This window comes from Marmota monax, unplaced genomic scaffold (assembly GCF_021218885.2).
Source record: "Marmota monax isolate L192 unplaced genomic scaffold, Marmota_monax_Labrador192_F-V1.1 WCK01_AAM20220418_F8-fsc00001, whole genome shotgun sequence".
Taxonomy (NCBI): domain Eukaryota; kingdom Metazoa; phylum Chordata; class Mammalia; order Rodentia; family Sciuridae; genus Marmota; species Marmota monax.
In genome coordinates this window covers 42625940-42686887 of record NW_026693777.1, presented here as the reverse complement: position 1 = coordinate 42686887, position 60948 = coordinate 42625940, and the positions used below count along the sequence as shown (strand labels likewise).

The 60948-nt window shown below is 47.5% G+C and overlaps 3 protein-coding genes across 6 annotated transcripts in view; 1 reads left to right on the top strand and 2 right to left on the bottom strand.

The window, feature by feature from the left end:
- Nucleotides 1-9674: 9674 nt before the first annotated feature.
- On the bottom strand, nucleotides 9675-21481 carry Knstrn (kinetochore localized astrin (SPAG5) binding protein). The gene is given in 9 exon segments (XM_046461926.2): nucleotides 9675-11510; nucleotides 12922-12996; nucleotides 13725-13780; nucleotides 15061-15154; nucleotides 15327-15432; nucleotides 16205-16252; nucleotides 16922-17054; nucleotides 20123-20217; nucleotides 20396-21481. Coding segments are annotated over 9 exon segments (948 nt in total). The 5' UTR covers nucleotides 20605-21481; the 3' UTR covers nucleotides 9675-11378.
- Nucleotides 21482-23084: 1603 nt separating this feature from the next.
- On the bottom strand, nucleotides 23085-37790 carry Disp2 (dispatched RND transporter family member 2). Of its 2 annotated transcripts, none has more exons than XM_046460661.2 (8): nucleotides 37572-37790; nucleotides 31336-31665; nucleotides 31049-31078; nucleotides 30756-30879; nucleotides 30369-30484; nucleotides 30052-30179; nucleotides 29617-29714; nucleotides 23085-28242 (listed from the first exon to the last, which is right to left on the bottom strand). In XM_046460661.2, the coding sequence occupies exons 2-8, from the start codon at nucleotides 31647-31649 to the stop codon at nucleotides 24997-24999; spliced, it is 4056 nt and encodes a 1351-aa protein (XP_046316617.1). In that variant the 5' UTR covers nucleotides 31650-31665; nucleotides 37572-37790; the 3' UTR covers nucleotides 23085-24996. The 2 variants fall into 2 exon arrangements, with proteins under 2 accessions (XP_046316617.1, XP_046316618.1); XM_046460662.2 differs by having other exon boundaries at nucleotides 37631-37785.
- Nucleotides 37791-53559: 15769 nt separating this feature from the next.
- Nucleotides 53560-60948, top strand: part of Ccdc9b (coiled-coil domain containing 9B) — an 8981-nt gene continuing 1592 nt past the window's right edge. Inside the window, exons 1-11 of one of the 3 annotated variants that reach the window (XM_046461162.2) lie at nucleotides 53560-53715; nucleotides 54506-54619; nucleotides 54918-55025; nucleotides 55598-55747; nucleotides 55838-55963; nucleotides 56558-56610; nucleotides 57048-57106; nucleotides 57651-57704; nucleotides 57801-57891; nucleotides 58456-58498; nucleotides 58582-60948. The exon at nucleotides 58582-60948 is cut by the window's right edge and continues 1592 nt beyond it. In XM_046461162.2, coding sequence (XP_046317118.1) covers nucleotides 53572-53715; nucleotides 54506-54619; nucleotides 54918-55025; nucleotides 55598-55747; nucleotides 55838-55963; nucleotides 56558-56610; nucleotides 57048-57106; nucleotides 57651-57704; nucleotides 57801-57891; nucleotides 58456-58498; nucleotides 58582-59124 — 1485 coding nt within the window. In that variant the 5' untranslated portion in view covers nucleotides 53560-53571 and the 3' untranslated portion in view covers nucleotides 59125-60948. Of the gene's footprint in view, nucleotides 53716-54505; nucleotides 54620-54847; nucleotides 55026-55597; nucleotides 55748-55837; nucleotides 55964-56557; nucleotides 56758-57047; nucleotides 57107-57650; nucleotides 57705-57800; nucleotides 57892-58455; nucleotides 58499-58581 lie in introns of those variants that run through there. The other 2 variants (XM_046461160.2, XM_046461163.1) reach the window with 2 other exon arrangements.

Sequence of the window (60948 nt, the reverse complement as noted above, 5' to 3'; positions counted from 1 at the left end):
CTTCCATGGCCTTTAATCATTGGCCCTACATTTTCCTCCCTCTCATGTAATCCCAGCAGCCAGGAGGCACAGACAGGAGGATCGAAATTTCAAAGCCAGCCTCAGCAAAAGTGAGGTGTTAAGCAACTAAGTGAGACCCTATCTCTAAATACAATACAAAGTAGGGTTGGGGATGTGGCTCAGTGGTTGAGTGCCCCTGAGTTCAGTCCCCCATACCCCCACCCCATTAAAAAAGAAAAAGAAAAAGATACATATCCTCATATTCCACAGTCTTCCTCATAAAACATACCTTACTTTTCTCTCATACAAAGTTGTTTCCTTTCTTATTTCTTGTTTTAGTTACAATGTATTAGAATTTTATTCCTTAGCAATTGTGAACCAGCAGTCTGTAGAGGAATACCATTTCATCCTTTCTAAAAATATATGCTTCCTCAAAGTGAATTTTTCATGTTCACTAACAGATCCAAATAAATTTAACTTCTTAAACCATATAAAAATAAGATGCCAGAGCTGGGCTTGGTGGTGCACGCCTGTAATCCCAGAGACTTGGGAGGCTGAAGCAGGAGGATCGCAAGTTCAAAGCCAGCCTCAGCAATGGCAAGGCACTAAGCAACTCAGTGAAACCCTATCTTTAAATAAAATACAAAAAAGGGCTGGGGATGTGGCCCAGTGGTCAACTGCCCCTGAGTTCAATCCCTGGTACCAAAAAAAAAAAAAAAAAAAAAAAAAAAAAGTAGATAACCTTTTTTTTTTTTTTTTAAATTTTTTTATTGTTGGCTGTTCAAAACATTACATAGTTCTTGATATATCATATTTTACAATTTGATTCAAGTGGGTTATGAGCTCCCATTTTTACCCCATATACAGATTGCAGAATCACATCAGTTACACATCCATTGATTTACATATTGCCATACTAGTGTCTGTTGTATTCTGCTGCCTTTCCTATCCTCTACTATCCCCCCTCCCCTCCCCTCCCCTCCCCTCCCCTCCCCTCTTCTCTCTCTGCTCCCTCTACTGACATTCGTTTGTCCCCCTTATATTATTTTTCCCCTTCCCCTCACTTCCTCTTGTATGTACTTTTGTATAACTCTGAGGATCTCCTTCCATTTCCATGCATTTTCCCTTCTCTCTCCCTTTCCCTCCCACCTCTCATCCCTGTTTAATGTTAATCTTCTTCTCATGCTCTTCGACCCTACTCTGTTCTTAGTTACTCTCCTTATATCAAAGAAGACATTTGGCATTTGTTTTTTAGGGATTGGCTAGCTTCACTTAGCATAATCTGCTCTAATGCCATCCATTTCCCTGTAAATTCTATGATTTTGTCATTTTTTAATGCAGAGTAATACTCCATTGTGTATAAGTAGATAACCTTTTGCATGTGTGTGGTACAGGGGATCAAGCCCAGGGCCTTGTACATGCTAGGTATGTGCTTTACCACTGAGCTACGCTCCCAGAATAAAGTATATAAACTTTAAATTTATGCTTAATGATCAATATTTTAGTATCTGTGACTTGTTTACTTATTTATTTGGTGCTAGGGATTTAACTCAAGGCCTTGTGCATGCTAAATACACTCTAACATTTGACCATCCAAGGGCAAAATTACAACTTAGTTTATAGATATTAATTTTGTTTTCAATTCTATAATTGGGCACTGTTTCATCCCATAAAATAGAATATTTGTCTAATGGTAGAGCCAGGGAGATTGGTTTCATGATCAGAGAAAGGCTTGAAAAATCCAGAAACAAAAAGCAGATTGGGTATTTTAGTTATTTTTCTTGGAAGGAAGGTTGGGATAGGGAAACAGACCTGTAGGGAAATAATTAACTAACCTTAGGCTATTTTTTTTTTTTTGGTGGTGGTGTTGGGGTTGAACCTAGGGCCTTGTTCATGTGAGGCAAGCACTCTACTGAGTGAGCTAATTCCCCAGCCCCCAGGCTATTTTTTAAAAAATTGTTTTTACATTTTTTTTAACCTTTTTTAACTTATTTTTATGTGGTGCTGAGGATTGAACCCAGGGCCTCACATGTGCTAGACAAGTGCTCTACCACTGAGTTACAGCCCCAGCCCAACCTCAGGCTATTTTAATGTTACTTCTTTTGTTTAAGAATTAAGGCACAGCCAGGTTCAGTGGTACACATCTGTAATCTCAGCAACTCAGGAGGCTGAGGCAGGAGAATCGCAAGTTCAAAGCCAATCTCAGCAGTTTAGTGAGGTCCTAAGCAACTTAGCAAGACCCTGTCTCAAAATAAAATATAAAAAGGTTGGGGATGTGGCTCGGTAGTTAAGTGCTCCTGGGCTCAATCCCCGCCCCCCCCCCAAAAAAAAAAAAAAAAAAAGAATTAAGATGCAACTAAGGAGGCTGAGGCAGGAGGATTGCAAGTTTGAGACCAGCCTCAGCAATTTAGAAAAGCCCTAAGCAATTTAGTGAGACCCTATCTCAAAATAAAAAATAAAAAGAGCCAAGCAGATGGCACATGCCTGTAAACCCAGGGGCTCGGGAGGCTGAGGCAGGAGGATTGTGAGTTCAAAGCCAACCTCAGCAATGACAAGACACTAAGCAACTCAGTGAGACCCTGTCTCTAAATAAAATACAAAATAGGGCCAGGAATGTTGCTCAGTGTTTGAGTGCCCCTGAGTTCAATCCCTAGTACCAAAATAAATAAATAAATGTTTTTAAAAAAAGGATTGGGGATGTGGTTCAGTGGCTAAGTGTCCCTAGGTGAAATCCCTGGTACCAAAACAAAAACAAAAATAAAAACAAAAACTTTTTAAGCTGTGTTTGGTGGCAAACACCTGTAAACCTAGTTACTTGGAAAAATGAGGCAGGAGAATCTCAAGTTTGAGGCCAGCCTGAACAATTTAGTGAGACCCTGTCTCAAAATAAAATATTATAAAAGGGCTGGGAGTGTAGCTCAGTGGTAGAATGTTGCTAGCATGTGTGAGTACAAGGTCCAGGGTTTAATCTTCAGTACTACAAAAAAAAAAAAAAAAAGTATAACTGGTCCACTTTGAATGTTTGAATATAACTCTTGCTGCTCTGCTACTATGATTTCATTTAAAACTGACATTTTTTTTTCTTCTCCCTCCTCCTTCTCCTCCTCTTTCTCCTCCTCCTCTCCCTAACCACAGGGGAAGCAAGATTTAACTTTCTTCCATTCCAAGCCCAGTTATCTGTCCTCCAGCCCAGAGACCACAAGAATGAAGGATCCAGACTTCAGGGCTGGCACCTGCAGATGCAAGAAATGGCTCTCTCTCAAAGCTACAAATGAATGAATGACTCCTGAACAGGGCACATTTGGAGTGTAGCCTTTGTATCCCCTCTTTAAAAGCCCACTGCCTCTGGGACAAGATTTCACTGTTTCTCCTTTGCTAGCAAAGCAATAAAACTTCTTTTTCCTTCTCAAAACCTTGTCTTCATTATTAGAGTGGCATCAGGGACAAGAACTAAAACAACAACAACAAAACACAACTAAGGAACCAGGGACTGGGGATATGGCTCAATAGTAGAATACTTATCTAGTATGTGTGAGGAACCCAGCACTGAAAGAATTTTTTAAAAAAATTTTCCATTTCCCAGTTGTAAATGGAGCCTATCATAGATCAAGTGACTCTGTGTTAGTCTATTAGTTCTGGAAATTAGTATGCCCCAGTGATCTCATTGTATTTTTTCCTTTTTTCTTCACACTTAGGCAGACAGGGTCTCCCTAAATCCTAAAATGCTGAGGCTAGCTTTGAACTTGCAATCCTCCTTCAGTCTCCTGAATAGCTGGGATTATAGGTATGTGCCATGGGATTTTTCGTCTTGACAAAAATACCGTAGTAATATAAGATGTTACATTAGGGGAAACATTTTTTTTTTCCATATATTTATCCCTATCTATCTATCAATCATCTACCTATGAAATCTTCAACTGCCATACATTGATGGGGTAGTGTAAAAGTAATTTGTTTTGGAACTGTCATGAGTTAACCTACATTATGATTCAGCAGTTCTGCTCATGTTTGGTTTCAAGAGAAACCAAGGCAGCTGAAACTCAGACACATCATTATTAATCTACCAGCTGGAGAACAGATACTTATCCATTCAATATGAATGGATTAGTCAGTCAGACATGTTGAATTAAAGAAATCAAACACCAGTATCCACTGTATGAGTCCATTTATGATGCTACAGGTTGGAAGAGTGACCTTGAAAGGTCCAGAGTATCCCAGTGTGCCATTATTGGGAAGTGCTGTCGACCTTTAGGAAATGAGGGCTTTTTTTGTTTAATATTTTTAGCTGTAGATGGACACAATACCTTTACCTTATTTATTTAGTTTTTTTATGTGGTGCTGGGGATCAAACTCAGTGCCTCATACATGCTAAGCAAGAACTCTACTACTGAGCCACAACCCCAGCCCAGGAAATGGGGGTTTACAGAAGATACTTAGGTCACTGTGGATGTGCTTTCAATAGGGATTATGGGATCCAGGTTTCATGATCTTTCTTTTTTACTTCCTTTTGGCTCACAAGGTGAGCTCTTTGCTGTGCCATTCACTCCTGTCATGTTACATTATTCTCCAGAGGCCCAAAGTGAAGGAGCCACATAATGTTGGACTGGAACCTCCAGAACCATAAGCCAAAATATTAACCTTTTTTAAGTTAATTGCCTAACCACTTAACGTGGTGGCTGCTTGCTCAAAATGTCAGTAAGGCAATACTAACGGATAATGATTTGTCAGAACAGTGATTATTTCTAGAGCAAGGGCAGTGTTATAAAGCTTCGTCCCGGGGTTTCATAAATTGACTTCCAGACCACTCATGTATAATCAAATCAAGCCTTTATTGAAGCACACCAGTGGCGACTGACCAGAACATAAAGCTGTTCCCCTGATCAGCCCCAAACAATTGCAAGGGTGCTCCTTATAAGCCTGAAAACTGCAAGAGGGATGTTTGGGGGTCCAGCCAATGCAAACAAGCAAGGTTACAGAAGCAGGAGAGTACAGTCAGGTGGCGGGATGCTTAGCCAACCACAATTAGCCCAGTCATCCCAGTTACAGAAACAGAGCCCCATTACCTAGTTACAGAGACAATGCCCCAATTAGGTAGTTCTGTGTTCTTAAAGGTCTCTACAGCAAAAGGAAAAGAACATCTTGTCCTGGTCATGACCCTTCTACTTGGCATGGTTGTTTTACAACATGGAGTTACTAAACAAAATGGAGTAACTTTGGCTTGACTATCACAGCAGTAATTGGCAATCTGTATACTTAAGGTTGGTGCACTTTGTTAAGTACAATACATTTCTTTCTTTTCTTTCTTTCTTTTTTTTTTTTTTAGAAAGTCTTATTCTGTTACCCCAGCTGCCCCTGAACTCTTGGATCAAGTGATCTTCCAGCCTCAGCTTCCTGAGTGTTGGGATTATAAGTATGCACTACTGCACCTGGTCTTTTCTTTTAAAAACCTGTAATAATATATAAAATGTGCCATTGACTAGGTACTGTGGCATGTATGTAATCCCAGTAATTTGGGAGGCTGAAGCAAGAGGACTGCAAGTTCAAGAGCAGCCTCAGCTATTTAGTGAAACCTTTTCTCAGAATCAGTGGCACAGTATCCCAGGGTTCAATTCCCAGTACAAGGAAAAAAAAATTCGGGCATTGTAACTTTTTTCCCCCAGTGCTGTGGATCAACCCACGATCTCTAACAAGCTCAGCAAGTGCTCTGTTGCTGAGTTACACTGACAAATCCAAAGTGTGGGGAGCCACTCCTGAGTTATTTGAGCATCTTCACTGGGCCTTGGAGCCAAAGAGATTTTGGTTTGGCATTGCAAGCTATTTTGTGGCTCCTCCCACTTAATGGATTGGGCAATGTACAGGACCTCTGTCTTCACTAGGCCAGGAAGACTGATCTCCTAGCTATAGAGTTGAGCGTGACCCAGTGGGAACTGGGCAGCCCACCTCCTACCTTAATTGGCTAAGAACATTCTGTAGAAAGCCTTTGAAGTTCTCCCAAATAAAGAAAGCAAACGTGGGCTCTTGCTCTTTCTAGCATGGAAGCTCGACCCTTAAGGTTGAAGAGCTATCCTGCCCCTACTCTTTAAAACTATTTTCTGTGTTGTGTGATTTTTCCACCTTATTCCTTGGCCAGCCCACTCCATGCAGGGGAATCCAGCTTCCATCACCTGTGCAGGCTGAGCCAGACCAAAGGTAATTTTTTTTTGGTGGGGTGGGTCGGGGGTGGGGCAAGGCACGGCCGTGGTACTGGGGATGGAACCCAGAGGTACTCTACTATTGAGTTATATCTCCAGCCATTTTTTGGTGGGGAGGTGGGGCGGAGGTGGGGTGGGGAGTACTGGGGATTAAACTCAGGGGCACTCAACCACTGAGCCACACTCCCAGCCCTATTTTGAGACAGCCTGAGTGCTTAGTGCCTTGCTTTTGCTGAGGCTGGCTTTGAACTCACAATCCTGCCTCAGTCTCCTGAGTTGCTGGGATTACAGGAACGCGCAACCATGCTTGGCTCCAGCCATTTATTGTGAGACAAGGTCTAAGTTGTCCAGGCTGTCCTCAAACTTGTGATCCTCCTGCCTCAGCCTCCTAAAGTAGGGAATACAGGCATGAGCCACCTTGCCAGGCTTCATGTCTGTCTTAAAGATGGCTGTAATTTGAGCCTAAGAGTCAAAGTTGATAGTTCCCAGTTCAGAGGGAAATTGAATGGCTGCAGTGGTGTGGTCAAAATGAGAAGCAGTATGTTTGGGGTGAGAAGGGATGTTGGGAAATTTGAGAACATGATTACAAAAGGAACGAATCTTTTGCCAAGATTAAGCTCTCAATTTGAATAGTATCACCACCAGAACCTTTGCCAGGCCTTGGACACATACAAACCAGCAAGACAGGTATTCTCTCTGTTTTACTATAGTTTCTGATTAAGACTGAGAGAAAAGATTTGCCGAAGGCCAGTTCAGAAGGTAGGCTGGGATTTCAATTGTTGGGAATGGGCTGCAAGCTGAAAATCTTTTTTTTTTTTTTTTTTTTTGTGGCATTGGATATTGAACCCAATGGCACCCTACTAATGAATACACCCCCAGGTCTTTTTATTTTTGAGACAGTCGCAGTCAGCCAGGTTAGCTTTAAACTTGTGATCCCCTTGAGTAGCTGGGATTACAGATTCGCATCACCATGTCTGGCAAAAACATCCTAATTTTTATAACCAATTCTTACTATCACCCTGACTCAAAACTTCTATATAGCTGAACACAGTGGCACATGCCTGTAATCCTGGTGATTTGGGAAGCTAAGCAGGACGATTGCAAGTTCAAAGCCAGACTCAGCAATTTAGCCAGGTCCTAAGCAACTTAGCAAGATTGTCTCAAATTTTTTAAAAAAGGCTGGAGATGTTGCTCAGTAGTTTGAATGTCCCTGGTTTCAACCTCAAGTATCAGGAAAACCACCACCACCACCATCATCACCAAAAAAACCACTTCTATAATGACTCAATTTCCTCAACCTCTCAAGCCACCAATTAATTCCTATAGTTTTTGTTTCAACTTACTTTACACCTTTGTAGTCATGGCCCTACATACTTATTTCCTGTTTTGTTTTTTTTTTTTTGTACTAGGGATTGACTCCAGGGGCGCTCGAGCTACATCTCTACTACTTTTTTTTTTTTACTAGGCCTGGACTAGTTGTGTTTAAGTGATTGGGTCAAATAGTATTTATGTCCTAACAACTTAGTAGTAGTTTGAAAATGTAATACACCTAAATCTAAAGAAAATGTATATTTCCATGTTAAAAAAAACAACTATATAATCATTTACTAGTCAGACGTTGGGCACTCTCAACTTCTCAAACTTTGGAATCTAGCTGGATGGACACTGCCACCTTCATTTCCTAACTGGTGTTCAAAGGAATTGAGCCTGGTCTATTATGTTGTTACTGACCTACTTTGATAGTTCACAGGGGCCTAACATGTCAAGTATCCCTGTGAGTACCCTAACATTAGAATATCCCGTGGCATTCTGTGAATATGCAGCCATGTTCCAAGGGTGCCTTGGCTCATGGTCTGGGAACCACAGATATAAGCAACAAGCTTTACTCATGTCTTAACCAGGCAAATACCATGAGTATTTTAGAAACATGAATCTGGCCTTGATGTTAAAGGTGGAGGATAGCAGGAATAAGAGAATAGACTCAGCCAAGCACAGTGATTGGTGTATATCCAACAAGTGGTGCAATCCCAATGAACTCAGAAGGCTGAGGCAGGAGAATCACAAATTTGAGCCTAATCTGGGCAATTTAGCGAGACCTTGTCTCAAAATTTGGGTATGAAGATGTAGCTCAGTATGTGCCTAGCATGTGTGAGGCTGAGTTCAATCCCTAGTACTACAAAAAAAATAAATAATATAAAAAAGTAAAAAATCATGGAGATACTGAAGGCACCATGATTTAAAAAGTTTGGAAACCTCTGGCCTAGATGATAAAAATTCACACTTCTTAGCCTGGCATTCAAGGGTCTTCAAAACTGATGGCACAAACACATACTTCCCATCCCCAATATTCCCTGGCTCATTTTTTTTTTTAACCAGGAAATGAACCCAGGGGCGTTTAACCACTGAGCCACATTCCCAGCCCTTCATTTTTGAGACAGGACCTTGCTAACTTGCTGAGACTACCTTTGAACTTGGATCCTCCTGCCTCAGACACTTGAACCACTGAGATTACAGGTGTGTGCTACTGCTGGTACTCAAATCCATTTCTCCTACTTGTTGGTTGACCCTGGGCAATTCTCTTAGCCTATTTGTCAACTGAAGGGGAAAAAACAAAACAAAACAAAAAAACTAACAGCACTTAACTTATATGGCATAATGAGTATTATTACATAAAGAATATACACAAGTACCATATGTAGCAAGTGCTCAATTAAGTGGTAGACATAATTCTCTCTTATTTGAAACAAGCCCAATCTGTATTCTTGCCCAGTTTCCCAAGACTAACCTGAATATCCCCTCAATTTTCTGGTCTACAAATGTTATTTTTTCTCTGTTGAGCCACAGTCCACCTCCTCCATTGAGTCTTCCCCAAACTAGCCCATAGTTAACTACCATCAGACTCCATACCACCACAAGTCCATAGTTAAGTATTGCCTTTTGTAATGTAGCTGGCATCACCTGCACATTGTTTCCCCAAATAGACAACTGTAAGCATCCTTGAGGTTAGGACCGTGATGCTACCTTTGTTTCCTAACGCATCTAACACAGTAAAAAGTACAGATCAATATTTGCTGACTTTGGGGCTGGGGATATAGTCAGTGGTGGAGCACTTGTCTAGAATGTGGAAGGCCCTGGTTTCAATCCCCAGTACCACCAAAATAAAATGACAAATTTATATAATGTATAAAATATGGGCTCCAGAGTAGATTAAGCACTCAGAACAACTCTTCTGTCGAGACCAGAGGGAAAACACACACACACCAAAAAAAAAAAAAAAAAAGGAAAGAAGGCACAAATGCTGGCCAGCAGTGCTAAGTGGAAGCCTGGGATCAAGGTCCCTTGTGAGATCAGGTCATGAGACAGGGTCTCTATGTTGGAAAGGATGTATTTGTCAGGATAAGCACACAGGTAATTAAATTCCTAGGAGTGAACTAGCAAGGCCTAGCAAGAAGTGAGGATAGCATAAGAAAGTGTCCCACTCTCTCCTTCCAACCATGCTTTTATTTTTGTCAGAAATACCAATTACAGCCTGGTGCAGTGGCATATGCCTTTAGTCCCAGTGAAGGGGGTGGGGGTGGGGTTGGTGAGGCAGGAGGATCCCAAGTTCAAAGCCAGCCTCAGCAATGGCAAGGCATGAAGCAACTGAGCGAGACCCTGTCTCTAAATAAAAAAATACAAAACAGGGCTGGGGATGTGGCCCAGTGGTTGAGTGCCCCTGAGGTCAAGCCCTGGTAACTCCTCCCCCGCCCCCCACAAAAAAAGAAATACCAATTATAAATTTGGGTAAATAATCTTTTAAATTATAAATATCCTGAAAGTGGGTAGAAGGAAATTTTTAGCCTTTCTCATTGATGAGGTCCACTCCTCAAAATATGAGACATAAACAATTATGCGAGGGCAAATAATTGTAGCCCTTTAAGCTAGGGTGACTTGTTACTTGGCTTTACTGGAGGGCTCTGGGACGACTTAAAGATGCTTAAGAGTAGGGGATTTGGGGGATGAAATTAGGAGGTGCAGAAAGAATGGGAGATGGCTGAAAAAAGTCTACTTTGACTAAGCAGGAAATTTGGCTGTGCCTTTGATAAACTTGAGGGGAGTCTATTGTGGACTTTGGGCAACAAACTGTATGATCTGTGGGACAGGGACTGGGCTCAGGGTTAGCTGTGCCAGGCAAGCAGCAGGTGTACAGGGAGAACACTGGCACAAGCCAGGTCAATGGAGCCTATCACCCTTGGTACAAATGGGGGAACCACTCATTGGTCCTGAAGGCAGAGGGCTAGAGTGAGTGCTCAGTGAGTGGAAGAAAAATATTCTGGGTAAATCAAAATATCCCAAACTTGGACTGAGGTTGTAGTTCAGCAATAGAGCACTTGCCTAGCACATGTGAGGCACTGGGTTCAATCCTCAGCACCACATAAAAAACAAATAAAAGAAAGGCATTCTGTTCATCTATAATTGAAAAAATTTTTTAAAAAATCTTGAACTTATTATAATAATGTTCAGTTGACATGTTTAGGTTAAAGCTATTTTCATTCCTCAGAATATACAGTCAGAATATTTATATAAATATTTATTTCCAAAGTAGTACTTAAAAAAAAAAAGCAGATGTGATTTAGATTAAAAGCTCCAAGATGTATTGTTTCAGGTAGGTGTTATTCCTATCTCTACCATCACCCCATTTGTTAAGCCAAAAACTTCAAGTTCACAAATTAACAATGACGTATAAAAGCCCAACCAGGATGGAACAGTGTGTGTTCTAAGAGAGAACAGCACAGCTCATCAGTGATGCCTCAGGGAGCTCCTGTGCTCTACTGTAAAAATAAGGATTTCTTCCTGTAAACCTGAATGTGACCTGCTAGAGTCTCTGGTTGTGGCTGCTTTAGTCTCCTGATTCTAATGGTGTGCTGCTTTGTTGCCTACAAGGTTGAGTCAAGCTTCCAGGTCCATTCTTATAGGCCTCCATTATCTACATGTGATGCTCAGGAGAGTTGACCAATCTGAAGGTGGGGAAAGCTGTTTAAAGGAAGAACCTCCATTCCAGCATAATCTGCCCTTAATCCTACTGCAGAAACTGTTTTCACTCTGGGGATTATAAGTCTTAGAAGATCATGGCCACGAAGATGTCTTAAGTGACTTCCTCTGAGAATTTTATCCCCAACAGGGAGCCATCTGGCCACTTGTCTTTTATTACATTTCTAATAGCTGCTCCATTTCCTCCAGGGCTGTTTTAAAATCATTGACTTGACCATTACATAAGGTTTGCTGTTCTAGAAATCGAACCCTTTCTTCTTCTTTCATCTTCAACTTTACCTTTAAGGCCTGTAAGGAAAGGCATTTCAAAAGAATAAACACACTTAAAACTCTTGACTCAACAGGAAACACAATACCCACACCAGAACATTATACTTCTATTCCACTGAAGAAGACCAACAAACATTGCATTTTCTATCTCAGATTTTCTTTATCTGTGCTGGTTTTAGCAACTGTTCTCTGTATTACAGACTCCTGCATATAAACAGAGCAATGAAATTCTCTACTTTCCATGAAATATCACCAATGATTCATTCAAGCAATCTGAAGCAGTTCAGACCCAAGGTTTTCTTTTTTATACATTTTTTTTTAGTTGGACACAATACCTTTATTTTATTTATTTACTTATTTTTTAATGTAGTGCCGAGGCTCGAACCCAGCACCTCACATGTGCTAGGCGAGTGCTCTACCGCTGAGCCACAACCCCAGCCAAGAATCTGGATTTCTTACTACCAGTTTCTTTCTTGAGATATCAAACTTTCATAGCATGGATTTCACATAGGTCTCAACTGTCAACTTTGAACAACCTACTGTGCTGCCTACTGCCTCATGGCCCGGAGATGTGAATATTTCTAAGCGTCCACAGGAACAGAAAAAGAAAGTTAGTGGGGAAAAAAATGGGAAGTCGAAATGAAGTCTTGGAATGTAGTTAACAATAATTCACCAGTGCTGGTTTCTTTTTCTGTCCTCCACCCCACCGCCCATATCAGGCATAACCCAGTAGTGTTCTACCTGTGAGCTACACTCTAGCCCTTTTTTCCTGCCTTCATTTTGAGACAGGTTTGTACTATGTTGCAGAGGCTGGTCTAGAATTTGTGATCCTCCTGGATTAGCTTCCTGAATAGCTGGAATTATCAATGCTGGTTTTTTAGTTTTGACAAATGTACAATGATGATGTAAGCTGTTACTATTATTATTAGGGAAATTGAGTTTTCCAAAATATCTTTTCAACTTTTCTGAAAATCTAAAATATTTCAAAATAGTTTATTAAAATAAAGACAGGGGCTGGGGTTGTGGCTCAACGGTAGAGTGCTCGCCTAGCACATGCGAGGCCTTGGGTTTAATCCTCAGTACCCCATAAAAAAATAAATTAAAAAATAAAGATCCTCAGCATCACATAAAAACAAATAAAATGAAGGTTAAAAAAAAGGTATTGACAACTACAACAAAAAAATAAATATTGAAAAAAAAAATAAATAAAGACAGGCAGTGGTGCACGTCTGCAATCTCAGGGATTTGGGAGGCTGAGGCAGGAGGATCACAAGTTTGAAGTTAGCCTGGGCAGCTCAGTGAGACCCTATCTCAAGATGAAATTAAAAATGGACTGGGAATATAGCCCAGTGATAAGAGTGCCCCTGGGTTCAATCCCCATACCACAAAAACACAATCTACACCTGCTTCAGGTGATGTTTGCCCTCACCTGTAACTCCTCCATCTGCTTCTTGGCAGTTTCATTAAAAAGTTTCAATTCATCTTGCAAAGTTTCTAACAGCAACTAAGAGGAAAGTACAATGTAATAAACAAATCTTCATATGAATTAGATGGTGGTTAATGTTCCATTCATTTGTCAATTGCTAAGCACTGAATGCACTTGGCCTGGCTCTCTAATGGGCGTTCCGATGAACTCAGTCCACCATACAAATTTCCCCAACAGGATGTGCTCTGTGATACATAGGCCTTAGCAACAAAATATGGCAACCACAGAAGGGCTGACTAATAGCCTGAGGGAGCCAAGGAAGGTTCTGCAGCTAATATTCTATGACTAAGATGACAACTAATCTTCCAAGTGAAAGATCATGCATGTATGAGAAGCTTTTGAAGTCCAAATGTATTACCTTCCTTTTGCAAGGAAGGAACCAAATAAACCCTGCAAATTCAAATTTAACAGGCTGAAACTCTGTATCACACAGTTCTCAATAAAGGACTAGTGGGGTGAAATTTGGTAAAGTATAGATTGGAGAGATCAGAAAGCTCTCTATATGAGTTCAACCTATCATGTGTTTTAAAGTGGTACCTTTTCAATTCAGACTTTCTTATGTTTGTAAGCACAAAGCTACCTTTCAGGTAAAATATGCAATTGAATACACATCCTATTTGCTCTTCTATTATTGTGGATAACCAAAGGCTGCTTTTTGGGGTTTGTTGGGCATATATCAGAGACCCTCTGAGATCTACAGGGCCCCAAAGTCATACAGCCCTGCCCATTCACACTCACGCCCTCACCATAGAGTCTGTGTGATCCAGAGTAGGTTCCGGCTGTGATGCCAGGGTCTCACTGCCTAAAAGAAATGTATTCAACAAAGTCAGCCTCATTCTGGGAACTGCACCTTACCAGAACAAAATAAAACTCCCTCCATGGACAAGTATCAGAATATTTCCAAGGGAACTTTCTCCAAGTGTCTATTTCTACACTTTCTGCTCTGAGTTTTCACCTGGAAAGAGTCACTCATGCCTGCTCTTCAGAGCGGTATTTTACCTCCTTTCTCTTTAGGTCTGCATAAAGAAAAAAGCCAAAAATTCATTCTGTTCTTCTTAGCTCAGTGGAAAAATTTGTTCAGAGGAATGTATAGGTTGGATTTCTGCTTTGTTTACAACACAAAAATTATTCTTAAAAGTCTTTCAAGTCTTAAAAATAATGATTTTCGGTAATAGTTCATTCACATATTAGAAATATACAAAAATGTTTATGGTAATGATAAAGATTATCTAAACTGGAGCTGGGAGTGTAGCTCAGTGGTAGAGCATGTGCTTGGCAATCCCTAGGCTCTTGGTTCCATCCTCAGCACCCAAACAAAACAGCTACCCCCAGGTTAAACTTATCCAGTCCCATTCAAAGTTAGCCTTTCTTAGTGCAAGGACTAAGGCTCTTTCCCTGGTATTCTCTGGTTCCTCAACTCAGCCTGAGGCTGTCTTACAGTCTTCTTTTTAAATTTTTATTATTATTTTTTTTATTATTAAAAATAGCTTCTTGAGTAGCTGGGATTACAGGCATGTACTATTATTGTGGCTGGTCATCTTATAGTCTTCGGGCAATTCCTTCTTTCATTCTCTTCTTTGCTACAGAGTCTGGTCTTTTCTTTGCTACTCAAGGGACAGGGTCTGAATAGGAGTCACTTTTTTGGGGGGTACTGGGATTGAACCCAAGGCTTCCTACATCCTAAGCATGTGCTCTATTACTGTGCTATATCTCCAAGCCATGATCACGTTAGTCACCGTGATATTGCTGATTAGCCAGATTTAGGAACCCTAGAGTAGTAGTCTCTCTTTCTCTCTCCTGCTTCTCTCCTGAGAAAGGCATTAGTTAAGTTCTACTTCTCTTCAAAGAAACACGATTTTTCAGTCTATTTGTGAGGTCATACCTGTTGGCACCAAATGAATAGCAGAGAGTATTCAGATAGTAGAAGTAAACTTCTCTCTACAGTCCTGCGAAATTCTATTGGTCAGGCAAAAATCAACATCAGATAATAATAGAAGCTTTCATGAATCTTTAGGCCTTTGCTAAGCAACTCCTGACCAGCTGGGCCACCTGAAGCTATGCTGCCAAAGTCCATTCTCTTACCTGGGTTGAGGCCCTTGCTCTCTAAAATCGCTAAACAATTGTCCTGAAACTTCTCCAGCAGCTCCACCTTCTGAGTCAGGTCCTTCAGCTCTCCCTGTTGGAGTGTCACATAGATCAGGAGCTGTCCTCTGGTAGGTCTTTGCCTGAGCTCGTGGACAAGACAGCAAGAGCCTGGCTTCTTCTCCTTCTGCCCTTCAGCAGCTTGCTCCCACCCATCATGTGTAGCCCAGTGACAGCTGATGACACAGGTCTGGTGGGTCTCTTACCTGAGTCTCAGTCAACTTCTGGTGCAGCTGCTTGTTGACAGCCTCTAATAGCTGATTTTTATCCTTGAGCTCTTCCTCTGATTTTTGCTTACTCAATGGTTTGTAGCTGCAAAAAAAGTTGTACTTTACATGAAGATGCAGAGGGGATGAATATGGGTTAAGGAGTTACTCAAACAGGTATGAACCCTGTTTTCATTATATAGTGGTATATGACTCAGTGAATTGCATAACCTCGCTGAGGCTCTGGGTACTCATTTCTAGAGTGAAGATCACACTCACATTTCATACTATTATTGTGAAGAATAAAAGAAAACCCATATATAGTGTTTAGGCCAGATACTAACACATGATAAACATTTAATAAATAGCCACTGTCGTCGTCATCAATATTAATCCTTCATTTTGAAATTCTTTCTTACTAGCATTTTGTCTTCAAAACTTTTAAGACATGCCCACCTAATAGATTTGGAATAGAACCTAGGCGCATAGGCTTTTCAGTTTCTCATTATCTGTTTCAAGACTGTAAAACTTTCAAACTATCCTGAAACAGAGATGGGTCCAGGAGTTTACCATGTCCACCTCCACCACTGGAACATTTATTTCACTGTCACTAACCACGCCTATTCCAAACTCCTGTTGATGGGCCATCAGCAGTGGTCCTGGCATGGAGCACAGAAAGCTCTTGTCTGAGGCTCAAGATGGTGGCACCACTGATTCTTGTACTGACAATGGTTCTCCCTGCTGGCTCTGCCTTATCCCTGAAAATTCCACTCAGGTACCCAGACCATAATATATTAAATAAGTCCCATGAGTGACACACAACTGGGAACATGAATTACCCTAAAATGGTGGCCAGGTTTATTTACCCTGTAGCTCACCTCTTCTTCATGTTCCTCTTGATGGCAGTCTCTGCAGCCTTCATCTGCCTAGAGAAGCAAAAACAAATTAATCCGGGAATCATACTATGTTGCACTGTGTTGTAAACAAGGCAGAACTAAGAGCTTGAACTTCTGAAGGAAGAATCAGAGATTAGGTACAAGGCAAACAGTACAGGCTTAAGAGCCTAAATGCCTATCCTCTTTGGTTTCACACTGAGAAAGTTTTATCATTAGGGAAAGGGTTGCCTTCCTGATTATCTCAACAACCTGACAGACCTGCTCATGCTCCAGATAGTGTGGCCATCCCATGCTAACTAAACTCACCTGGGAAAAGAACACTGGCTAGGGGACAAGCATATATCCTAACTGGGGCTGGACTTTGCTCAGATCAGCAACCTAGGCTAACAGCTAGGCCCTCGCAATACCATTTACATACTCAAAGCAAGTGTGAGAGAGGAAAGAATACATCTTTTCATAATCCTTGCTGTCTCCCTTCAGAACAGATTAACACAGAGAACCCTGACAAACAGGTCAGTGGTGCCACAGGCTATCATTTAGGAGCCTGGTGCTCCTGAACCCCTAGTTTTTAATTCTTAGTACTGAGCAATTTCTAACAAGATGGTTTTTTGTTTTGTCTTTTGTGGTGCTGGGGATTGAACTGGGGCCTTGTGCATACTAGGCAAGGGCTCTACCTGGATACCAATGATCTGTTCTCACCCATTCTCTCGCTTTGGTTTGGTGATTTTTGTAATATCATTATCTGAACCTCCTGAATAAAGATGTCTGGAAACATCGACTTCTTTGGACTTAATAGGTAACAGACTCTTGGTAGTAGCTCGAGTTTGTGTATCTGCAAGGAAAAACAAGAGAGAGAGAAACCAAAGCTTTATGACCCATCAGCTGCAACCCTATAACATACAATTCCATCCCAAGTGTATAAGCCTTTATTTTCATACTGGCCAATCTCAGTTTGTGAAGACTAATTTCAAAGAGTAAGACTTCTGGACTAGTTGTCAATAGAAACCAAAATTCTTTAAATGTGATAATTTAGTGTACTTAACACATCAAACTGAAATGCTGGAGGAAATAAATATGAATGTGGAGACTGATACAAGTAATGGGTTAAATGAAAGGCAGAGTTAGCAGGGCAAAACCCCAGCAGGAAATCATCAAACACCTATGCAGTTATCCCATATTGTTAAGTTCCCAGAGCACTCAGCACATTATCCTACGGCAAAATTCCAGTGGCTTTTCATTCAATTTTTGTCTGTTTTCGTCAAATTTCTTCCTAACCACCCTAAAAGTCACCTGTGTGTCCTCTGAGCCTAGTAGAGCAACTCACATATGAAAAAAAGTCCAAGTACTACTGCTGAAATAAATGAAATACTTCAGTTTCATAGCCCTTCACCTCTAAACTATTGCCTGTCTTCTTTCCTCTTTTTTCTGAGGCCTCTATCACCAGCTCTTTTACTTTATTGATCCTTTATTAAGTTTAGAGGTTCCCTATTTGGATTCTTTTTGATCTTGCTGGGCTATGGCCAGATAACCATGATATGGTCCTGCCATGAGACACTTGGTTCCTAAAGGGGAGCACATCCCCCCTAGCCTTAAGCCAGCCCTTCACCACACATTTTCTATAATTTATATTTCACAGCAAATTCAACTAACTTATTCAGGAATTAAGACACCACCCCCTGCCGCCCACACAACAAATACACACAGGCTTTCCTTCTTCTTCTCCCCCACGCCTTCTTTTTAGGTGTTGGGGAATGAACCTAGAGCCTTGCACATGCTGGGCAAGCACTCTATCACTATCCCAGCCCTGTCTTTTTTTTTTTTTTTTAATTTTTTTTTAGTTGTAGATGGACACAATACCTTTATTTTATTTGTTTATTTATATGTGGTGTTGAGGATTGAACCCAGTGCCTCATACATGCTAGGCAAGAGCTCTACTACTGAGCCACAATCTCAGCCCCCAGCCCTGTCTTTTCTAAATTATACTAACTTCATTTTGTTCACTGTAAAATGGCCCCTTTAAACTTGACCTAAGTTAAGAGCCATAACAATTACATCAGGTTGAAGAAATGAAGTACAAAGTGCTAGACTGCAGAGATTAGAAAATTTTTTATTTGTATACAACAAGATTTTATCTGAATAACTCTGGCTGCCTAACACTTCACTTATCAAAATGTCTTCCTAACCACCCTAAAAGTCATCTGTGTGTCCTCTGAGCCTAGTAGAGCATCTCACGTATGAAAAAAAGTCCAAGTATACTGTTGGAATAAGTGAAATACTTCAGTTTCATGGGCTATTTCATAGCCCTTTACCTCTAAACTATTGCCTGTCTCTCAGGTTAACACATTATTTTATTTAAGGGTATATTTTTATGGGCACCTAACCTTCATTTCGGTTTTCTTTTTTCCCTGTGGTACTGAAGATCAAACCCAAAGGTGCTTTTGAATTCAAGGGTGCCCTACTGATGAACTACATACACAGCCTTTTTTTTTTATTTTTTATTTTGAGACAGGGTCTCTCAAAATTGCCCAGGCTGCCCTTGAACTTATGATCCTTCTAGCTGGGATTACAGACATGTGCCACTATGCCCAGATCTATATTATTGTTTTTATATTTTTAAAAACTTTTCCAGCTCTATTTTTGATACTCATAACCCAAAACAAATACTTTTTTTGAGGTATCTGAAGTAAAAAGTAACCTTGAGGCAACATTTATTTTATCCTATCTCAAGTATTTAAAAAGTTAGAAACATGAGCTGGGATTGTGGCTCAGCAGTAGAGCACTCATCTAGCAAGTGTGAGGCGCTGGGTTCGATCCTCGGCACCACATAAAAATAAATAAAATAAAGGTATTGTGTCCAACTACTTCTAAAAAAAAATATATATATATATATATATATATTTTTTTTTTTTTTAGTTAGAAACAATAACAAATGTATCTCATTAAACAGGAAGAGAAAGCAATGAATTATTTGCATCTTGACTGGGAGATGGCCAGTGACTGCAGCACCCCATGAGAAAGACAGCAGGGCTGTGGTGAGAGACCAGTTCTCCAGCTAAGTGCAGCCCCTGATGACGCCAGGATTACCATCCAGGTGTTGAAGCAGCCAAGACAAAGACAACAACCCTTTAAAGCTTGGAGAAAAGCCTATTTACTTCAGACATCAATCTTGCCACTGCTTATCAACCAGCTTCATGGAATCATCTGGGAAGGGATCATAAATAGCTACTCCATAATCTCCCACAACAGTTTTCAGGTGTCTGGAGTTTATTCTATGCTATAATTTTTGGATTAGGCAGCTCAACCACTGAAGACCCTATGAGATAACTTTCAACCACAAGCAAAACAACACAAAGTAAGGCAGGAAAGCAATTAAGATTATGTTTTTAGTCATGTCTTTCTCTTTTCCCAAAGTTCTCAAATACTTTGGCTAGGCCTGACCCCTCTCATTTCACTCAACATTTATTGAAAATGGGCTAATTAAAGACACCGTGCAGATATTAATGTAAATAAGGTACCCTAGCTCTCTCCCGACAAACGTCCCACTCCTCAAATGAGTCTCCTCCCAGACAAGAGATACCAAGTTTGGAAATAAAATGGATATTCCTTAAAAAAAAAAAACAAAAAAACACCTAGTTTAATAATGTTGTACCACAACCAGCAACTTCAATCTAATTGGTGAAAGCGGCAAAGGTGGGGATGGGGTGTTACCGTTCCTACCACGTGGTTCTTCCCCTAGCTCCCATCATAAACCTAGACAACCGGGATCTAAGTGGCTAGCCCACCGAAGGGCCTCCAGGTTCCGCGCCCCACATTCCCAACCATCGATCAGATCCTTTACTCCCGGCTTGACTTCTACGGCGGGACCACAGTACCCGGGTTGGGGATGGTGTGTACACCCACCTGCCGACAGGCCGCCGCTCAGCACAGACGGGGGCTGCACGCTGCACACTGTCTTAACCACACTGGTCATCGTAAGGAGGCGGCACGGCTAGGCCCTGGAAGGTGCAAGGTGAATGTTTTGCAGCGCCGGGCCCCAGCCCGAGCAGGTGGAGGGCAGGGAGAAAGCTTGACCCCGCCAGCCCAGGCTCGGGATCTGGGAAGAAGCGCCTCCACCCGGCGCCACCCCATCCGCCCCCACACCCAGCCCAGTCCCTCGCCCCGGGAGAGACGAACTCAGACGCTAGCCGCTCCCGCTCGCAGTCCTTGTCGCTGTTGTTCAGAAGAGGCTCAGCAGCAACGGCCAAGCAGCCGGTCGGGTCTGCCGCCTCGGTTTCAAATGGAAACTTCCGGGAGCTGGGCGGGCGGGGTTGCAAGTCGCTTTCCGTAGGCGGCCCTGATGTGCGGAAGAGTCTGTCCCGCGCCGCGACTTTGGGAGCCGCCATGCTGTACGGAAGGTTCGAGCACAGGTGTGGGAGCCCCGGTTCTAGGAGGGGAAGGGGGCGCACTTGGCAGGCCTGAATGGAGCTAATGAACTACGGTGTCATTCCGGGCAGGAGGCGAAAACGTGACCACGTTTAATGTCCAAGTCACAAAGCTGTTTATTTGGTCTGTGGACGTTAGGGTTACTGCTAAGAGCATAGGTTATTGGGATGAAAACTGAAGGCTCAGTGGGCTGCAATACCTAAAGCACCTATTTGGACTCCTAAATGTAATAACATCCTTATTTAAATGGAGATTGAAAACCACTCCTATTAAACAGGGTAGAGTTCTCTGACGTACATTCATTTTATTCGACGAATGTTCACTGAGCATCAGGACTGAGCTTGACTTTGCCCTTCTGGAGTTTAATTGTGATTAAACTATGAAAGAAAAGTATAAAATTTTATGAGAGAAAAGCAGGGAAGCTTAGTTCAAATTTGGGGATCAGGGAAGATTCAGGTGGTGTTTGACTCAGGAAGAATGAGAGGGAGTTAATTACATGAACATGGGGGAATGGGAAGAAAAGCTAATGAAGTTTTTTTTTTTTTTTTGTACTAGGGATTGAACTCAGGAACACTCAACCACTGATCCACATCCCCAGCCCTATTTTATGTTTTATTTAGGATCTCACTGAGTTGCTTAATGCCACTTTTGCTGAGGCTGGCTTTGAACTCACAATCCTCCTGCTTAAGCCTCCCCAGCCGCTGGGATTACAGGTGTGCATCACTGTGCCTAGCTGAAGCTTACTCTTATTTAATATCAAATTATGTTTTTAAAAACTTACTCTGGGGCTGGGATCCTGGCTCAGCCGTAGAGCGCTCGCCTAGCATGTGTGAGACCCTGGGTTGATCCTCATCACCACATATAAATAAATAAATAAATAAATAAATAAATAAATAAATAAATAAATAAATAAATTGGGTCCAACTACAACTAAAAAATAAATATTAAAAAATATATTCTAAAAACAAAGCTTACTCTGGCTTTTAATGGAATTCATTCTGGAGAATGGACTAAAGATAGTTGGGAGGTTGGGAGGATATTGCTGTGTTCAAGTTAGAGATGATGGCCCCTGGGCCATGGTGGTGGAGATGGAGCAGATACATGTGCAGCAATTTTGGGAGGCAGAGTCTCAGGCTAGATGGGATTTAGGGAAGGGAGGGAGAAAAGAGGAAGATGTTGAGGATAACTCCTAGGCTTGAATAATTAATTGTGTGGATAGAGTCACTATTTTGTGGAGGCATGTGGGAAGGATTTGAGAGTTTAGTTTTGAACATGGAAAACCCTAAATACCTTTGAGACATTTCACTAGAGTGTTCAGATAGGCAGCTGGAAATACAAGCTTTGAGCCCAGAGGAGATTCTGGGTTGTAGATATACAGTAAGCCCTTCATCCTTGAATTCCATATATATACATTATTTGGAGAAAGAAATTGCATCTGTACTGCATATGTGTATACACACACACACACACACACATACATATATATATGCTTTTTTCCTTGTCATTTCCCCCTGTTCCCTAAACAATATAACCTAAGAGTGATTTAATAGCATTTACATTGTATTAGATATTATAAGTAATCTAGAGATAATGTAATGCGTATGGGAGGATTGTGTAGGTTATATGTAAGTACTAAGCCATTTTTAATAAAGGACTTGAGCATCTTTGGATTTTAGTAACCTGGGGTTCCTGGAACCCAAAACCCTTGGGATACCAAGGAATGACTGTACTTTTGGGAATTATTAGTATATGGATGTATTTAAAGCCACTTTTTTCTTTCCTGTTTTTTTGATGTACGTGTGTGTGTGTGCGCGTAGAAATTGAACCCAGGGCTTCATACATGCTATATGTGTGCTGTAACACTGAGCTACACCCCCAGCCCAAGGCAGAACTTCTGCTCATGTGTTTGTGCTTATGAAGATGGATCATCATCTCTTTCCTGTGCCCTATTATCCCAGATAAGATCAGGGATGTCCTGGTCTGGCTGTGTGATAACAGAGAGACCCAGTCCATGGTGCAGAGAAGCTAGAAAGAACCCTGATGAGCAGATGTAGGGTAGAGAGGCTGAATGCTACTTGGACATATAGAGAGAAGTCCCTTAGATGGACAGATCCAAATTAAGTGCTAGTCATTGCCCCCTCTTCCTATGGCAGGAGTTACTTTCTTTTTCTTCTTCATCCTTGTCTTCTTTTTTTTAGACAGGGTCTTGCTATGTTGCCCAGGCTGGCCTTGAATTGGGCTCAGGTGATCTTCATGTCTCAGCTTCCTGAGTAGCTGGAACAGATGTGCCACTGTTCCTTGTCAGGAGTCATCTTGATTTATTTATTTTGCAAAAAGACAACTTATGTGGTCAGCCCTCCATATTTGTGGGTTCTGCATTTGTGCATTCAATCAACCACAGACTGAAAATATTCCGCATGAAAAAAAATCACATCAGAACTGAACACATACAGACTTTTCTCTTTTTTTCAACACAGTGTAACAACGACTTACACAGCATATACATTGTATTAGATATTATAAGTAATATAGAGACAATTTAAAGTATATGAGAGGATATATGCAGATTATATGCAGATACTACACCATTACACAAGGGACTTGAGCATCCTTGGATTTTGGTATTCTCCATGGATACTGAGGGTGGGTACTAAGGGACAACTGTACTGTCTTCTCTGTCTTCCATAACTCTTACATCTCATTTGAATTTCTGCTCCACTTGTCATGAGCTATTTGGGATGGGAGGTAGGTCTTAATAACTAACACAAGAACACAAAAAAATTAAACAAAACACCCTCTGATTTGCCTTCAGTTCTGTCACAGATTGTCTGTTTGGATGTGGAAAAATCCCTTTGTATTTCTGATACTCATTTGTAAAACGGCCTAGTTCTTTGTAATATCATATACAAAACAAGTGTTCCATAAACATGCTGATGTCCCCTAGTGTTATGAGTTCTTACAGGGAATGAAACCTCAGGACAGACTCTGCTTTGGGTAGGGAGAGCCAGGATTTGGTCTGCCCTAGACTCATTCTTAAGAAGCATGGGACCTGACCTGGGGAGCACCTTCAGATTCACCCTTCCCCTCCAAAAAAAAAAAAAAAAAAGGGCAAGTCTGAATTCCTGGATTAACTGGATTCTGCTCAACCTCATCTACCTTCAGTACCTTTCCTGGCGAGGCCACTCTGCACACTATGACCATGGAAGAGACATGCCTCCGGAGCCTCAGAATCAGATCAGTCATGATGCCACAAGCCTGAAAGACATCTCAGAGGATTTCAGAGGGAAGCACAAAGGAGACAAGGAGGAACCCTAGGATCTGTTCAGAGTACAGCTTTCTCTGCAGATGGAGGCTCAAAGGGGAGGCAGGGTTTCCACAAAGACATCTAAGAAGGCAGGTTGGAGGAATGTGCTAGAAGCGAAGGATCAAGACAGCCAAGGGGCCAATGTCTCTGAAGCAGGTAGCTGGATGGAGACTTGGAGTTATGTAGAATGAGTCAGGATACTGCTCTGCCATTGACAGTGACATGACCAACCTTACTTAGTCTCAATGTCTTTACCTGCAAATTAGGGGTAAGACCCTAATCAACTGCAGATCATGCTGTGGTAAAGTAGTGAGAGTCCAAGGAGACTAACAGGTGTGGAAATGGAAAGGATTATTATTGTTTTTTTTTAAATAGGGGAGAGCACTGGAGCCTGCTTCAAAAGAGGGAGTCTTACAATTTGATAATGCTCCAAGACTGATCATCCCACCTTCTCCTGCTTCACTCCCAACAGCCATCTCTGCCCAGCTTTGGAGAACTTTCTGGTTAAACTGTGAATGTGAGCAGAGCAAGGTAGTTTAGGATAGAGGCCTCAGACTAATTCTGGCCCAGAGAAGCTCCCCCCAAAGTGAGAAGTGTCCTGATGAAGAGTCAATGAGAGGGGTGAAACCTAGGAGGTTATGGAGGTTCCCAAGGGCTCTTCTGGTCAATTAGGTACCCCAAAAGGATCCCAAAGACAAGGTACCATAGTGTCACTGTTGGGAGGGGGGTCAGGTCAGCCTCCCCTGATACTCAGAACTGCGCACTTGGCCTCTCCCCTTTCCAGAGGAGGAGGTCATTGTTGGCACTGTGGGAGCAGATGAGCCCTCAGCAGGTGACAAGGAGAGCCTGTATTCCCTTCCAAAGGCACTCCCTGTTGAATCCTCCAGATATAGGGGGCAAGTCACAGACAGATCAAGGCTGGAATATCTGGCAGGGTTTAAAATCCATGTTGATTTGGAGAATACTTTCACGTTGCAGCCTGGTGCTGCCCCTGCCTTATTTTTACTGACAAGGTTCTGCACTCAGGTCTGGCTTCCTTTGGTCTTCCTTAGCTGCTGTAGCCTGAAGTGTGGGTACTGGGCCTGCGGAGCCAAACATCTGGCAGATCTGGCTGGCTGTTGGGCAGCATCACAGGGCTGCCATCCCCTGGCCCACCGCGGCCCTTCCAGGAGGAGCTGCTCTGGTAGGAGTTGGGCAGTGATGGGTCATACACCGTCTCCTTCAGTGCCAGCCACAGAGTGTCACGCTTCCCATTCAGCTGGCCCCGCTCAAGTATTGGCTGGTCAATGTCATCTAGGTCTTCTGGAGAGATACCCATGGAATCTGGTACACGGGCACTGGGCTCAGAGGTGCTTAGGCAGGTGTCATCTGAGACGCTTAGCCCCTCTAGGGTGCTGGTTGAGGAGCAAAAGCCATCAGGAAGATCTTCAGCCTTGAGCCTTGGGGAGTGAGCCGGGGTTTCCAGTGAGGCCTGCAGGGGCTCAACCTTCTGCCCTTGGGAATCCTGCCTGGCCCCAATTTTGGGGCTGGAGCCAGCTTGTTTATAGGGGGAGGAGGTCTGCAGGGCTGGGCACTGACTGAAGACTGCCTGGTGGTCCAGCAGCAGATCCCTCGGAGAGCCAGGGTCTAGTGGAATTCCAGAGCAGCAGTTGCCGTCATGAAGCTGCAGATCCTCTGAGAGTACCGAGGGCCGGTGGGATAGCTTGCTGGTGGCTGTGCTAGTGTCAAAGCTGGGGCTCCGGCGCCGTGCCAGGGGTTGAAGCTCATAATGCTCAGAGCAGGATCCAGGTATCCCTCCTATTGGTCGTGTCTTTTCCTCATCAGGGTCCCCACTTCCAGCGTCCCATGGCAGGTGGGCACAGGGCCAGAGGATCTGTCCACAGTTCTTCTCTGGCCCAAAGAAGCAGCACAGAGATTGGAAGAAGAAGCTGGCAAAGCCACAGCTGACGAACTTGACCATCATGATGATGATGCCCAGCTTACGATAGAGCAGCACTGTGGCAGGTAGCATGAGCACGCCAGATGCAAACAGGGCTGCAGTTCCCACTGCTGTGGCACGGCTGGTCTGGCGCAGCGAGAAGGCCACGCGGCTCAAGCGGTCAGGGTGTGGGCACAGGTGATAGGAGATGCAATAGTTGATAGTGAAGTCTACTGAGAGACCCACAGAGGCAGAGAGAAAGAGGGACTCAGCAGTGTTGAGCTGCCACTCAAGTAGAACCAGAAGTCCTACCGTGAGTAGAACAGTGCCTGCCACAGCTGCCACGGAGAACAGGCTAAGTGGAACATTCCAGGTGCCCAGCAACAGTGTGGCAAAGGCCAGTGCCAGAGCCAGGCCCAGCACCACAGCAGGCTCAGTGCTCAGACTGTGTTGCAGGCTGTACAGCTCTAGGCGGCTGGTGAACCAACCACGGCGGAGGCCAGAAGGTGCCCTGCCCAGCTCTGCTGCCAGCCAGCGGCTGATCTCAGTGTAGAAGTGGTGGACCTGGTTGTAGTCTGGACTGTATGGGAAGTTGCTCTGGAACTGCAGGACCAGGGCAGCCAGGTTGCCATGGGCGTCAAAACGGAGTCCCAGGTCACGGGTGCCATCGGGGCTTTGCTCCTGAGCCATCATCTTGAGGCAGTGCAAGAAAAGCTGAGGGGCCCAGGGAAAGTCTGACTGGCCACAGCAGACATTAGGCCCTAGGCGGGCACAAGCCGGGCTCTCTACCCAGTGCTGGAGGGCCTCCATGAAACACAGCGTGGGCCAGCCCTCTGGCTGGATACCAAAGAAGCTCTGGTTGCGGACTCGGTGACAGAGTGCCAGAAGCCAGCGCTGGGCTTCTGGGCTGCTGGCTGAGAAGTCAGGGTCGGTCACTAATGAGCTGTTGCTGCGAGGGTCCAAGGGGTCGCTAGTGTCCACCGGCAGGATTCCCCACACCAAAACCACGGGCAATTGTCCGCCCTCTTCCGGAGGCAGGTGTTCAAACAGAAACTGCTGCTGATACTCTGCGTCAAAGCGCTCGAAGGGGTGACTAGGCCTGAACACCTGACCTCCAGCTGGCAGCAGAATGGGGAGCTGCAGGCGGGGACTTACGCCGCCAATGTAGGCGCCCCCTGCAGCCAGCGCCGCGAACCAGCAGATCCAGATGTAGCGGAACTTGATGACGCCACAGGGCAGCAGACGCTGAAAGAGCAGGCGCGAGAGGATGGCAATGGCCCTCCGAAAGCCACGGAACCGCCGGTGCAACGCTAGCAACAGCCGCCAGGGGTCACTACCGCCCCTCGGGCCTTGCGCCCGAGGCACACAGCCGCGCGCCAGGTAGCGCTCATGGAGTACCGCAGAGGCAGGCAGCCAGACCAGTGTGAGCGCCATGTGCACTAGCACAGCGGTGCCCATGAAGAGGGCGAAGCAGCGCACCGCCGGCAAGCGGCTCAGGTAGCTGCCATAGAAAGCCGCGCTGGTGGTGAGGCCCGAGACCAGCAGCAGGTAGCCGAAGTGGTGCATCGTGCGGCCCACTCGCTGCGCCAGACCCCCAGAGGGCACCTGGCTTTTGCTGAGGCGCCATAGGTCGAAGAAGATGAGTGTGTGGTTGACGCAGACACCGCTAAGCAGGATGAGGGCTGCCAGATTGACAAAAGGGAAGTAGGCCATGCGGAAGGCCACATGATATAGAAAGAAGGCCACCAGTAGGGAGCCCAGCACCCCCAGCATAACCATGAGCGTGATGAAGAGTGAGCGCAGGTAGAGGGCAATGCTGAAGAAGATGGCAACCAGGGCCAGCAAGGGGTACACCGTATCCAGGGCCAGATAGTGCTTCAGCAGCTCCTGCTTGATGCCCAGGTCCATGCCAGTAATGGAGGTATAGTTGTCAGAGACATCCATGGGGTTGACTAGGCCATCTAGGTAAATGTCCATCATGGAGGCACCCTTTAGGATGGGCAGGAAGAGCAGGCTATACTTGAGGGAGGGAACCTGGTAGTCAGCAGTCTGGGGACTCAGAAAATCCCTATCTAGCAGAAAGTGAAGGAGCTGGTAAATGGCACTGCTCTGGGAGCACTTGGTGGGAATCTGGGCACAGTGTGGGGATTTGTCATGCTCAGGTCCCAGACAAGAGGGCTCCAGGATACCACGATGGTAATAGGGGGCACAGGCCCGCAGCAGGGCCAGTATGCGTGCTGCATCAGCTTGGGTAGTGTCCAGGCAGGAGGAGCGGTTGGAGAGCATAGCAAGATAGTTGCCCAGTGACCAGCTGGGACAGCACTGGTTGGTTGCTGTACGCTGACATAGAGCCCCAAAGCTGGGATGGGAGCGGATCTGTAGGGCACACAGCAGACGACAGCTCAGGGGCAGTCCAGGGACCCAGGTTTCTCCAGCCCTGTCCTAGTCCTCTCACCTTTCAGTTTACTGGGCAGACAAAGAAATAGCTTGACAGCCCAACAGAATTTGCTTGTCTCAAGAATTGCTTTTAGCTACTGGCATCTTGGCTTTATCAAAGGGGAGCCTCAGGGATGCTGCCTGAGGCCTCAGCTTGAGAGGCCTTTCCCTAAGGACCCCAATAAGTCACACACTCCAACTCTGCACTGCCTGGGCCAAGAGTAGGAATGGAGGTAGCATCCACATTATGGAATAGGACCAAGGGGCCAGGAAGCTGGAAGCAAGCAATTGAAAAAGTAGGGGCCTGAACATTCCAGCATCAGGGGTACTGCCAAACCCTAGCCCCTACCTCTCTCCCTGGGCTGCTTAAATCCTCTTAGGGTCAGAGCTGTTTCTTTTTTTATGCCTCCTTACCTCTTCCACCCTGTAATTAACATCACAGCAGTTGGTACAGTACAGCCAGTTCCAGCCTGGGAGTCAGAGATCCTACTCTGCCATTGTCATGGTGATGACATGTTTGCGGAGCAATTTCTATTGCCAGTCATTATGCTATAGTTTCCCAGATTCTATTTTGTTTAATTGTCCCAATATCCTTATGAAGGAAGTACTGTTATTATCCATATTTAACATATATGAGGGCTGAGAGTGTAGCTCCATAATAGAATATGTGCTTAGCAGGTATGAGGCCCTGGGGTTGAGCCCTAGCACCACAAAAAGAAAACAACAACATATATGGAGACTGAGGCACTGAGAGGTTAAGTCATGCAGCAAGGAAGCCTTGGAGCTCATCTTAAACTCAGGAAACTAACTCCAGAACATATGTTCTTAACCATTGTCTTTTGGTACTCTAGATATCCTGATGTGAGGCAGGGGACATAGGCTCCTGAGTGGTTTTCACACTGTTTTTAGAAGCAAACCCTCCTACAGATGTTATCATATATGATCCCCAGTTAGCATAATTGGATTGGCACTGCTTGAGTTGATGAGGGCTGAGGCCTTAAAGCTCACGGTCTCAGTCCCCTAGGCCAGGGTCTCCTCTACAGTGCTTAAGGTGCTTTTTCAGGAAATTTTGAAAATCCCCAGGCTTTGCTCAGGTTTTCTTGTGGCAACTGTAGTTTGGCTTTTCTAAAAGCAGTCAGTTCTTCCTTACCCACCTCAAACTGGAGCCTCTCTGCAGGGTTAGAATAATTTTCTAAACAGGGAATGCTCTTCCCTACTCAACTACGGCAGTCCTGGCTTAGCTCATCCTTGGGATCAGGCCCCTCATGTCCTTAGTTCCCCCAAATACCCCTGGCACCTCCCCAGCCAGCTTACCTGCTCCTGTTCCATGCGACACATAGAATGGATGGCATGCAGGTTCCATAGACTGCCCACTGTGGTGGACATGAACACCAGCTTTGCGTTGCTCTTCTCTGTAACACACCCACTTGAAGCTCAGCCCTTGGGGCCCAGGTTTTGGGCCCACCACCAAAGGGAAGATGCTCACCCAGGGCCACTGAAGGATAAGATTCCCAGGAGCCTGAAACCCATGCCTGGCTATTTGATCCTGCCCCTGTACCCTACCCCCCACCCAGCTTGACCCCACTGGCTTAGAATATCTGGGATCTGCTTCCTTCTCCCAGCTGACTTGAATGTGGCCAGCTGGCTGCCTTCACTTTCTGTCTGCCCACATTTGTTCTGGGTCTGCCCATTCTACTATGTAGGGCAGGGACCACCATGGATGCCAGGGCTGGCCCACCTATTGCTTACCAGGGGGGCCACAGAAGAAGTTCTCCTGCCCTCTGTCCTCAGGGGGCTCCACCATTCTCCGGGCCCGGACCACACTCTCCTGAGCCTTATCCCAGTGTACAGGATTCAAAGTGCTGTGGGAGTTCAAGCTGAAGTAGAGAGAATTTCTGTACTAGGTACCATTGGGAGTGGAAGCTCACGGAGGCCAGAGATCACTCCCCAGGGAGCCCCAGCAAGCACCTCTGACCTGCCTTTTGGAGGTCACTCAATGTTCCCTCCCCAGAGACCAAGTTCTTCCTCCCTTTCCCACCCTCAGTAGGAAAATGGGGATCTGTTACCTGTTCAGATCAAGGTCTGGGGAAAGGGAAAGTAGGTTCCTGGGGCCTGTGAGGGCCTGCAGTGCTTTCCACACCTCCAGCTTTCGCCCAACGTCTGTATCCCGAGGCTCAAAGCCCTGCGGGGAGGAGGGCAGAGAACAGTGGGTAGGCAGAGGAGGAGCTCTCTATCTGGGATGTCCCCAGCTCTGCCCCTTTGGTTTTCTGGAGCAGGGAGGGCCGGCCAGCCTGCCTGTGCGGATTGTAGATGTATGACCTCTATACTATTTGTAGCTCTCTCTGGAGGTCAAGAGCTCACCATTCCTTCCCTACCCCAACTGGGTCAACTCAGCCCCAGACTGAGCTTCAGTGGCCAGGCCTGGGGCCCCCTCCCTCCTTTTGACCTCTCACCAGTAAAGGGTTCGAGAAGTCAGGCAGCTGGCTTCCCAGTAGTCCAGCCAGGGTGCAGAGGAGGATGACAGCTAAACACACCAGCAGCACGACCACTGGCCACTCAGCAATCAGCTGGGAATAGCTGGGAAAGAGGGAAGGAACCATATGAGTTGGTGTTAGGTGTGGTAATAAGAGGCTGGTGAGCTTAGAATCCACTGAAAAGGGGTGGTAGAACAGAAAGCACATGGAGCAGGGTTAAACTGGACACCAGCCTGGTCACCCCTAGGAATCTGGGGGAGGCCCAGGCCTACCTCTTTGGCATCCGGAAGGTCCGTTCCTGCCTGTGGGAAAAGAAGAAAAGACACTTGTTTACCTGAGTCTTTATGTGGAGAGAGGTGTGGGGGGGCAGGGTGTGGAAGAATAGAGGATGGGGTGTAAAGGAAGATGGCATTTTAGAGCTTTCCCACCCCCAAGCTCTAACTTTTTCCTTCTACTCCATCAGAGGCAGTGGACATCCAGACCCCCAGCAATCTGTTCCATTTTTGAGCCCTGTCCTACCTTTCAGTGGCAGCTGATAGGCTGCTGGACCCCTCCTTACCTGACGCTGACCACATGCTGTTGCACAGAAGGTGGCTTCCAGACCCCATCACGCTGTGAGGAGATTGGAGAAGTATTGATGTTGGAGCTATGGGAGCATAAAGCTGCCTGGTCTCCAGGCCCTAATAGAGAACTGCCTTCTTGATATTCTTGCGGTTGCCGCGAATAGGTAAAATGACCAGGGGCTAAGGCACCCGTCGGGTCTAGAGCCTGAAGAGTGGAAGTTGGTGGTGGGGGTCCAGAAGAGCTGGAAGGGTCCTCAAGGGGACAGCTGTGGAGGGAGCAGCTCCTCTCTGGGCTAGCCTCAGGCGCCATGGCCTTGGTTTGTGACCTGGGGAGACAGCAGGCAGGAAAGATAGGGGTAGAGGATGGTAGTGGGTCATTTCATGCTCAGTAAGAATTATTCAGTTAAGGGAAGATAAGGAGACAGAGCTCAGGGTTGTTTTATTTACTAATCCTGGGGAAAAGTGAGAAGGGTGGAGGCTCAAAGTCTGTATCCCCAGGCTTCTTCTTGGGGTCTATTCTCTCATTCACTCACCATCCATGAATTCTAAAGACACTGTTGGCAACCTGCCAGACACTGTGCTCAACACTGAATGTGCTGTTACATATATGATATGTATTTTTTGACATGAGGTCCTGCTGTGTAGCTAAGGTTGGCCTCAAACACTACATCCTTCTGTCTCATTCTCCTAAGTAGCTGGGATCACAGGTGCACATGACTGTGCCCAATTTATATACATGATCTTATTTTCTCTTTACAAAAATCCCATAAGGGAAGCATTTTCTTTTATAGATTTGAAAGCAGATTCCATGAGAGTTGAAGATCTGGAACTTGAAGCCACTTCTTCTGACTTGTAGCCCTGTATTCTTCCTATGGTACTTGTCTGCTCATTCACTTGATAGACATCTGTTGAGTACCTAGCACTCTTGTTCCCATCTTAGAGCCTTTGAACCTTCTATTCCTTCTGTTATATTGCCCCTCCCACCAATTGCCTGGGCTCTGTGTGTGTGTGTGTGTGTGTGTGTATGTGTGACCTCATCCTTTTTTAAAAAATTCTGATCTCTGTTCAACTGTTACCTCCTCAGAAAGTCTTTCTTGACTACTTACCAGCTCTCTGTTCTATTACCCTGCTTGGTATTTCTTCATAGCATTCACTGCAATTGGCTATTATAGAGTTGTATTTCTTGCCTGTCTCTCATATGTAATGGGAGGGCTAGGAAAAATAGGAACCTGGTGCATTGGCTCATCTCCATATCCCTAGTGCCTTAAACAGTGTCTTGCACACAGAAGGTGCCTGGCTGCTAAGAGTGGTGCTAGGATGAATAAATCCCAGAACTTACTCTAGGCATTCACAGTAGTGAGATGCCAATAGTCGGACATGTTGGTTTGTGTGAGAAGGGGAAACTCTGTCATGGGCCATGCAGAAAGCAGAAGGTTTGCTCTGCAAGGGTGTGCACAGTTGGAAAAGGAAATTGGGAGCCCCTAAGGAATGAGGCAGGGAATCTGTAATAGATTCTTCTTCCAAAATTACTTATCAGGCAATGTTCTGTGCATGGATTTACCCCTATTCCTTGGTTCAGGGGAGATCGAGTCCCTCCCCAGTGGCAGTACTGCTAGACCTAGGACAGGGAAAGATGGCCAAAGAACAAACTACTTGAAGGCCATGATAGTTCCCAGGGGGTTCAGGGTTTGGCACTTTGACAGAGCCTATCCTGCCTGGCTTCTCAGCCTGCCAGAGCTTGCATGGTTCCCATGGGAGAGCCAGGTCTATGCTGAGCCAATCTTGGCTTCAAGTCCTACCTGCTGCACTTTGAAGAGGCAATGAACCAGAGTCCTGGCCACAGTGGCAGGTGGACATTGCCCATGGAGGCCAAGTGGAGGAATTGGAAAAAATAAGCAAGCACTGCTTCTTCTTCCAGGATGACTGGCTGCTGGGCAGTCTGGGAGATAGTGACCCTTATGCTAAGGGTAAAATGGGAGAGTAGTGGAGGCAGGCTCCTGGGTCTATTTCCCACTGCTTTCCTGAGCTCTGTGGCTTCAGGAAATGCTATCAGTCCTGGAGCACTGGCATCCTTGACTGTTGAGGATATGATAAGAACATCCACCTTTCAATTTTGATGTGTAATATAATACATGTGAGGTGCCTGGCATAGAGTTTAGAATGTTAGAAGATGCATTTACTTTCTTGCCCTTTCCCACACTCAGTATTGCAGGGAGCATGTGCTTTAAGAACTATGTTTATATTTAATTTGTCCTCTTTTGTCATCACATATAATACATTTCCACTTCAGAACGTCTCACACCTTGAGAATTTCATATGCAATTATAAACACTTTCTTCTTTGTTATCCAAAAGCTGCATTGAAATTTGATCTCATGATTTAAATCATTAGTACTTATTTTTTAGTAGCTCAGCATTTAGAAAAATAAGATTCTTTTTTTGTACCTGGTATTGAACCTAGGGGCATTTAACCACTGAGCCACATCCCCCAGACCTTTTTTTTAATATATTTTATTTAGAGATAGGGTCTCACTAAATTGCTTAGGACCTCACTAAGTTGCTGAGGCTGGCTTTGAACCCACAATCCTTCTGTCTCAGCCTCCCAAGCCACTGGGATTACAGGCAAGGGCCACCATGCTAGGCAAGAATAAGAATTTGACTAAAGTTGTTTTAAAGCAAGAACTTGGATGACTCCATGAAATTAATGATGTAAACAACCAGTGTTTACATCAGCAATCTTTTATCAGTGCAGATAAAAGACCCTATAGGCCAATTCCTGTGGGACAAAGAGAAGCTGGATAAACGGCCTCCGTTATAAGTGGGGATATTTATTAATTAAAGATTTTTAATTCTATGGCCTTTTGTTTTGAGCACTTGTCGTGCTCAGCTCTGTGCTTGGATCCTGAAGGCATGAAGATGATCCATTAGCCTTGATTTCCCTCTCCAGAGCAGGGCCTGCTTTCAAGAGGTAAGGAGAGTGGGACAGCAGTATAGATGTGAGGGACTTGTTTCAGCTACACACCCTGTAGAGCACTAAGCACTGGGCTTCTTCTAGGAGCCAGTTCCCCACTTAGAGTGTCAGTATTTTTACATTAGAGGATGCCAGCATACTAGAGGTGCTGGAGGAGAATGGAATCCCCCTTCCTGTCAAACCTCCTAAACTTATGCCCTTTCTTAATTGGTTCCTGTTCAGGGGGGAATCTAGGCTCCTTCCTCAGTTTGCTTCCACTGGGGTCTTTCTGGCCCCAGCTCCCTCCCTTCAACACCTTCTATTCTTTTCCAGGGACCTAGGATCAGCTGCTCCCAATCATATCCTTCTCAATTGTGTCCACCATTGTCATTGTGCCAGAATTTGAAATCCTCCACATTCTAAGTGCTGTAGAGCTGCACCATTGTCTCAGGACTCCCCATGAAAAGAGTCAAACTCCACTCAAAATGAAGTCTTTCTTCTGCCAGTGCCTGCTGTCCACTGCTCTCAGGAGATACAGTGATCTTATAAGAGTTAAGCACTCTTGTCCTTGCATCCCCAGGGGATTTTCATTCTCACCTTCTCAGTTCTGAGACCCTGACTGGGATGTGTAACCTCCTGGCAGGGGGCCTGCCTAAGCTCCCTAAATGACTGAGACAAGCAGGCAGGGAGGGGAATAGAAAATACTGATATTCACTCCACTTAGGAGGTCCAACATCACAGCAATCAGGGCCTTGCTGACAGGGCCCTAGATACAAAGCCCCAATTGGGGTGCCCTATAAGGAACATAGGTATGTGTGCATTAACCTCATTCTCAAGCCCTCAGAACACAGCCACCTGGACATCCATGTGATCCCACAGAGTGGCCAGGACAGATGAGGGAGCAGCTCACACCACTAGGAAATGAAAAGGTAATTTTATTATTATTATTATTATTATTAGGTACTGGGGATTGAACCCAGGGGTGCTTAACCTCTGAGCAACATTTCCAGCCCTTTTTATTTTTTTATTTTGAGATAAGGTCTCATTAAGTTGCTTATTATTAATTTTTGTGGTACTGGGGATTGAACCCAGGAATGCTTTACCATTGAGCTACATCTCTGACCCTTTTTATTTTATTTTGAGACAAGATCTCTCTAAATGGCCAGGACTGGCCTCAAACTTGTGATTCTCCTGTCTCAGTCTCCCAAATTGCTGGGATTATAGTCACGTGCCACCACACCTAGCTAAACATGCAATTTTAAAAACACAAAAAATTATTTCAAAATTTTCTATAGTCAATGGGTTAAAAACTGTGAGGTGTGGCTGGGAGAGTGGCTCAGTGGTAGAGTGCTTGTGTTGCATGTACAAGGCCCTGGGTTCTATCCCTAGCATTGCAAAAAAACAAAACAAAACAAAACAAAAAAACCAAAAAACCAAAACCCCCAAAACTGTGGGTGAAGTAGCACACACCTGTAATTTAATTTATTGGGGAGGCTAAAGAAGGAGGATCCCTTGAGCCCAGTAGTTCCATGACAGCCTGTGCAAAAAAGCAAGATCCCATCTTAAAAAAAAAAATCAGGAGAGGGGCTAGAGATGTAGTATTTGGTATGTGGGAAGCTTAAAAAAAAATTTGTGCTGTCTCTGTGTGTTTGTGTGTGTGTGTGTGTGTGTGTGTGTACGCATGCGTATCTATGTGTGTGTGCTGTGTGTGTGTCTGAGTCATCATGTGTCCATCTCCGGGTTCTACTTAGCTCAGCAGGAACATATTTATATTTCTTCTTCTTCCTTTTTTTTTTTTTTTTTGCAGTACTGGGGATTGAACCCAGGGTGCTTTATCCCTGAGATCTATCCCTAGCCCTTTATTTTATATTTTTCATTTTGAGAAAGGGTCTCTCAGGCCATTGCGATCCTTCTTCCTCAGTCTTCTGAGTTGCTGGGATTACAGCTCTGCACCACTGCACCATCATATTTGTATTTATTGAATTGAATTGAACTGAGTCTCTCTGCCTGCATAGTATCTGTGGTCTCAGGGAAATGCAGAGCGGGGTCAGAGGTCTCCAGGAATTGCTGGAAGAGAGCAAGTGATTTTTATGGGGGGGGGGGGGGATGAGTGCACCAGACAGGGCTGACTGGCCCTTGGTAAAATATACCAGACAGCAAATGTCTCTCCTGCTCCTTCTGGCTCTAGGCCCCTATTCTGTCCTGTCACTGCTTTTTCTTATCTTTTGGTTAGGCCAGAGCTACAGGCAGGTCCCTGATCCTGGAAACACATCCAACCTGTGTCTCACCCTTTTGAGGAAGGTTCTGTGCCTTCTGGACTGATATATTAAGAGGGAAAAATGTTTGTTTCCACTTGTGGGGCTTTCTCTTCCCTCTGAGATACAGAATGTGAATTTTAACTGGTGCAGTCTGGAGACAATGTGTCTGTCTGCTTTTTGCTCCCAAAGAATATTTTTTTAAATTTTTTTTTTTTTATTTCAGGCAGGAGAGAGAGGCAGTGCCACGTCAGTGGAGAGTTTCTGGGGGCAGCAGAGCCAGACAGGGCACAGAAATTGCGCCATCTTGCTACCTGTCTGGGCTGTTCCATCACACATATGTCGGAGGAAGGCAGAGGAGAGGCATCCAGATCTGGGGACAGATTCTCAGCAAGAAAGGGTCCTTCCTGTCCCACTAGTCTGGGGCTGCTTCAGTGGTCATTCAGACCACCACCTGAGTCTGCGTCTGAGAGCCTTAGCGGCTCCAGTGAACGCCAGTGGCTGCTACAGGCAAGGACTCAAACAGATATGTGCACAGCTGGGGACCATGCAGGGCAGGCAAGCAACTGACATTGACAAACAGGCAAGCAAATGACGGTGACAGACAAAGACAGTCACTGACGTAGCTGCCGAATGTCTGCTCTCCCCAGGAAACTAGCCTTGGCGAGCCTGTTGTCCACGGTACATGCGCACCCCCATGCACACTGACACGCAGCTGGAGCCCAGGCTGACGTTGCTGCGGACTTGAGGCCTTCTGCGAAGAAGACGCAGAGGCAAAGCCTAAAGGGAGGGGCTCGGGAGGCCAGGGCAAAGGGGGAAACCATGGCTTTAGGGGAAAGGTAAGAACAGTGGGTGGGGCAGGTCCCCCAGACAGTGAAGGTGATGGGAGATGGCACTGGGGGATGTCAAAGAGCGAGTAAATTTACCTGGCAGGATGAGGGCATATCGAACCTTCCCCCCTCCCCAGAAGGGGCAAAAGGAAGGTATGGGCAATGAATGGGGCGACAAATGGCGACTAATGAAGATACCTGGAGCAGAGATGCTGAGAAGATCTTCGAGCCGGATCTGCGGAGCTGTTCCTCCCTACCTGTCCGAGGAGCTGCCGTTCGGGGATACGGAATCCCCTTCGGGCCTCTGCTCCTTTTTCGGACACGGGCTGGGAGACCGACTGCTGCAGCTGCTGCGGCTGCTGCCACCGTCCATGCCCGTGGGCGGCGCCGCTGTCCGAGAGCTAGTGCTGAAGCAGCGGCAGCGGCAGGCTGGTGCGCATGCGTCAGCGCCCGCAGACCAGTCGCTGGGCGGGGCCGAGAAAGAGCCCAGCCAATGGGCGCGGGGCTGGTGGGGGGTGCAGGGATGGAGGCTGCCAGCTGCGACGCCGCAATGGGGACCCAAGGGGGGGTGGTTGTCTAGCAGAATGGCAGTGGGGCTAGGGTGTAGGCCCATCTACGCAGGCCAGGTCTACGTGATTTTAGGGGTCCGGCGGTCTGGCCCTTTCTGGGGACCTCGGACTTCTCATAAGGAACTAAGGAGCGCGACCCGTGCAGAGATCCCCACAATTTGAAACGCAGGTTTCCACGCCCGCGTTTCACGGCATTCTGGCGCAGAACGCTGAGTGGTAGAGAGGTCGAGCGACTAGTCCGCATTCCTCTTGGATCCACTCTTCTCCCTCTTTTCCTCCCCAGTGGGGCTAAGGGTCTGCTTAATTTGGGTCTTCCTTCTTGTCGGTTTGGACCTGGACCTGGGGCTGTGCCCCTCAGCTATGGAACCTGGACTCGGTTATTGAAGTGCGCAATACGGGGAGGGGGGAGGGAAATGAGAAACGCCCAGAATGCTCAGCTCCCTTTTCTTACAGTCACCACTACTTCCCACCTCAGCCTGGGAGGGACCAGTTAGCCACTCACTCCTGGGCACTTGCCTGTAACCCACAGGGGAATAGCTCTGAGGGATAGACAGAAGAGCACATTTGGAGGTAATGGACCTGAGACAGGCCTGGCTAGAGGGATGTAACAGAACTAGGATATTAGCAATATGAAAAGCCTGGAGGCTGGGGAGTGGAGAGGGTCCTGGGCGTGGGATTTGGATAGACAGAAAGGGTTTCACAGCAAGCAGGCTGTCCAGTGCCTGGCTCTGGTGCTGAAAGCATGGGGCTCAGAGAGTCAGAACCCTTGTGGTCAGGCCCATGAGATGATTGATGCCATCTCTTCTTTGCAGCTTGTGATAGAGAAGGGGCGGTGTGCAGAGGAGGGAAGACCTTCTTCCTAATAGGCCTTAGGGAAAACTTCCTGGAGATGGTGGGTTTCTACTGGCTTGGAAGGCTCTGAAAATGTGGAGGTACGAGACAGGGAGGGCATCCCTGACCTGGGATGTCTGACCCAGACAGAGAACTGCAAAATTCATGAGGTTGGAAAACTGTATATTTTCAGGGAATTGTGAGAAATTCACCTGGTTAATAGGGAGCTTTTGAAGGCTTTAGCTGTGTAGAATGAGGTGTGCAAGCTGGAACCTTGGAATGCCCACAAGATTTGGGTGTATGGGACAGGATAGAGGTGATGGGCCACATGCAGGACCCTTTATGGTAGGGAGAAGAGTTGAGAAAGAACACAAAGGAAGTTGACCTTATACAACCACCTGCTATGGGTATCACTGAGCCAAGTTCTAGAGAATACCAGACTGGTTATTCTGTTTTCACAACAGGGAAACCCAGAAACAACTAGACCCTTTGAGTGCCAGTTTGAATGTTGTGTTAGATTTTCATCACAGTGGCCAAAATACCAACAAGAACAACTTGGAGGAGGAAAAGTTTTCTTTGGACTCATGATTTCAGAGGTGCAGGCTATGGTTGACCATCTCAATGACGTGAGGCAGAACATCATGGCAGAAGAGCGTGGTGGAGTAAAGCTGTTCAGCTCATGGCAGCTGGGAAGCAGAGAGAGGAGCCAGAGAAAAGCCGTATAATCCCCAAGGGCATGTTCCCAGTGACCAGCTTCCTCCAGCCACGCCTTAACTGCTTACAGTTACTACCCAGTAATCCATTCAAATTATTAACCCATCAAATGGATTAGTCCACCGATTAGGTTACAGCTCTCATAAGCTAATCATTTCATCTTTGAGAATTCCTGCTTTATCTGTTACATGAGTTGATTGGGAGATGACTCGTATTCAAACCATAACCGATGAGAAGAAAGACAGACTCTTAAAGAATAAAACTTGGCCTCCAGGAGGCTGTTTATTAGGAAGAGAAGATTCTGGTCCATGTCTAGTGCCAGGTCAGGAAGGCAACCTTCTCAGGTTCCTCATCTTGTGTCTTTTTTTCTTGTTTCTTCAGTGGTGTGGACCAGGGGGATGCCCTGGACCATGACCAGGGGGGTGCCCACCAGGTCCTGGGGGGTGGCCTCCCCCAGGACAGTGCCCTGGACCATGACCAGGGGGGTGCCCACCAGGTCCTGGGGGGTGGCCTCCCCCAGGACAGTGCCCTGGACCATGACCAGGGGGGTGCCCACCAGGTCCTGGGGGGTGGCCTCCCCCAGGACAGTGCCCTGGACCATGGCCAGGTGGGTGACCACCAGGTCCTGGAGGATGGCCGCCATGGCAGTGCCCCTGTGGAAAGCCAAATGACCAATGTCAGAATCTGAGATCAGTGCCAATCTCTCCTGTAATCAACTCCTCTTCTTTCTACTTCCCCAGGGATTCTGGATTCCTGGGCACTAGCAAGGAGCTGTAGAGGAGGACTGGGTGGTAGGGATGGCCTTGATGAAGCCCCTTGAATACTGAGCAGACAAGAGGGGAGGGACCTAAATTTATTGGTTTCCATTCTTGACCTGAGCTATGATTCCACTTCTTGGACTTTGGTTTATTTGATGTGTAACTAAGAAGCAAAATTATCTCATCTTCCCTGAGGGACCCTTGCAGAGTGATTCTAGAAGCTTTTCCAAGCTAGAACTGCAGGCTTATTGTACTTAGGAGCAAGGGTGAAGCTCAGGGAGGCTGTAGAGGAGCTGAGGGCTAGGGAGAGATAGGAGCTGAGGAGAAGGAGAAAAGCAGCTGGAGGAGGGGCAGTAGACCAAGAGAAGAAAGGAAGATGAAGATGTGCATGTTCTCTACATAGGTAGTGGGTCCTTGTATATGAACAGGACGTATGCTGCATTGACATACATATAACTGTGTTTGGGTACATGTATATAAGTGAGTGCATATACTTGCCTGCTGTGCACATAGATGCATGCATGGAGTATATGGTTGTGTGTTCATGAGAATGGGTGTGTGTGTGAGCCTATGGCATCCCTGAGCAGGGTGCGAGCCCAAGATATCAGGAAGACTAAAAAATAACGTCAAAGTTTTACTCCTCCAAAGTACAGGTATGAAGACACGAAGTGCTGTGAATATACTATGTATATAACCAGAGATATGAAAAATAGTGCTCTATATGTGTAATAAGAACTGTAATGCATTCTGTGTCGTATATAAATTTTAAAAAATAAATAAATAAAAATAAAAAATGTTTTACTCCTTAGCCAGAAGACGACTGGAAAAAAGTGTGGTTTAAACTTCTGTCTTGACTACAACTACCTATGAGGCCCTAAGATGAAGGGAATTTCTTTGTTTCTTACCACAGGCCCAGGGAAGGAGAGAGAGACACCATCTTGCTTCTGTGCTAGACACTGAGGGTCTGGGCCCCTGTGGAGCAGGGGTGAAGCTATGCCCCTTTCCAGGGCTTCTGTTTCTTAGGGTAAAAGTTCGGAAGATCAAGGCTCCAGGGCTTTCCTGTGACTATGTTAGAGCAGCTCCTGCTCCATCCGGGCTCAGTGATGCCTGGAAACAGCCACTTCCTACTCCACCTGCTTTTCCTTCTATGGCTCTTTTTTTGTGGTGGGGCCACAAATCCACACCAGGGAACTGGTCTGCTGTGGTAGCTGATGTAGGAGAAGAGGGTGAGGGCAGACCAACTTCCTTTCTTGGCAGAAGCCTGTCTTGGGGGATCTGCAGTGTGGCTGGGGCTTGGGAGCAAGCCATCCATCCAGCAAGGCTGTGGGGGTAGCCAGGAAAGCAGAGCAGGGTAGAACAGGTGGGGAAGCAGCAGGAGAGAGGATGGGCTGCTGGGGCAGGGAGGGGAAGTGAGGAAAGGAGGAGACAGATGGGAAAACAGAGAGAATGCCAAGGAAGGAGGCTGTAGCAGCAGGGGCTGGGTGAACACGGCAATGCCTCACCCTATGGGACTGCTGCCCAATCCTGCTCCTGACTTTCATTTCTGGAAAGGGGATCTAGGAAGGAAGGTCTGGAGGGCATGGTAGTTGGTAGTGGGGAAGAAAACAGGGAGAGGATTGGGGAACTTTCTTACCTTTGGACCTGTGGGAGGGGAAGAGGAAAAAAAAAAGGAGCAACTTGGGTCATTTGGTTCTGCAGTTAAAAACCCTGTCTTCTCCCTGGCACTGATCTGTTCCCCTCCCCCAACAAGGCTCTTCAGACTTGGTCTTTTGCCTGACAATCATTCCTCCATTCATCCACTCAACCACAGATTCATATTGAAAGTCAATACAAAGTTCCATTGTGAGTCCCTGTGTGCCCTAGACTGGCGGAGTCCTCCCAGGTGGCACAGGGCCAATGAAGAAGCGTGGGTTCGTGTCCACACTCTGTCAGCTATTTGTCCTCCTCGCCTTGGTCAAACATCCTGGCATTAGAGAAATGCTCCACTGTGGCAAACTCTGATTCATCCTCTTCTGCTTCTGCAAGGGCCCCCACCTTAGTTCCCTCACATCTCATTTATCTCACCCAGTCTGTGCGTAGCCCCTCAGAGCTATTTGTTGGCTCCTCCTTATAACTCACATCTGGACCTTTGCTTATGCCTCCTGCTATTTGGAAATCTCTCTAGCTCAACTCTGCCTTGTTTTCCTGCAGGAAATCTACTTTGTAGGTCCAGTGGGCTCATTCAGCAATAGTCACCTGAATGGTCTCCAGTGCTCTGAAGCCCTCCTTTGGAAGGAATCAAAGTACTATTACTTTGTGCCTTTTAGGAGAGCCAGTGGCACAGCTACTGAGAGCTGTGTTCTGGACTCCAGACTGATCGTTCTGTGGTCTCACCCCAAGCAAGACCCTTAATTTCCCTTGGCCTCATGTGTAAAGCACTTGTCTGTTTCCTCCTGAGGTTGAAGATCTAGTGAGATGAAGGATGTGTGAACATGTTTCTTAAACTGTGAAGTGCTCTACAGAATATAAGGGCTTGTTTGCATTTTGGAACCCTACTGCCACCTACACACACACACACACACACACATACGCACTTTTTTTTTTTTTTTTGGCAAGCAGTAGATATGTCTGTCTGATTGGCCCTGCCTTCACCACTCTCCTTCCTTCTTTCACCCCATAGCTTCCCACCCATGTTGCTTACCTGGATCCATCTTTATGGGGCAAGAGCAGGGAGTGACACAAGAAATACCTGTGGTTTGACAGATAAAGTTTTAGTTTATGGTGATCTATATCTTAAACCCTTTACTTCTTCTCAGGGATGCACACACAAAGCCCCTCTAAAGGATGAAGGGGTAAGACTACTCCACCTGGCCTAGCATAGCACTCAACGTGGAGATGTCACTCTGGGTGTCAATACAGGCATTGATTGTTTGGAGGGGGTCTATCCACATGGAGAGAGAAGAGAGACAAGAGATGTACTGTTTCCTTGGATCCACACTCTTACACCTCCCTGAACCCCCAAGATCCACACCCAGACTCATAATGATGTGTTAGTTCAATTCCACTTGGATCGCCTTTGATCATGTTGAGTGCCTGCTATACGCCAGGTCACAGTACTCCTGTCCCTAGAGGTCCCTGAGCATAGGGGTTGGAAGAGCAGGGAAGGGCAGGATGGGTTGGTGGATAGGGACCTTTGGGGGACCCAGAGGATCCTATTATCCATGCCCTATAACACAAGTGAGTGAAAAGCTTTCCTGGGTCCTAGCTGCTTATTTCTGTTTCCTCCCTCCAGAATTGGAAGGCAGTGGGAACTTTGAGTTCTGAGCCAATTTGTCATTCACCAACAAGCTATGCTGTCACTGGATGGAAATGCTGAGGTTTGGCTCTGCTTATTTGAGTCTGGCATGCAAGTCACAATGGACAACTCCAGGATGGACCCAGTGCACTTAAGGATCAAATACTTGTCATCAGGGCTCTCTGATACTCATATGGTTGCTGAGAATATTTGTTATATTTTGAGCAAATTGTCACACACACACACACACACACACACACCCCTAATATAACAGTGCTGGCCCCTTGTAGGACAGCCTCCTGCATTTTTTGAGCCACTGTGTGTGTGTGGGGGGGATTACTTACACATGCAAAGCAAGTGCTCTACTACTGAGCTACCCTCGACTCTGTTGAGCTGCCCATGGTTCTATTTACTCCCTCAACTTTTGCTTAGTTAATGATGATGCTGGAAGAGACCCAGGAAGCTGGACTTGTGGGAGGGAGAAGCTACAAAAACCTTAGGGCCAGTTAGGATCTGGGTTAGAAAAAGGAGAAAAGATAGTCCTTAGAATATATCTCACAAATTCAGGTCTGGCTATTTGAGTTGGCAGCTCTGGAAGGGACCTAATGCAATCCCTTTGACTCTTAGCTAAGCCCCTCTATAAGTCATGGCAGAGGCTATAAGTCAAAATTCAAGTACAGAGTGGAAGTGCAAGGGCTCAGCCCAGGAGTGGGACAGGGCAGACGGGTAGATATGAGGGCTTAACAGCAGCCACACAGCACACAGACACATGTTGCACAAATGAGAGACAGAGAGCACACACAGATGTACAACAACAATGATCAAACACATTTACCCAGATAGAGCACAAACAAACAGGCACATGAAGCACTCTCACAAAGAACCCCCACCCCTACCCCCACCCCAGCAAACAAAACCAGGTTCTTACCCAAGAGTACAGAGCAAGAGCAGGAAGCCTGAGACTCTGTCTGTGCTCAGTGTATTTATATTGGATAGGGAGGGGCTGGCATGGATCAGGTGCACTGAGAGAGTCATGGGCAGAGGGTAAGTGAATGAGAAGGGATGAGCTACTCTGGGCAAAGAGCAGCTGGAAGCAGGATGTGTGGGCAGGGGAGGGGGGAACAGATGGGGAGAATGAGGGACAACCCATTATGAGATTGGTCTGTTAATGAGATGCCATAGAACCAAGGGAGGGGTTCCCAACCCTGGCAAAGACATTCAGCACCCAGTACTGGCTCTAAATATTTGTGGAGCTCCCACTAAATGTCAGGCCATATGTGAGTGCTTCACACTCCACAGTTAGCTCCTACAAACAAGACAGGATGAGTATCTCCCTCCAGCAGGTGGAGGGGATATAGTGACCCGAGTGGAGGGCCTGGTGGAATTCTTGCCCTGGGTACTTAGTCCCAAGCCCAAGTTCTCAAATGTGCTGCTCAAGCCAGGGTATTAACCTAGGAATAGAAGTCACACACAGAAAAGGAGACTTTCAGGATGGAATCTAGACAAACTGAGAAGGGACCCAGGATTTTGGAACCCAGGCAGTCAGCTTTCTCTGCATTCTGCAAGCCCCTCATGGGAGCCATTCCATTGACCCTTGTGGCATTGGCTATATGCCACAACCCCTTGCTCAGTGTGCTCTGGAAGACAGACCAGTGGCCCCTGCTACAAGGTCTCCTGTCTCCCTGGATCCTTTCTTCTAATGTATCTTGTTTCCACTGGCCTCTATGCTCTTCAAACACAGGGACAGTGGTGGCTCTCTTAGTCACCTTTGTATTCCTAGGGATTAACCTTTAGCAATTCTCCTGGCATTAGCAGATGCTCAATAAATATTTGGTAGTTACACGAGGGGTTGGAGTTAGTTATTGCTGGGTAATGGCTGGTTTCCTTTTCTGTGCTTTATATTTGTGTTTATTTTTTCTCTTTTATTTGCATATTTAATTTTCTTTTTCTGCAAGAAGAAGGAAGTGCCCTTCCCTATCTCACAATGTTGTACAAAACAGAGAACATCAAAGACTCCATCCTTAGCAAGGCAAAGGGTCTTGGCTGGTCCCCTGTTTCAATCAAAGAGGACAGAAGCCATGTGAAATCAGAAGCAGCAAGTTAAAGAAGTAATTGTTTCCAGGTTTGCTATAAAGAGCCTCATGAGCTAGCTGCATGTCAGTGCATTAGATTATTTGTTTGTTGTACTGGGGATTGGACCCTGGGACACTTTGCCCTTATGCTACATCCCCAGCTTTCTTTTATTTTTTATTTTGAGACAAAGTCTCACTAAGTTGCTTAGGGCCTCACCAAGTTGCTGAAGCTGGCCTTTAACTTGCAATCCTCCTGCTTCAGCCTCCCAGTTGCTGGGATTACAGTCATGAGTCACCATGTCTAGCTAGATTAATTTTTTTAAAAAAGCTGAGGATGTAGCTCAATGGTAGAATGCTTGCCTAGCATGTATGTGGCCCTGGGTTTGATCCCCAGTACTGAAACAAACAAACAAAAAAGTAACACATACCCAGAAAATGAAAACATAGATTCTCATAAAGAGTTGTACTGAATATTCATAGAAGCTTTTGGAATGGCTGAAGACTGAGAACTTCTCAAATGTTCATCACTAAGGGAATGAATAAACAAATCATGGCACATTCATTCAATGGAATACTGTTCAATAATAAGAAAGGATAAGCTATTGATTCAGGCTAAAATATGATGAAATCTCAAAATAATAATGCTGAGCAAAAGAAACCAGACATGAGGAATATATATTGCATACATTTGTCTATAAAATTCTAGAAAATGTAAACTCACTGACAGTGACAGCAAACAAATGTTTGCCTAGGAAGAGGGTAGAGGGGGAGGGAGCGGAAGGAGACATTAGAAAGGAACATGAAGAAACTTTGGAGTTGGTAGATATATTCATTATCTTGCCTGTTGATGGTTTCAAGGAGCATTCATATGGCAAAACATCAAACTGCACCTTTTAAATATGTGCAGTTTATGGCCTGTCAATTTGACTTAAATTAGTGCTGTAAATCAAAAGTACCATAACCTTCATCAGAAAACAACTTGGAAGATAGAGAGGAACAAAGAGTGATTCTTTTTCTCCATGGTGGGAAGGAAAGTATCTGCATGCCAAGCTCTTCTATAGTATCAGTGATCTCAGATCAGCTCTTGGAGGGTTTATGATTATATATATATATATGATCTTTTCCTCTTTGATATATATATATGTATGTGTGTGTGTGTATATATATATAGAGAGAGAGAGAGCAAGGTTCAAAGATGGTAAGACACTTGAGGTGACTCAGTCATTGTGTAGTTAGCTCCAGTCAGGGACTGTGTGAATCTAGACCCTGGGCTCTTCTTCATATTAACTTATCTCCCCTTCTAGGAACTCTCTTCTGAAAAACTCCAGCCTGCCTTGGTAACATCCTAGGCAGAGGACTTTGGTTTATGACTAGGTGGGGTTCTATTACTCCATTTGGCATAATTCATTGCTATTTTGATGGGAGCAAGGACAGGGACAGCTGGTGGGCTGCTGGAGAGGTACAGAGTCCCAGGGGAAATTTTCAAAGGTGTGGTGGTGTCCTCCAGGCTCCCAGCTGGGTCGTGGGGGGGCACTTCTCATGTCTTCCCACACGCAACCCTCACCAGTGCTCCAAGCCCTCCTTTTCAGGGATTCTTTGGTTTCCCCTTCAGGGACCTTGACACTGTGATCTCCCACCCCCAGCCTCTGGCAGGAAGCTGAAAAGAGAGGCCTATGTTCTCATGGGCCTAAAAGAAAAAGGTGTGTGTGGTGGGGGGATGATCAAGACTTCAGACTCCAGTTCTTGTCACCTCTGGAGTCAGGACTTGAGCCCTAGCCCAGGTCATGAGGGGTGAGCAGTGGAGGTACTGAGGCCTTAGGTGGAGGAGACAAGCCCTGCCTTGCATGCAGAGAAGACAGGGAAGTTTGGCCTAAGGGCCAGGAGGCCCCAGAGAGGAGAGGAGGATGCCAGAGCAGTGGTGGGCACATCAGAGTCAGTCTATAACAGATATGTACATTCATGGCCTTGTTCCCCTCCCCAACCCTAAATTTTGAGGGCTAGCAGATCCTTAGCCATGTGTGTGTCCCCTCTACCCTTTGACACTGTGCTTTACAGATAGTAAGTGCTCAGCATGTGCTTGGACTTATTCCCTGGCAGAGAGAGGTGGCACCTTCCTGCCAGAAAGTCACAGAGTGGAGAAGAAGGGAACTGGGTGGAATAAGAGGAACCATTTGAGGGGTGAGGAGCTGGGATCAGGGAGAGGAGAGAGGAGGACAGGAAGAGATTGAAGGTCTCCTGGACAGTGGAGGCAGTGGGTGGGGGTCTTGGGAGGGTGAGGATATGCAGTGAAGGTCCAAAGGCAGGATATTGATCTTCTCTGTGACCTGTCAGCAGAGCCAACAAGACTACCCTGCCTCCCCAGCTGTCCTGCAGAGCAGGGAAGAGGCCAAATAGCCAGGTGCCTTTGCCTGGTTTGGTAGACAGGTTTCTGATGGCATGAGGGCAAAGGTGGCTGCCCTGGGTCTGGGCTGGAGACCGTGCTGCAGCGCGTTCTTGTTAATGATTCAGGTGCAGCAGGGCACAGTGCACCCACAGAGACCCCTGGACAGGTTGCTGACCCTGATCTCCATAGAGAAGCCAATAACACCAGAGCTAGAAGAGATCAAATGATATCACAGGCGTGAGGGCTTTGCCAATGTTAGCTGTGAGTGCAAGGTGTGATTCGGGCCTGTGTAAGCACCGGTGATCTGTTTGACTCTCTGGCCCCATCATTCCTTCCCTTGCTCTGAACCGGGCATATGCCTTCTGGATATGTCACTATCTTTGGCCTCTGATATCCATCAGCATTTCATGATGGGCTCCTGAGACATGCCCTCCAGGGCCCACCCTCCCTCAACATCCTCCTTTCCCACAACATCCTTGTGTCCCTAGAACTGTGTTTCTAGCATAGGCATTTTGGAGCTAAAACAGGGACAGTTCCAAGCAAACTGGGACAGTTGGTCACTCTGCTTCACTCCCCACTCTCAGGCTGCCTCCTCTCTTCCACAGTGACCAGGGTGACCACTGTGTCCCAGACCTGGCATTTTGGCCTCTGTTGTCTCAGCCCTGATTACCCTCTTCTGCCTAGAAGCATCTATACCAGGAGAAAGCTCCCAAACGCGCCCTTTCAGCCACTTTCAAAGGCCCCCTTCTCAGCTTCCTGCCATTCCTCAATCTTCTAGTGGCTTCTGCCATTTCTCCATCTCTCAAAACTGTGCCAAACCTTTCTCTCCTACAGGGTGTGACCTGACCCACACCTATATCCATGTGACAGGGCAGGGATAAAGCCTGTCTGTCCCAGGCTAGCTTACTAGTCCTTGCCTGCCCCTATCACACGTCTTCCTCCAGGCCTAGAAGGAGGAGCATTCTGGGGACATGCACCCAGCCCTTTGTGCTCCCTGCTTCCAGAATGACCCCTAGGACTGAGACCTTAGTGCCATTTGGTTCTATGCCCACCTACAGCCATGCTAAGGTTCTGAACACTCTCCTGCTCACTCCTTCCCTAGACCTTCCTTGCCCTGCCTGGCCCAGGTAGCTCCCTACAGTGTCTGAACATCACTCACACCTGTCCCCACAAATTCTTGACTGAACCTTTCTGGCTTCAGCTTCCTAAACCGCCACATGACCTCATCAGCCCCTGTTGTGGAGCTGTCAGTGAGCCCCTGGACTACTTTGTTGTCAGTCTGCCCTTCAGTGACCTCCTTAGTCTGGTCTATACTTTCTAACCTGATGTCCTCTTTTTAGAAAAGCCACCACCATTTCCCTGCCTCTTCCCATGTAGTGAGTTCTCTCTTGTGCAGGTCATGCAAAGCACACGGTAGGTGCCCTGCTAATGGAATGTGGCAGGCAAGGCCTGACAGGCACAGCATTTAATCTTTGGTAGCAACTCTGAGATGGGTCATAATGTGGGGTTCTGGAAAAATACTGTGAGCTCTCTTTGCATAGATAATAGAGGCCTGAACAAGGGAAACCCTAAGGGGTTCAGTTTCACACCAGGGTACACCTCTTACCACTGAGTCAAGGGCTAGAGAGCACATGGTGGTCCAGCCCTGGGTGTATCCTGCAGAACAAACTGGAGTGGCTCCCAGTTCAACCTGTCTCCTGCCTTCAGATGCCACCCTACTCTGGCATGTGTGTTCTTGGAAAGGCGGGGCCCAGACTTTGTCCTGGCAGCTGGAGCCTCCCAGGGCGGGTCCCTCTAGCCGCACCTCATGCACTCTAGGTCTTCCCACCCAGGGCCAGGCCTGGTTTGACACACAGACCACTAGTCAAGACTGTTTCTTGAGACAGGAATATCCCTAATAAGGCATAGGGAGAGGAGTGGGTATGTAGAAAAGGTACTTTAAGCCCCCCTCTTGCCCTCCCATTAGGAGGTAGTGTGGTAACTGGGCTCTCCAGCTTGTCCATCCTCTTCTTCAACATTCACCCACCCACCAAGAGCTGGCAAGAGACACTAGGGATCACTAAGGATTTAGCCCCCAGCCAAGAAGATGGTTCCTGAGTACTAAGATGTGAATCTGGAACAGCCAGAGGGGTTCAGAGGCAGGTGAAACACAGAGACTGCTTCCAGGAGCACCAGTGCTTATTGGAAGAGATGACAGTCAGAATCTGGGACTTGAAAGGGAACAGAGTATGAGGAAGGTAGTAGACAGGGAGGACATCCTGGAGGGATGGAGGGTGCAGGAACCTGGGCTTGCAGGATTTGTGCAGAAGACATGAAGGAAGGCACAGAGAAGACACTGAGGGGGTACCTCAGGGCCTGCCCTCCAAGGTCTCAAATGATCCCCATAACCCAGAAGTCCCCAGTGTGCTCAGGCCCCAAGGGCTGGGGGAGGCAGCCTTTGGGTCCCCTTGATGAATGCTAAGGGTTGGCTTCCATGAAGTTACCTGAAGCCAGAAAAAAACAACTTTGAGCCTGGCTATGAGTCACACGTTGTTCCAGGTATAGATGTCATTATGTTATTTCATTTTGTCTCCAAATGACTCAATGAGAAATGTGCACTCCAATTTATAGAGGAAAATCAGAGAGATAAGAGACAGTGTCAGTAAGGAGGGAAGGGATTGAACTCCATGCCAGCCTGCCTCATTCTAGGACAAGGATAAGAAGGGCAAGGACTAGAGTGCTGATATTTTATTGTTCACCTATTCACAGGGACAGACATTCTGGATGAATATGGCCTGAGTAGCCCTGTCCCCTGCCAGACCTGTGCTCCCAGGTCTGTTAGGTCTTTCTTCCCCAGTAGGCCTTTCTTCCCTTTTCTCCTCAGAGAAAAGGCGTCTCACAACCATCTTGTCTCCAGGTTGGCTCTATGTCTATGTTCTAATCACCATGAATCAGGTCCAGATGCCCTCTGCCACAGGGGTGGGGCTGTCGCCTGAGCTGGCCGGTGGTCTGGGAGGTGGGGAACCCACCAGGAAAGAGCTGTGATCCAGAGACCTGTGCCATGCCCTGGGATGCTGGGATGACTGGCCCAGCCCCACGGAGAGAGGGAGAACAAAAAGCGGGGTCTCAGCCAAAACAGCATTGCAGGGCCATCAGGGAAAGGAGCCCTGGGCAGGGAGGCACCAGCCCTGACTTCCAGGCTCATCTGCAACAAAAACAGGCATGGAGGCCCAGGCAGATGGCTTCACCTCTCTGGGCCTATTTTATCATAAATAAAATGTGACTTCTACAACTGTGTGGCCTCTCTAGTCTGATGGAGTTGTGAGGTGGGGTGGTGACTGAGACTTAAGAGGTGCTGGGGAGAAACAGGGGAGGACATGCGTTTCCCTCATCCAAAGCCAGGCTTTGTAATGCTGCTTCCCCCTAGTGGTGGCAGAGAGTAACAGACCTGGTCTCGTGGGAACATCACACTGGTCATTTCCTCTGCCTTTCCCTGCTTCCTGTGGACTTCTCCCCAGGACAGAGGGAGAGCATTCTTAGTAGGCTTTGACAGTCACTGGCTCTCAGGGCTGTGTGCATTCTGGGTGGACAGAAAGACCATCATAATCTATGCACAGCAATGCTTGGGACAGCACAGGTTAGTTCACTCTGCAGGAGCTGATGGAGACTCTGCAGCATGCAGGGGGCACTGTGCCAGGCCCTGGGGATCCTGAGGACTTGGCACATTATTCTTGCCCTCAGACAACCTCTGTCCAATTGGATAGCAGACAGGGAAAACTGCAGGTTCTAGAGAAAGTGGTAGAATGTGGGGGATGCGCAGAGGCATGATATATTGTATGAGTAACACTTGGAAGCACGTGGCCAGCAACAGTAGGTCCCTGTCTGACTGTGGGTTTGCCTGGACACATGGGTCTCCAGCCTGATAGGCTACTAAGCCTTTGCCTCTAGGGTAGGGGTTTCTCTCCCTGCAAGGTCACCCTTCCCAGTAGGACAACTGGATTTCTTCCTGTGCCTGCCCACTCTAGCTGGGAATGGATGCAGCAGGGAATCAAGACTTTGCCTGCATCCTCCTCTGTCCAAATCTCTCCTCCCCAACCCTGCTCTGGGGCCCTGTATTCCAGAGAGTGTGGAGAGCATTAGGTCTCCCTCCCAGGCCAAGCTCTGGAGGCCTCCCTGCTCCAACAACACATTGTGGGGCAGATAATGGGAAGTTGAGGCTTCTGGAGGCTTCTGAGGCTGGGCTGGAACTCAGCCTGTGTGAGGCAGAACATAGAAAGGGTGGGAGAAGCAGCAAGTATGTGTGTGTGTGTGTATGTGTGTGTGTCACACACACACACACACACACACACACTAGGGTGAGGAGTCTGGGTGCGTCACTGTTGCTGGGAAAGTAGCTGAGTCTGACTCAGTGGGAACATCCGGCAGGAAAGAAGGAGAGAGCACAGTGGCATTTGCAAGCAGGATGGGAACTCTGGGGCTGCAGGGATGGGGTGGGGCCAGGGGTGAAGGCCTGAACAGGAAAGGGGCTGAGCGTGATGGAGAAGGGGGTGGGCTGAAAGTGTGGTTCCAGGGGAGGAGAGGTGGGCCTCTAGCTGCCTGGGCTGATCTGGGAGGAGAAAGAAGGCAATGGTGTTTTTTGATCCAGTCACAGAAGGGACAAGTTGTGGTGAGAGGTTAGGGAAACTGAGGCCTGGTCAATCAGGAATGTGGGGAATGCTGAGGTTTCTGACACTCACTCCAGGGCCTGGGTATTAGTGCCTTGTAACTACTGATACTGAATGAGATGCCAGGCACTCCTAAGACAGAGAGAGCATCCACCCCTCTCCCCAGCTCCTCAAGCCTTGGGCCTCTGAGGTCCCAGGATGGGACTGCTCATCAGGCTGGTCCCTGGGCAGAGACACTGGCTTAGGCGTATGAGGATGATTTAGGAGAGGTTTTCCTCAGAAGGCCTTTGTTCTCCTTTAGAGTTAGAGAGGCTGAAATGGTCAGCATCAGAGAGCAAGGCCAGGAAGGACCCAGTGTGAGGAATGGAGAAAGGAAGGCTAAGGGCCCTGGAGAAAGGCTTGGCTTTTCATACCGAAGCTTGCCAAGAGTAGCTTTTTTGGGAAATACAGAGAAGACAATGTTCAACCTAAAGGGACCAATGACTAGTGGTAGCATTTTAGGTATGTGTAGTACGTGTTGGCCTAGGAGGCTTGATCATTTTGAGTGATGAGAGCCAAGGGAGGCACCCTAAAGAGGGGGGGGCGGGGGGGGGCTCAGACCACAGAGCTGGATGGACTGGGCTGTGTCCCGTAGGCCTCTTGTCTTAATGTGAGGCACAAAGGCCTCTGCTATCTACCTGTCTTGTCCACAGGGGGTCTAGGATGGGGTCCTGTTGAAGCATAGGACCTTGGGTGAAGGACCTTGGGGGACAAGGCCTCCTGTGTGGGCTTGACCCACCAGGAAGAAGTCTCCGCCAGTCTGTCTGGGGACACTGGGGCAGGGCGGGGAGAGGTGCTGGGCAGGACCAGCTGGCTGCCAGTGCCCTGGTCCTCGCCCTCTGAGAGTGGAAGGGTGGGGGTGGCGGCTGCAGTGTTCCTGGCTGGGAGCCCAGAGGAGTCTTTTGTAATCACAACATGATCTCGTGTGCTGAGCAGCGAAGCCGGCAGGGAGAGGCCGGCAGAGGCCCGGCTCCGGTGGCTCCAGCTTCCCTCCTGCTCTGGTTCCCCCGGGGCTGTTCTGGAATTCTCTTGGTGCTCGATGTTGCCATGCACTCAGCTGTGAGTGGCACCTTGCCTTTAGCGGGGGGCTTCTTGGGGCTGGGGAGGGCTGAGATACCAGGTAGCTACATTCCAGGGACAGCTGGGCCTGGGAGGAAGAGGACTGAATTGAGGCGGGTAGAGGGCTGGCCAGGGGCACTGGCTACAACAGAGACCCCACAGCCAGGCAAGGAGGGACCCAGGATCTCGATGCAGGGACATGGTTTGCCCTGGAGGGCTCCCTGGCTGAGACTAAAACATAGATACCCCTTTTGCCTTGTCTGCCAGTGGCTCAGGCCTGGAGGGCTGGGCCCGTGGGAGCGGTTCTTTCCTGCGGATTGGGGTTAGGTCCAGAGAGTGGGGTCCAGGGCCTGAGAGCCCAGGACCAAGCTGGAAGACCCTTTTTATCTGTGGTTTTGGATTGGAAGGCAAACAGCTCCCCCCTCGACCTTCCAAATCTCCTGGCAGCTTCCCAGTCACGGCAGGTTCCACTGCCAGAGCCATTTATAACTCCTATTCCAGGCGCTGCTCAGCAGTGAGCTCCCTGGAGAGCCGGGGGAGGGGCAGCTGCTGCTGGGCACTGTGGTCATGAGTATTAGACCCTCACCTGTACCCTGGAGGAACTGGGATGGAGGCTTGGGGACTTCTATGGACCATCTTCCTAACTCGAACCCTCTTGTGTGGCCTGAACTATGAGTCTGGGGCCTGGTTCCCAGGTCGTTAGAATAAGGCTGATTGGGTAAATGTGAAAGGTGGGGTAAAGGTGGTGTAGGTCCAGCAGGCAGGAGCATGGGTTCCCTCCCCTCTGTAGGGACCTCACAGAGCTGAATCCCTGATGAGCAAGCAAGAAGAGAAGGATGCTGAGCTGGATCGCAGGATAGTTGCCCTGCGCAAGAAGAATCAAGCCTTATTACGTAGGTACCAGGTGAGTGGTCTGCAACAGGGCTGAGAGGACCAACTTGGCTGGTGCCCCTGGCTGACCAAAAGGTGGCTACCTGCATGACGGGCTCTCCCTGCAGGCTGGAATGTGTCTCTAGGCCCAGGACTAGGGTTGGGGTGAACATGTTCCCTCTCAGAAGCTTGGTCAGGATCTCGGGCACTTGTGATGTGGTGTCTCTGCCTCCTGGTGTCCCCCTGGTGTCTCTTCATGTAGGCCTGTCAGCATCTGTGTCTCTGTGCATCTGGGGGGCCGTGGCCTGTGTTGACCCCCGGCCCTCCCACAGGAAATCCAGGAAGACCGTCGGCAGGCTGAGCAGGGGGGTATGGCTGTGACCACACCAGAGCTCCTCCAACCTGATGGCCTCACCGTCACCATCAGCCAGATTCCTGGTGTAAGCTCACCCTGGAGATAGGGCGGGATGGCAAGGAAGGAAGTCCAGCCCATGTCAGGGGAGGACAACTGCATCTGGCCCTCGTCTCCTATTTACCATTCTGGATTCACCCATTAACTCCTCATGCAGTCCAGGTCGAAGCTAAAAGGCCACCTAATAGAAGTCTCCCTATAGCCTTTCCCAGCCCCACAGCCTGCATCTTTGCCTTAAGCACAGGCTTCTGCTAATCCCCAGAGCCAGGTCTAAAAACCCTGCAGGAAGTGGGGGACAGAGAAGTTGGGGATGAAAGCCAGGAACAGTGTCTAAAGGACAAAGCTGCATTGTTTGAGAGCTCTGGATTTCCCAGCTCAAAGATGACGGGCCATTGTGGCATCTTGAGCCTTGAGTGGCCCTGGGCCCTGGATAACCTAATGCTGTTGGCATGTGAACTCCCCATAGAACCAACTTCTCTGGGCATTCCAGGGAGGGCCCAGGCTAGAACTCAGGCCTAAGAAATACCTAAAGAACCCAGCACCCAGGTCCTGCCCAGCACTGCTCATGTGGCCTGAAGGCATGGACACCTGATTCTGCAGGAAAAGCGGGTGGTCAGCAGAAACTGGGCAAGGAGCCCCCTCAAACCTGGAGTGGCCCATGAGATGCTTGAGGATGAAGATGATGGGGACCAAACTTTCTGTTTGGGGGAACGAGTGGAGCTGGCCGTGACCATGGAAAATAAAGCCAAGGTGAGCAGGTGTGGGGAGCATCTAGACCTCAGAGTAGGGGCAGTCTCCTGTCCCTGGCCCTGCCATGCTGTCCATCTTCACCTTCCCCAGGCCAAACGGATCGTAAGTGAAAAGCCTGCCAGAGCAAGGAACCAGGGGACAGATCAGCCACTTGGAGTAAGCCAGGGCCACAGCCCCTCCATGCAGATAGCCACCAGCTCAGATTCTTCACGGAAGGTACATTTTCAAAAAGGCAGAGAAGCTGAGTCAGACTCTCATCAGCAGGATATGACCTAGGTAGCACCTGTGAGAATTTCTGCCCCTCCATCCTTTCTGTGGCCAGTTTCTACTTTGGGTGGATTTTGGGGGAGAGACAGTTGAAGCCAGAGATCCAGCCCCCTCCCTATCTAGCCTGGCTGGTGGCAGCCTGTGGGGAGAGTGTGGAAGACTGGCCATGTGCCAGCCGTGACCTCTAGGTGGCAGCAGCCCCTAGTCCTCGTTCTTGCTCAGAGCCTCTGGATGTCCCTCCCACCCTGGGCCACTCTACACACCTCTGCAAGGACCCTGTGTATGGGTGCTGTTGTTAGCCTCATTTTGTAGATGAGGATATGATACACAGAGAGGTTTAGTTACTTTCCCCAAACTCACATCTAACAAGTGGATGGAAATCATGGCCACGGCACATTAGTAGAGATGGAACAGATCTAATTTTTACATGGGAACGTGGAAACCTTGAGAAAAGAGTGGGTTAGTGGACCCTCCAGACAACTTCAATCTTTTTCCTGCTTCTTCCCCTCCCCACTACTGGGGCTGAGTGTCTTCTCCTTTCAGGGTGCTCGTGAACCCCGGAGTCCCGGCGTGGTCCCAGGCCTAGCTCCCAGAAGGCCAGTGGGGGAGCCCCCAGAGGTGGGCTGGGACTATGCACAGTGGAAGCAGGAGCGGGAGCAGATTGACCTGGCGCGCCTTGCCCGGCACAGAGATGCACAGGGTGACTGGCGCCGCCCGTGGGACCTGGACAAGACCAAGCCCACGTGGGTGGCAGGGCTGCAAATCTTGCTGGGCTGACATGCTAATGGAACTGGGGTAGGGCTACGTGTGGGTGCTGCTTGGAGGGAGAGATCCTACTTGGGCCCTCTGGTAAGGCCCTGGGCTCAGGGCTTATGTGGGCACTGGGTGCCCCCACCTCTCTCTTTGGCCCATCATCTCCCTGCTGCCTTCAGTTCTGGGGCTGGGGCTGGGGGAGGCTGTGTTAGTACGGAGCCTGAAGCAACTTCTGTCCACCCAGCCACCAGCAACCTGACTCCCTCCTCTGTCTACACAGGCTACAGGACTGCAGCAAGCCTAGGGACGAAGGCTCGGCCAGGGCGGGAGGCAGAAGGGGTGAGCCAACCCCACCTCATCCCCTGCACCTTGGCATTTCTCACTCTCCTCCTTTTCTCTGTTTCTTGGTTTCCTACTTCTTTTCAGAGCTGAAAGGAAGCATGGGAGGATATCTTCCTCCTCTCTTGCACCATCAGACCTCCTCGACTGTCCTCTGAGTCCACAGCTCTTGCTGGTTCTGGCCCCAAAAGGCCCCTGGAGGAGGTTTTGTGGAAGCTTGCCTCCACTGGGGTCTTTCAAGGCCTCAGTCTATACTGGGTGAAAGTCCAACTGGTCCTCCCCTGGCCTATTGCAGAAACAGCCTGTGGGTTTCTGGTGCCCTCATGCTATATACAAGGAGGCTGGGGCCTCAAAAGGCCAATCAGGTCATCTAGCCAGAAAGTGGCAAAACTAGCACAGGAGGCCAGGTGGGGGCTTTTCTGGGGAAGTAGAAAACCCACAACTGGATCAGGACTGGTAACTTCCTGGTACTAGAAGAATTGGTGTTTCTGCTTTTGATCATTAATCACCCCACCCTTTCCCCATTTCCTTTGTCCCTCTTTAGGACCCAGGACCCACTGGAAGATACAGCCCCCACCATTGCCACCTGATGGAAAAGGTGAGTTGGGGGAGAAGAAGCAGGATCCCATCAGCTGGTGAGATACCAATTGCCTCAGCCTTCTTCTTTCCTTAATTTGTGGACCATATCCTGCAGGTCGGGGTGGACAGCTTGGCAGACCCTCGATGGCGATAGCCACAGTCAGCAAAGCCCGAGGAACAGAAAGGCTGACTGGCAGAGCCCGAAGGTAATAGGTAGCAGGGGACAAAAATCAAAGCAGGCATCTATTTGTCCTGACTTCTTGGACAGGGCTGGATCCAGGTGCCTGCTCTGTCCCCTGGGCCCCTGCCTCCTTGCTGGCTGCTGTTGCTGCAGGTTAATGAGATACCAGGAGAGACCAGCAGCAGAGGCAGCAGGAACAGAGCCTGGCGTTCAGGGAGGCCACAGTAATTACAGCAGCTCCCTTCCCCTGGGAAGTGAGGAGTGCCTTTCTCAGGCAGTGCAGGCAGGGACATGCCTGGAGTCCCCATAGGAACTCAAGGTGTGCAACTAAGGTACAGCAGGCTTGGCCATAAACAGCAGCTGGGGACCCAGGATGGGGCCAAGGTGGGTAGCATTCAGGGGAAATGGTTGGAGTTGGGGAACAAAGCCAAACTGGGAGGGAAGCATTCTGGAATCTTATTCTGGGTCTGATTTTTCTCTGGGAACCTTGGGCTTTAGCTTCTCCCTGGGGGGACATGGGCACTGGCTGGGGTGATGTGAAATGGGGTAAGGGTAGGCATAGGGCCTGCCACATGCTCTGTTCCTACAGGTGGGACATGAAGGAAGATAAAGAGGAGCTGCAGAGTCATGAAGTGGGTACTTGGAGATTGGATGGGGTGGGCTGGGGACATGATCCCTGAGTTTGCCAGCCAGCCAGGCTATTCTCTTGTTTCAGGGAAGCCAGAGCCCCAGAAAGACATCCAGTGCAGAGGAGGAGCGTGAACAGAAGCAGAGCGAGACAGGGCCAGGCCGACTAGAAAGGATTCCTGCAACTAGCTCAACCCTGTCATCCCCAGAGGGGCCACAAGGGGACACAGCAGCCTCCACAGCCAGTTCAGTCCCTTGCTCTCCAGAAGAAACTGACTTGGCTCCCCTTGACCTCTCTCTAGGAGGAGCCAGCAGTCCTGGGCCTGGAGAGAGCATTTGTATGCTCAGTCCAAGGCCTGAGGCCCAGGAGAGTTCTGTGTCCTGGCCAGATGGCTCTGAGAAGCAGTCCCTGGGATGGAATGCCCAGCAGTCTGGGCTAGATGTCCAGACTTGCTCTGAGCCACAAAAAGGAACCGGGGTTTTAGAGCCCAGAGAGGACAAGTCTAGCAAGGTAGGGGCCCAACAGAGACTGGTATCAAGAAGCAGGGCCCCCAGAGGAACAGGTCAAAGGGGAAGAGGCTCAGGTGTGAGGAGTAGGACAGGAGGTCCTGGCCCTTCAGGAAGATGCTGAGCATAGTGCATGGGAGATGGGGAGCCAGGTTGGGGAGAAGAGGAGGGAAGAACTCAGATGAGAGACTTCTGCATGATGGGCATCTGATTGCCAGTGAGCTTGTGCCAGTCTGACTGAGCAGTGTGGCAAACTCTGTGGCAGGGCCATCTTGTGAGGGCAAGGAGTTGCCTCCTCCCTGCACAGGATGTACACATCTCTGTGCAGTTTTCATGTACAGGCACAACCCCTGGAGTATTCCTAAGCTGGTGCCTGGTGTCTAAAGCTGGTATCACTGACCTGGGCCTACTGCTGCCCAAGCCACAAGTCTTTCCTACCTTTGCAAGACAGCAAAGCTTAGTAGCACCCAGCAATGGACTCCCCTGGCACCTGGCTGCTCTCTCCAGCTGCAGGCTTTTGTCTCCTCAGGTCCAGGTAGCCTCAAAGCTGTCACGGCCAACTCAGGCTCAAGCCCTTTCCCATACCCCTGCCTTTCACCCAGGTGACCCAAGTCCCAGACCCCTGGGATAGCCAAACCAAGGGAATCTCTTGCCAGCCTCCTGTTTCTCCTGGAAAGGAGAATGAGATCCAGAAAGAGGGAGGTCTTGCAGCTGACAGGGATTGGACTGGGAAGAGAAAGGAAGGTGTCTGAAAAGGTCTTCCCTCTGCAGTGAAATGGGCTGGGCAGGGGACCACCTCCTGTGCCCACAGCAGGTGGGAGAGCTCACAAGCAGGCATGCCCCTCTTCAACACCCAGGTCAGACATCCCATGCACTCTGAATGGAGGCAAGGGCCTGGCCCTGCACCTTGGGGTCCTTTCCTGCCTTCTCTTTCTTTTTCTCTTCCCCCACCTCTCCACACCAAGGCCATGGACTCAGACAGAGACTTGAAAGACAGAAGAACACAATTCCAGCTAAGTACGGACATTAGGACTTGTCTTTCTGACTTAATCTCCATTCCTGCCCCTCCCTGGAGGCCCACGTCTGGTGAATTATCCAGGCTCTGCACAAGCTGTGGCTTCCTTTCAATTCAGTGAACATTTCCTGAGCACCCTCTACCAGTAATCTACCCGGTGGGCGACAGTGACTCTGCAACTCAGTCATCCGGCAGCTCTAGGCTGAACAGCGGGAGCTGTTCTTGGCTGTAGGTGCCTGACAGTGCTGGGGGCAGAATGGTGGTAGGAGCCCAAAGAGAACCATTGCATCTATGCTTGGCCGAGGCAGGTGTTCCTCTCTTTTTTATGTGACACGTGCCATTTATTCCTGAGTTCGTGCCTGGATCTCACCGTGGCCCCTTCAGCTTCCTTCCTCTCTGACCCTACATGGTTATTCCTTTCTGGAGGGTTGTGGGCCTCTCATTGCCTTCTGAGGCGCTAGGGAGACTCCTGTGATCAGGAGTGACTCCACCATTATATGTGAGGCCTGAACTGGGGGGTCCTAGCTCAGGCTTCCTCACTAGCTCTTGGCTTCACTCCCAGCCCGCCTACTCAGAAAGGGGTATCTCTTCCTGACTGTTTAGAAAACTCTTCTCACACTCTCATGTGAAGAGTCATGCAGATTCTAATGTCAGGTCTGGGGAAAACCTGAGCGCTTGCACCTCTCATAGGCCCCAGGTGAGGCCTCTGCTGTTGGCTCCTGAACCGCACCTTTTAAGTGGCAAGGGTCTGGACTATAAAATATGTTGAGGACTGGGGGCCAAGGCCACCTCTAGATTCTAAGAATGGGTTACTGGCTTTGTAGGGATTGGACGAATGCTACACTTACCAGGTGGAGGGGGCTTCCTGGCTTCAGAGTACAGTGGGAAGCAGAGGCTCCTGGGAAGATGCTTTAGAGGGCAGTGTCAACTCCC

Excerpts from the sequence above, each read along its gene's own strand:
- Disp2 (XM_046460662.2), bottom strand. The coding sequence starts at position 37,746 with ATGGACGGTGGCAGCAGCCGCAGCAGCTGCAGCAGTCGGTCTCCCAGC. Across the intron at positions 31,666-37,630 it reads AACGGCAGCTCCTCGGACAG|GTCACAAACCAAGGCCATGG; the intron begins GTAGGGAGGAAC and ends CTGTCTCCCCAG. Across the intron at positions 30,485-30,755 it reads ACTTCTCGAACCCTTTACTG|GGCTTTGAGCCTCGGGATAC; the intron begins GTGAGAGGTCAA and ends TCCTCCCCGCAG.